Source organism: Balaenoptera ricei, chromosome 13, assembly GCF_028023285.1.
Source record: "Balaenoptera ricei isolate mBalRic1 chromosome 13, mBalRic1.hap2, whole genome shotgun sequence".
NCBI lineage: Eukaryota > Metazoa > Chordata > Mammalia > Artiodactyla > Balaenopteridae > Balaenoptera > Balaenoptera ricei.
In genome coordinates, this window is record NC_082651.1 from 61,647,069 (window position 1) to 61,719,157 (window position 72,089).

Genomic DNA, 72,089 nt, shown 5'->3' on the forward strand with positions numbered 1-72,089 from the left:
TTCCAGCTAGTGTTCGCCCATGAGAGCAAATTCTAAAATAGCATGTCACTCTTTATTCACAATGACTGCCCAGTGCCCTTCAGCCCCTGCCATAAAACTTGGCAGTTACACCCAGCATATTTCTCTCACACATTCTGCTGGGAAAGCCTTCCTCAGTTTGGCATTGCTTTCTCTCCCTTTTGCTTTGGCGGTGAATATGAAAACGCATTCATTATGCAGATTTTCAAACCGTAATCTGGCCTTGCGTTCATCATCTGAGCTGCCTCTATTTCACAGTAATGTCACATGAACCCTATTTAGCATATTTACCTGGTTTTTAAGTTTTTAAATTTTGGTGGGTTTTAGTAGCAATAGGATTGACAAAATGTGATGGTTTAGGAGTTCTCTATCCAGATGCCATTTTCTTCCGGATTTGGAATATTTTCTCGAGGAACGATAGAGAAATGTTTTAGTAAGGTTGCCTGTGAATGTCCTTGACTAGTCTCTTGCTGCCACAATCAATTTGAACTATCTTTATATATAATTCATTTGCTCTTCCATCTTGCAGTGCATTCAACACTGCTTCTATTTCCACATGTGTGAAGGTCATTTCTTTGGTCCGCAAAATATCCCTTTCTTAATAGTACTGTTTGTTGGCACATATCAATTTGCTTGAAACCGACTCATGTGTTGGGGGCTAGGCTAGATTCTTGCTTTGTTCTTGCCTGTGCATAAAAGCCCAAGCCCAGATAAGTCTTTCTGTTTTGAGGTGTGCAAAACACGGAGCACACTGAGGAAAAAATAAGGATTAACATAGGAGTACTGCACCAGGATTAGTATGTCAGGGTGCTAGTTGGAGCTTCTAACTAGTAGTATGACCTTAGTTAACCACTTCACCTCTCCTCTGAGACCAGCATTCTCCTGTATAAAATAAGGATATTGGACTATGTGATTTCAAATGCTTATTCTCATTCTAGTTTTCTAAGTTTTGTTATTGCTGGTGTGGCAAACAAACAAACAAACAAAAGTTACAAATCAAAACTACCTTTGCAGAATAGTAAAATTCTTTCATATGCTGACTTCTTTTCTATCATATAGATTACATTATCACGTGGCTCATAAGAATATACAGCAGCGCTGTCTCTAACACTCCAACAAAACCAAGCTCTAACGTATTTCAGTGTTATCTCAGCACTTTTTGCATATTTTTTCACATGAAGCTTTCCCACATTGGCTGCTTATGATCTTGTGTAGGAAAATATCACATTATCTAATTTAAGCCAAAGGGATGGGGGGGAGGAGGGAAATTCTTAATACAGTTATTCTTTCAAGCAGGTAAATTATTTCAGACATTCTAGCTTTTATAAAACTTCTACAGGTCAGAGTCCCCTTTTTTTCTTTTCAAGCAGTAATTTTATAAAGGCTTACAATATGTTGGTGGTTATTATACTAAACTCCAGAAATATAAGTTATGCTATGGAAATTTCTAGTATGTGTGGCATTATATCTGAGGACATCTTCAGACATCTCCAATTTTTCCATCAGATAGAATCAGGTATAAAATCAGTTGGGGATAATTAGAAGAGGAGGAAATCGTAAGACTGGAATAGGAAAAGAAGGGAATAAGTAGAAAGTTCCCACTCTCACACCCTCCCCACCCCTCCACTGCAAAAAAAAATCTATCTCAAGGGGTCTTGCAAATAATAAAGGAAGCTGAGAAGAATACACCAGAATCTTAGAATTTTCCTCCTGCTTCCCTAAAGAAGCTGATGATATGTCTGGAAACATGATGGGACACAGAAAGCAAAGCCATAAAAGCAAAAAATTCATTAACATCTGGATAAAGGACTAGACTTGGAAAAATGTCCCTCAATACATATGACACGTGCAATGAACCAAGACAGGTCTGTAGGTTCGCAGTTTGAACTGGAAGAGAGAGAGCACCCAAAAGGTTTCTGGTGAGCCGGGTCACTAAACGGAAAAACGTGGAGTTGCCATATCAATGGGTTAACATGTATTAAATGTCATTGAAAACCTAGTTTTCTGGATATTTAATTTCGTTTTAATAATAAAAAATTTGATAGATTCTCTTTCAACTCCAGTGGCTCTGACTGTATTTTTCCTATAAAATTTTAAATTCATGGTTGGGAATGGAAACATTTTATATGTAAAGTGACAATAATATATGTGTGTTTTTCCTGAGTTTTCTGCTTTGTTGGTTGTGGCCTTTTGGGGGAGGAAGGTGTGTCATTTGATCCACTGGAAAATCCCAGGAAATGGGATTATATTTTCCTTTTCTCAGCTGAAGAAACCTACAACCACTTAAGGTTAAGTGACTTGTCTATGACTTGTCACAAAGCCAAGAAGTGGCAGAGATGGGACCAACACCCTAGCTCCCAGCTTCTCAAACCTTCACCAGGTACCTATGTTCCTTCCATCAACATTCTAAAATTAAAAAAATAATAATTTCTCCACTTCAAATTCAGAATAATCGAAACAGCTTTGCCCCTTAATTTTTCTATGGAACTTCTTTACAATGTCTCTTAAAATCACCTGCAAGCTGTGGTATGATGAAAAGCACAATGACCTTTTATTTGAAGTACTGAATCTAAATCACAGTTACTCTACTAAGTCCTGTGAGCGCTTGGATACCTCATTTAAGATCTCTAAGTTTTAGCTGATCTGTAGAAAGACAATCAAAATATCATCCCTCTGAGATTAAGGGGGATTAAATTAAGTAATCTATTCAAAAACACTTTGTAAACTATAGATTATCACTCATAATTTACCATGTATGCTGAAGTTATTCTTTTTCAGAAAATGTCAGTGGCTTCCTGCTGCTTATAACATTCACACTCTTATGCAAGGCATTCAAAGTCCTCTTTGACATTCATTATCAATCTTTTTTTCTGCTAATAATAATAGCTAACATATATTGAGTAATTACTGTGCCAGGGATATACTGAACATTTATTTTCTCATGTAAACCTCATAGCAAGCTTGTAATAACAGCATCATTATTATCCCAATTTTGTAGCTATTTATTGGTATTCGGAAGGCTGAAGAAACTTGCCCAACATCCACACAGAGAGAAAGAAAGGGAGTCAAATCCTGGCTGATTCCAAAGTAAACTTAGCCACCATGTATTACTGCTTCTAAATACAGCATTTTTCTTGGACATCACCTGACCATAATCATGCTCAATTCTGCAACAACTACCTTACGACACTATGAAAGAGCTTGGTATAGAAACTCACATAGATGCTGGACAATTACAGATGCACATATAATCTGGGTAGACAGTGACCAAGAATGCAGTCTCTGAAATCATATGACCTCAGTTCAAACCAGATCTACCACAGATCAGTATCATGATCCTGAGAAAGTTATTCTGCCTGTTCTTTATCCTTAAAATTCGATAATAATAAAACTGACCTCAGGGTGTTGCTATGAGAAGTAAATGAGGAAATACAGATTCAGCTCTTAGCATGATGTCTGGCACATAGATAACACTATACCAGTGTTAGACGTTTTGTTATCATTATTACTCCATCCCACGTCATGTCCACCACAGTTCTGTATGCATGTACTTCACACCACAAAATCACCTGCCTTTCTGCCTCATTCACTAGTTGATTGGCCTAATTATTCAGACCTCGACCAAAACATTGCTTTGTTAATGAATCTATCTTTGATGTGCCTGCCATGTCCCCATTCTCTTGCACCCACTCAATCAAGCTCTCTTATTACACTCATAGTTCACTCTAATGTCTCCTTAAAACATTTTATCACAATTGTAGCTAAATAATGAATTGGACTATCAGTCTCAAAATTTCTGTACCTCTTACTAGAAAGTGCCCATGAGGGCAGAGGCTATTGTCCATTGTTGGATCTTACACAGTAAAGTGCTTGATAAAAACCTACTGGATGAATGACTAATGAATGAATGAATCTCATATTCCTTTATTTTATCCTTTATTTTATCCTTTATTTTATCCTTTATTTATCCTATAAATTCCTTTATTTTATCCCTTTAATTTATCCCTTTAATTTACCTCACGGTTTCAAAATCCATTTTCTTTGTCTTTTTCCCTATGAATTGTTCTATTTGTGTTGTGAATTTTCAAACTTCCTGGCCAACCCTAACTGACTAAAAATATTTATAGGAATTTCCCGTCATTAAATCTGTGCCAATGACAAGCAAATTGCCAGTTTCTTCCTCCTTAAATATTAGATTTCTGAAATACAAGTAGATTAACTCAGCTAAGAAAACAAGAAATAGAAATCTTTTCATGTTTTCCACACTGGTTTTAAACTGCATTTTGAATGTGTTTCTTGAAATTTGCATAATCATTCATGAATATCCTTTCATTTGAATACCACAGTAATGACAACTTAAGATACATTGTTTGCTGTTTATTCAAGATAGACTTCAGTTATCAAAGTAGATCTTTATGTGTGCACCCTGTTCCATATCTGCTATGGACTCAATTAGTAACATGATCATGTGTGCTGATGCTATTTTGGAATTATGACTTGAAATGTACCATGGTAACTTCTATAGTCTTAAGGAGCAGTGCTTTATTTTTTTAAATCCTGTTAAATTATATAGGAAGTCTCTTTAAAACTTGAAATCTCAAGCATATGACACAGTCGATTTATCAATGTTTATGCTATATATATCTTAATACACCAAGACTTCAAAACATTGTGGAAATAAGGTTGGCTGAGTGCCAATTCTAACCAAAGGTGAACTTTAATCCCTGGGAAAACACTCCCTCTTCCTATGAGCTGATAACATAGAGAAGCTACGTCTTAATTGTGCTCTGATATACTAAAAAAACATTTTTAAAATTTTATTTCATAGTGAATATATTTGATTCTATCCATCATTTAATTTCACCATATTAGTGATGCCACTGACAGAAGTAAACACTACCTTTAGAGCATTTTGAAGTTATAAGCTCAGAAAAAGGCAGTTCCAGCTCTACCCCTTACTAGATGGATAAAGCCAAGTGTATATATAACTTCTTGAATCCTTCTCAATCTGCAAAATGGGGATAATGGTAGTTCATGCCTTACAGAGCTTCTATGAAGATTTAATGATACAGTACCTAGAAGAGTTTATCACAGATCCTGGCATGTAGGAAACACTCAATAAATATTAATCATCATTCTTTTTACCATTATTATTATATCATTCATGAGTGGATATCTGTGTCATTCACATGGGCACTTGCCATTAATTCTCTTTACATGTATAAGTTTATTCTTCTCTAGATACCATGGACCTTTGTGTCTGGCTGGCAGCATTGTTTTTTCTACCCTTATGCCTTACACACAGTAAATGATCAGTGGATTGAAAGTCGATGTGTTGGTTTACCTCTGTCTGCATTATTCACTTGCCTTCCAGAATTGTCAATTGAGCAACTTTTTCCTTGTGACACTGTGCTGGACACTGGAGAAACAGAGGTGTCCAATGCAATTTTGTGGATGGCTTTTTAGTTCTAAATTTATCCAAAAACCTAGTATTTTTAAAGCCATGGTTAAAGCCAAACTCTAGAAAAATAGAGAGAAAAAATAGCTCTGTATAATATTATACTTAAAGCATTTATGCCAAATAAGGCATTCTCAAGTTAATTATCTAAACTAATGTAGTCACAGTTGAATAACTTTGGAAGTAATTAGGGGAACAAAGCATTGACAAGGTGTGTGTGTGTGTGCACGTGTGTTTCTTGAATAAGAGCATCTAACATAGGTTATTTTCTTTTAATTTTAAGATGGAATTAAAAAACCAAAACATATTGAGCCCAAATTTCAAGATGGAAACAATTATTTTTTTGTATACTTATGGTATCTTAAACAGTTATCTAGATGATTCTGCCACAATCAAGTTCATGGTATTGAAGATGTCCTAAAATTTGGCACACTGCTTATTTTAGTTTAATTTTTGAATGGGCATTCATGGGAGAAGGAGAAGGGCACTTTATTAATTTAAGAATCAAAATAGTGGTCTTATTGGTTTCTCTTTACCACTATAGGTTCCCAAACAGATATCCCCATAGAAAAGTACACTGCAAGAAGACGCTGCATGATGCAAACCTAGTATTACAAGTAGGAGTGACAAGGATGAGGCTGATGACGTAGGCTGTGGTCATGTATGGTAAAGGACCCGAGTACCATGCTAAGGAAACTGAAAGCAATGTGGGTCAAATCTGCATTGTGAAATCACTTCGGTGTCTAGGATAATGAATAAGAGTGGGAAGAAATCAGAGATGGGAGGAATAATTTGGAAGTCAGAACAGGAGCTGGAACAGCCAGAACTAGAGGTATAGAAGTTCTAATGGGGAAGGGATATAAGAAACTATAGGACCTATTTTTAGTTACCTTTGCAAGATGAGAAAAAGAAAGGGGTCGAATCCTTCTATGATCTTGTATATTTCTATCATACACGATGCTTACATACATTTGGCTGAGCTTTATATAATTAATAAAGTCTCAGCATAAAAAGCAAAAAAAAAAAAAAAAAAGGAGACATCAAAGAACCTCACCAAATAATAAGGGAAAAGAATTCTGGGAAATCAGCACACACTACCAGGATAAAGCCTGGGGGTCAGGGAGGGGATACACACACACACACAAACATACATATATATTTATACGTATATAATATATATATACGCCAAAAGAATATAGTACATTCAAAAGTTTTCTAGCCTAAGTGATTTTAAGGACTATGAGATAGCAATTTTAAAGGTAGCAGACTCAGATTCAGGAAAAAGTGATGAATTTCACTTGACTAATCAGTGGCGAAATGTTTTATAATTTATTATTATTATTTACAAATAGAGCTGAGAAGCATAGAAGTAGATCTTCTAAATAGTGGTTGAATGGTTATTGGAAAGGCAGGAACAGATAAAGAATAAAGCAAATATTTGGTGTCAGAAAGGCTCATCATGTTGATTTGTTTGGACATTTCTGTAATAATAGTACTACTAATAATAACATTATTATTTATAATTACTTCAAAATACCATAAATTTGAAAAGGTGTACAGTATTGATTGATCCATTGAGCTACTGGCAAACTCTTCTTTTTCTGGCTTGACTGGCACTTCTGAGACCATATATCTTTCCTCAAGCAATGATGGAAAAGAGATGGAAAATAATTGAACTGTGTTTTCTTTGAAAGTATGGAGAAAGAATAAAGAGAAGCCTATTATCAGGCTACTTTTTTAGAATGGCCAAATCCCGAAAAAGTATGATAGCAAAGAAAATGCAAGATATGTTGCTGTATGCTCAGGAAAAAGAGAATTGATGCCCTAATATTATCTCTTTAGCAAGCTGACCTACTATAAAATGAGTTTTCACTTTATTTAAATGGAAGTGAATGCCTCATTTTGATTTACTGCATTTAATTCATCACACACAAATAGCCCCTTAAATTTATTACATAACATCTACAAAGAACACATCTGTAAAGGATCCATCTAGGCTTTAAGCATTTCCTCTTTTACAGCACTTCACATTGCTCAGTAAGTTTCAGTGGTTTGAATTTACCATGTGCACGTCCTCAAAAGTGATAAGCTAGACAATGCACACATACACCTTAGGGGCAAAAAAAGTGATGCAAAAAGGTTAGACTGAGTAAAAAAGAAAAGAAAAGAAAAACACAGCCAACTAAGAAACAGGTTAAGAAAAATGTGAAAATCAGGGAGTCATGCAAAATAACTTTTCATATAAAGTATTCAAAAATTTCCGGCATATACAATGTAGTGAAAATTGAAGTAAACTGTTTTGAACAGTGGTTCAAAAATTTAGTCCAGGTTTTACTAGTGACTCAAAATATGACCTTGTATGTGCCATGTAACTCAGTTTGTTCATCTACCTAAAAAGTACAAACGTTCTTGGAAGCAGAGAATAAACCACATAAAATCATCAGGTATTAAAATGCATTTGGGAGGCCTTTGCAGGTCAAGAGTTTTGAAATTCTACATGTAATACAAAAGCCAAAAAGAAAAAAATAAGTTTTCTTCTGCTGGTCTAGTACAGTAATCTAAGTATGCATCTCCCAGCTAAGTACCCAGATGATCTTTCTATAGCTATCTAAAGTTCATTATCTGAAGACATTTTCTCATTTTTTGATAAAATTTATTTTTATCAACTACCATACAGTTTGAATTTCTGTATCCTCTGCAATCTCAACACCAAAGCAATACTATTTCCAACTAGTCATAAACTGAGGAAGGCAAAAACGATGAGTGGGAGATGAGGAAGGGGCTTTGCTGTGGAATGTATTATCTTAAATGCCAGTGGTTTAGTTCCCAGATAGCTTGACTATGATGTGATTTATCATATTGAGTACCATGAGGACTATGAAGATTTTACTAACTTCAGGGAGATAAGGTGGAAAGCAATAACTACAATAACCACTAAAACATAAACTCAAATAGTATCAGGGATCTCTGAATGCCAGGGAAAGAAATGCGGTGGACATATCAGTACTATAAGGAATAATCTTGGGGATTTTTACACTGTATCTACTGCACATCAAAAGGGAGCAGAGCTGACTTTCATCAATAGCTTCCAATGCTGCTCAAAGTTCAAATACTAGAATTCTAAATGTGTGGAAAGAAGAATAAAGAACTTTTCAACTACATACTCATTGACATCATAATTACTTCCATTGGTATTATACTAGTTACAATACAGGTTCTCTTCTTGTAATGAAGGCGAAAATAGAAGTTTGTATATCCCTCACACAGCAGTCCAAAATAAATGGTCTAGGGCTTGTATACTGGTTTTATTGTATCAAGGATCAAGGCCCTTTATTTATTGTTGCTAAATTATCCTCATTTTATACCTGCCAATCTTAGATAACTTCTCTTAAGCTCCTGCTAAGCCATTCACATTCAGTCAACCAGAGGGAAAAGGTAATGAAAAAGGGAAGGAGCAGGCATGATGCTTCTTTTAAAGGTACGACCCAGAAGTTACGAATACTTTGACTTGGAACCCACTGGCCAGGGCACAGGCACACTGGGTGCAAGAGAGGCTGGGAATTGTCTTTCCAGCTGTGCAGCCATATGCCTCACTGAAATTCTGTTCCTACAGAAGGGTAGAATGGCTATCTAAGGGGCAACTATCAGTCTTTGCCACAGTCCACTGCTTATCTCCCCCCTGAAAGTTCAAATCTCTTTTCCCACACATCAAACCACAACATAAGGAGCCACACCAAGACTTGATGGAGAGGACTGCACATCACTCGGAGACGGACTTTGAAATGGATGCAACTTTGGAATTGTCTCCCTTGTAACAATTCCTCCTGACGTGGCTCATCATGTTCACGATATTAAAATATAAAAGGAAAAGACTTTTTTCCACCCCTACATCAATATAAAATGGTGGAATAGGAATAAACAGCACAAATGCATTTAAAACTCTCTTTTGGGAAGAAGCATTGGAAATTCATACTACTCATTGAACTATAGCAACCATCAAATCCCACTGGGCAAGAGTGGTGAAAAATCTGTTTTGTCACTGAATTAAGTTCCTTGGTTAATGCATATGGTAGCTCATTATAATGACCCTGGATACTGTCACTGTAGTCCCTGGGTTTGTCCTCTGGGAGATTTTCCTTGTCCTTATCCTTCATAATCAAAACAATGGAGAGGATATTCTTTTTAGAAGCTGGATATTTTGTGCAGTCCACATTCTGATGGTACAGATTTGAGGCCAGAGTCTTGCTGTAAGGTTAGAAAAATGACAAGCTTTTGTAGGTAGCTCGTATTTCTTTGGAAATACAATTTCTTACAAAAATTTAGTGGGCTTCTAGTCAATTCTGTCTGCACATAATCATAAACAAAAATCTCATCTAAAGATTTTTTATTCTTAAATACCCTGGTCTTCAATTTACTGGTCTCTTTTACTCTACCTTTAATGGACTGAGAGCCCCACATCCTAATCTGATTTTTGCCCCTGAGCTCACTTTCACTGCCTGGCTGAAAACTCTTAATAGGAAATGCTTGGGAGAGACTTGAGGTTATAGTCTGATCTACTACGAAGGGTGCCTCTTCAGAGACACCTGTTCTAACTAGCCTACATTGCAATATCACTGATAGAACTTAAAAAAAAATCAACAAAAATAAGCTAACACTGAGTGGTACTCTAAGGCTTTCCAACCAAATCTACTATAGTTATAAGCTCTAGTTGCAGGAATGCTTTCCAAGGTATCTCAAGCAGCCCTGTAATGAAGTATGTGTCTGCATAACAAGGTGCACTCTGCAGCTTGTCTTTCCTTGCTGACTTCCAGCAATCACAAAAAAGAGAGCCACATACTTTAGACTGCTTTTTTTTTTTAAACGTTAGCATTGCTCTTCTAGGTACCATTTGTATTATACAAATTCGTAAATGTTAGTTAGCAACAAGGGGAACTAAAGAATAGAGATATTTAAATCTTTCTCAATAACTGTTCAGACATCCAAAGTGAATATAGAGAAAGCAGAAGAAAGGAAGTAAAAATAAGAAGAGGCATGTATTAGACAGAAAATAACCTAAAATAATAGAGGAGGTCAACTAAGTCAAAAGTTGTTTCTTATAAATGACTAATAATATTGACAAAACTGTGGTAAAATTAAGTAAAATAAAGAAGGGAGATGATTAAATAGCAGAATTTACTATTTAGACATAGTAGATGTTTGCACATATTAAGAGGTAATAAGAACATGTTATGAAAAATGTCATTCCGGTAAGTTTTAAACTCAAATACAATGATCATATTCTCAGAAAAATTAACATCGATATTAATTCAAGAAATAGAAAATTTCATAGACCTAAACCATTAAAGAAATTGAATTAGCCAAATATATTTGCACAAAGAAAAGTTAAGGCATAGGTAGATTCTCCAGAGAGTTCTGTCAAATATTTAAGAAAAAATCAAAATCTCTACAATCTCTTCTAGTGAATAAGTAAAGAGGGAACACTAACTACTCAAGTCATATAATGAAGCTGGCATTACCTTGGTACCAAACCTGACAAGATCATTTTGTGAATAAAAACTTTCCGATTTCACTTGTGAACATAGATGAAAATAACTCTAAAGATACTAGCAAGATATGAGAGGTATAATAATTTATGACCAAGTTGAGTTTATCCCAGGAGTGACAAACGATTTAATATTAGGAAATTAACAAATTCAGAATCTATATAAGCAAAAAATTAAAGGTCTGGTGGAAAGAGAACAGTTTTGCTTCACGATAGAGAATCATAGCCTCTCTTCCAATTCTAAGACCTGAGCCAATTCATAGACCTGGAATGTAGTGCACAAAGGAGAGGCCAGATCCTGTTGCCTTAAGTATATCCAGTATTTCTTTCTATCCTTCTACTAAGGGACCTACAATTACTTACCAAGTTGACTGTATCCAAGAAAGAGGAAAATAGACTTTTCTAGGGTGAGATGTTGATTCTGAACTGAGATAAACCTTGGAAAATGAAAACACTTCTGTGACCTACCCATCAAAGAGGACACTTATGGAAGTTGGGAGATAAGCAAAATTTTGGTCTACATTTATTACACAGTGGACCCTGTGAGCCTGCAAAAGCACTTAATAGTCATTTCCTCAATTCCTGGATGCATCCAAAACATACTCAATGAGGAGAATCCTCACATTGTCTCATTGACCCAAGGGGTAAAGGCTACTAACAAAGGACCAATAAAATACTCTGGAAGTAACCCATCTTTTTATTTTAACTGGGACCATATTGTTTTATTTCCATATTACACAAGTAATAAAAAAAAAAAAGCTTGTTTTTTTCCTTTAAAAATTGAGAAAATATCATTATATAGAGAGTAGAAAATGAAAATATCCTTTATTGCAGTCCTTGATCTCCCACTTACCTCCCCATAGCTAACCATTAATAGTATTCAGCAGAACCGGGAATCACTTTTTTTTTTTTTTTTTTTACGGGATCCACTTTTTTTTTTAATGTGGTAAAAAACACACAACATGGAATTTATTCTCAACAAATTTTTACACTCACAGTAAAGCACTAATGTTAACTATATGCAAACTGTTGTAAAGCAGCTCTCTAGAACATTTTCATTTTGCACAACTAAGATGTTCTTATACTCATTGAACAGCAACCCTTCCTCTCCCCCTCCCCTCAGCCTCTGGCAACCATTCTACTTTCTGCTCCTGTGAGTTTGATTACTTTAGATACCTAAGTGGAATCATGGATTATTTGTCCTCCTGTAACTGACTTATTTCACTCAGCATAATGTCTTCAAGATTTATTCATATTGTAGCTTATGACAGTATTTCCTTGTTTTACAAGGCTGAATAATATTCCATTATACATATATGCCATATTTTCTTCATCCATTCATTCTTTGATAGACATTTAGGTTGTTTCCACCTCTTGGCTATTGTGAATAATGCTGCAATTAACACAGGAGTACAATCAGCTCTTCGAGAGTTTGATTTCAATTCTTTTGGATAAATATCAACAAGTGGGATTACTAGATCCTATGGTAGTTCTGTTTTTAATTTTTTGAGGAACCTCTGGGCTATTTTCTGTAGTGGCTATACCATTTTACATTCCTATCAACAGTACACAAGGGTTCTGATTTCCCCTTATCCTTGTCAATATTTGTTATTTTCTGTTTTCTTGATAATGACCACTCTAACAGGTATGAGATAATACCTTGTAGTTCTGATTTCCATTTCCCTGATGATTAGTAGTATTCAGCATCTTTTTAAATACCTGTTGGCCTTTTGTTTGTTTTCTTTGGAGAAACGCCTATTCAAGTCCTTTGTCCATTTTTAAATCAAGTTATTTGTTTTTTTTACTATTGAACAACTGCTATTGTTCTAGGAGTTCCTTATTATTATATATTAATAGATTAATATATTTTAAGATATTTATAAATATGTGTGTATTTATAAATATCTTAAAATATATTAATCTATTTGGGATATTAACCTATTATGGGATATACTGGTTACAAAAATTTTCTCCCATTCCATAGGCTCCCTCTCATTCTGTTATTTCCGTTGCCACACAGAAGTTTTTTATTTTGATGTAGTCCCACTTGTCTATTTTTGCTTTTGTGGCTTGTGCTTTAGATGTCATATACAAGAAATCTTGCCAATACCAACATTAGAGAGCTTTTCTCTATGTTTTTTGTAAGAGTTTTGTAGTTTCAGGTCTTATGTTTAAGCAATCCATGTTGAGCTGATTTTTGTGATGGTGTAAGATAAGAGTCCAAGTTCATTCTTTTGCACACAGATATCGAATTTTCCCAACTCTATTTGTTGGAGACTGTCCTTTCCCTATTGTGTAGTCTTATCAAAGAGCATTTGACGGGGGTTTGTTTCTGGGTTCTCTATTATTTTCCATTGGTTTATGTGTCTATTTTATGCCAGTTCTATATGTTTTTGTTACTGATCCCCAGTGGATCTGTGACCCCTCAGTGGGTCTTTTGCTTGGAGTCGCAAATGCCAATCGAATGAAACCAGGTTCGGTATAGCAGAGCAGAAACTTTATTCATGGATCAAGGAATGGAGAAGGGAGAGCTTTGCTCTAAAAACACCTTCTCTCCAAAGGGAGGGGAGCAAGAGAATTTTGAGGGGTGGGAGGCAAACATGTCATCAGGGCTCTAGGAAAGGGGCGGAGACTTCTAGGGGCAGCTGGGGGCAGCTGGGGCATGGGCAGTCTTCGACATTTCTTTGCATAGGGCATGAATGAATTGTGCCTAGCGGATTACAAATCCCCCCACCTTGGGTGGAGACCTTAGTATGCTAATAAAGCAAAGGTAACTTTTGGACACCTCCAGGTCTCATCTGCACAGGTACATTGTCGTGGTCAAGTCAGAGCCAGTTCAGGGTGATTGACCACTACATATTTCTTAAAGCACAGCCGCAAAACATCTCTGTCAAATACTGAGTGCTTTTGAAACAAACACGAAATAAATCAAGGCAAGGATCCTTTAGCTCTCAGGTGCAGGTATGGGTGACATTTTGATTACTGTAACTTTGTAATCTGTTTTGCAGTCAAGAAGTATGAGGCCTCCAGCTTTGTTCTTCTTTTTCAAGATTATTTTGGATATTCAAGGTCCTTTATGTTTCTCTCTAAACTTCAGGATCAATTTTTCTATTTCTGCAAAAAATGCCACTGGGATTTTGACAGAGTTTGGGTTGAATCCGTAGATCAGTTTGAGTAGTATGGACATTTTTAACAGTATTAAAACCTCTCAATCCATGAACACAGGATGTATTTCCATGTGTCTATGTCTTCCTTAATTTCTTTCAGCAATGTTTTGTAGTTTTCAGTGTACAACTCTTTTGTCTCCTTCATTTATTCATTTTGATGCGATTGTAAATGGGATTGTTTTGTTAATTACCTTTTCAGATTATTCCTTGATAGTGTCTTCAAGTTTTCTGAATGAGCAAAGCTGGAATGGCACCAAACCACCCCACTCTGTTGTTCTCAGTGGCCCCCAGGCACCTCGAGTATGCAGGATCCCATTAGTGCTCTGAGAGAGGAATGACAGAAACTAGTCCCTTGGAAGCCCCCTGAAAAGATGGAATGTTGGACTTAACGTGCCAACTCTTTCCTCTCCAGGGAGAAACAAGGGTTTTCTTATTCTGTGCTGAGTAGTAGGGGGGAAAGGGGGAACTATGGCTACTGAGTGGATTCTAGTCCAAACCATCACCTTTATTCTTAGTAGCCCCCAACCTGGCACCCTTTCCTGTCAGTGCTTAGATTCAGGCAAAACAGAAGCCAATCCCTTGGGCAGCCTTTCTGCCACCCCACAGGTCAAAATGTTGGATGTTTGTTTCAGTTTTCTTTTTCTCTCCCAAGGAAGAAGCCAGGAGAGCTGGAATTTTCCTTCAGATCGCCATGCTTTGATGTGGCTGGTTTCATGCTCACCTGGGGTGGAAGAGCCTCTTGACATGTTTTCTGATTTCTCACAAGGGAATTGGTTTATGTATTGTTGAGTCAGAATTTCTGTAGGCAGCAGGAGGGTATGGGGCTTCCTATTCCACCATTTTGCTGAAGACATCCCCTGGAAGTAACCCATCACAATAATTTAACCCAAACTATTTACATCCCTGGAAATATTTTCATCAAAAACTCTGCAGATAGTGATGGTTCCTCAAACATCTTCATCAAATATGTCCATTTGTCCAGCACAGAAAACAATGGCTGGACAAAAGAATCCTTGTTACGATTCAAAAGGACATTATGCTTATCTACTACATTGGTGAAATGCTGATTGAATCTGGTGAGAAAGAGGTAACAAACACCTTAGATGCCTTTGTAAGAAGTGTATAACCGAATGACACATAAAGGCCGTAAAAACTCAGGGATCTGATGCTTTAGTAACATTTCTATGTATCCAGTGGTCTAGGGTAGAGCTCAGCAAACATATTCTATAGAGAACCAGATAGTAAATATTTTAGGCTTTCTGGTTCATACGGGCTGTGTCACAGCTACTCAACTTTGCTGCTGTAATATACAGTCAACCATAGACAATAGGTAAATAAATGAGTGAGACTGTGTTCTAATAAATCTTTATTTACAAAAACAGGTGGCAATCTGGATTGTGTCTCAGTTTGCTGACCCCTAGTCTATGGCATGTCAAGAAAACACTGCAGAGCAGAAGATCTCTCCCTATAAATTGCACCCATCCTTTTCCTTATTTATGTTTGGTATAATTGACCTCTCAAAGACTTAGAGGAGTGCTTATATTCCACAACAAATGCATTTCTAAAGTATTTTTTTTCCTATTTTTTGAAAGATTAACTGAATTTTTCTTTATTGATTTATTTTCTCTAATACAGAAATCTCCTCTTAACATAGTCAATACAAATCATTCTCCTTTTGTGCTTTTGGTTTTCCCTACCTATTTTCTTATCTATGACAACTCCATCTTAATCTAACTTTTTGTGTCTTATTTATTAGACTGATTTCATTGAGGACACACAGCATATGCAGTCTAAAATTGTCTTTTGTTTCTTGTAGTAGATCCTTTTCTCCAGCATGCTTATCCTTTACAACTGCTCTTATTTTTTTATTATAAAATCTTCCACATGCTCCATGTTGTTGCTGTTTTTCTTTTCTCTTTACTCCTTATAGAATAAAAATATCTATATGTATGCAGGTACTAGTTGAAACTTCAGGGTGAATGTATTTTCTCTGGTTCTTATAACCAGTCACCTGAGTGCATCAGTAACCACAGTTTTAGATCTTAAATTCAAGGACAAGTTGGTGTGCACAGGCTTTTGTCAAGTCGGCATTGTCCGGACAGCCTTTACCTAGTGTGGCTTTGCTGGAATGTGATAAGATGTTCACCTGTTCCCATTTCCTGTTTCTCAGAGTGTCGTGAGGGAAATTTATTCCTGGTTAGTTGGAAATAGTTTGAAATTCTTATTTTTCAAAAGTAATTCATAAACACTGTAAGTTTCACAATTCAATGCTCCATATACTTTTTGTGAATCAATCACAAAGTCGCAGCAGGCAACAGTCATATGTGACCTCTAGGAGCTGATGGCTCCAGAATGGATATAAAAAGTAGGATACTGAGAAGACAGAGGTGGGGTCTGGTAGGTGAGCTCTGGCTGTCTCAAAAGGCAGCTTCTGTAAAGTACTGGATTATTGCTAGAGTTTCTTCTCATCTGCAAAGGACCCAAGGCTCTGCTGTAGTAATTAACCATGTTTATATGAGGAAACCATCTAATACATTCCTTCAGTCTGAGAGTACTTCTATTTCGTAAGCAGGAGTCTCCTGGGAAGCCTTTCTCAATTTGGTTTGTCTGCAATGTAACTAGGGAGCTGTTTCTATATGAACAATGAACAATGTAGCATTGCTCTAAATGAACTAAACTCAAGAAATGTTAACTGCTTGCTATTGGTATATCATTTATATATGATACCCTTTGTTGTCAACACTATTTGGATTTCCCAATTATTTTCTGTGTGTTTTTGATCTTTTCATGGGAACATCCCCCAACTGTGATAAGGGATTCTCAAACTTAAACATTTGGAGCAGATTAATTTGTTTCCTGATCTCTGCCTTGGGAATACCTTGGGATTTAGTAAACATAAGATGGAACCTAGAAACCAGTATTTTTAGCAAGTCCCCAAAATGTTTGAGATAGGAGGGCAGAGGTCTACACTTGGAAAAACTATATTAATTTGATGGTATTTTGACGCTTCTGGGTGTTTCCTATCACATAAAGAAACATCTGCTTTATTGAATATATTTTCCAGGTTGCTTCAAGATCTTGGGTTGTCAGGTAGCACAACTTGAGTATAGACAGGTATGAGAACCTCCTACCTTGCAGCCAGAAAGTGAGTTATGCCAGGCATTTTAGCTGTAGGCAGGACTGTCAAAAGATTAGAAGTGGTAATTATTATATCCTCGGTCTGAAATAGTCTTTATCTGCTACTGAGTAGCTTTTAGGAAGTGGTAGAATTGTCACCATTTTTTGAAAATAACAAAAAGAAAATGTTCCCTGTTTGATTTTTAGTGCTGAACTTTTCATGGATCCTTAGAACCAAAGGGCAAGTGTATTTGTGCTGGGTGGTACTTTCCTTCACAAAGTGTGGTTTGAGAAACAGAAAAATGGGAGATAATGATAAGCAGTGATCCCTGAATGAAATCTCATTCTACTGCCATATGCCTGTAAAGTATGCTGCTCTAGAAAATTAAGTCCCTTTTTGTATTTATCAATATTTTCAATTCGTACCCAGAGTACCAAGTTTCACATATTTGTTACTTCCTATGTTAGATGATATTTTCTTTAATATTTTGCCTTAAACTACTTATATATGAAACAAGTTTCAGAGCTAATATTCAAGAAGTTAGTATAATTTCTGGCTTAAGTAACATTCAATAAATTTTGTTTAGATTCCACCAGAGCATCTGTTCACGATTTTCTGGAATTCTAGAGCATCAAGACTACTCTCCGGGGATTCTACTCAATTAAAATGGGCCTTTTAAGATAAACTCATCTCTAAAGGATAAGTCTCATATATTTGGTCTGCATTTCACCACAGAATCTTGTGCACTGCTTTGGAAAAGTTTGCTCAACTATAATGGTTACCTAAGTCCTAATTACACTACTTTAAATAATCACTGTAACTTGACTACACTTTATTCATTTAGAAAAATGTTATAGCTTTTATCACATAGATCCCATTCTATCTTTTACCATAGTTATTTATGTCTCCAGGTTTTTCTTCCCTACTAAATACTGAGGTCATGTATTCTCTCAATATTCTTATATTTTTCCTGCACTTACACAGTCTTTTGCATATGGTAGATGCTCAAGATATATTAAATGATTTGACTTTATTTCTGTATTGACCTTATTTTTATAATGATGATTCACATTTTAAAGATTTTTATAAAAACTCCATTATCATCATTATAAATTTTCTCTTAAAGGAAGATTAATGGTATTTTGATTAACCAGAATTCCTCTTATAAGTGGGAGCTAAGCCTACCATAGCTAGCTACAAATATTTAAAGAACTAGATAATACTTGTAGCTAGATTTCCAATTAAAACCAAAGTATACCTGAGATACATGAGAATATTTATGAGAGGAAATGAGGTCAGATTATTTTAGTTTATTGGTATATTAAATTCTAATTGATGAAAGGATCAAGAATTAGAAGTGAGTAATACCTTTTTTAAAAAATCCGTTTTACAGTTTACATCTTACATGGCATATCTAGTCAGTATCTATTGTTTATCTGAAAATAACACTTTAAGTTTACTATCCAGTTATATGATGGGTTATAAAACAGATCAATATGTCTTCCAAAAACACTTATTAACAGCTTGATACTGGCACAGTGATGTACAATACTATATACAAAAACGTGTCCATGCACCAGCTAAGGTCCCATAGATTTGACCAGGAGATGAATGATCTCAAAATACCACGTGCCTGCTAAGTCTGTCTTTGCTTAGGGTGGCAGATCTCATTTTGAGATTTGCACTTTTCTATGGTGCCTTTCAGACCTTCCCTAGGTAAGCCAGCTTGCTACCATTGCTCTCTGTATGCAGTGTGGCTCTGCCCTGTTTGTAACTGTGCTGTGGCAGGCGCTTAATAAAGCATCCCTCCTGCTGCCTTTGAGCCTATCAGCCAGCAGTTGTTTGGGTATTCTGCTATCATCCATCTCCCCATATATCCCACCCAGAAGAGTTATGCTTCAATATGCTTTGCTTCAAAGTGGATAGACTGGCTTCTCTCCAGGATCTCACTCAGTGATCCCGCCTCACCATTTAATTAAATAGAACTTCCCAAAAGAGCTTCTCTGGAAACCATTTATAGAGTCCCAAGCCACATGAGCTCTTGCCACTCTGTACACAGCTGCAGATCCATAGACTTTCAGTTTCATTCAGAGTTTTGGGCAGTGAGCTAGACATCTCTCTCCCTGCTGATAAGAAGACACCATGATAAACCTGACTCCTTTGCCTGAACAATTCCTATATGTTTACTGAACATCAGTTTGTGTCAGACATGTGCTACGTTTGCAGTACTCACACAAACATAATTAAAGTCTGTGCCTCAAGGACCACATCTTTTTATAATTAGGGTAAAATATAATAAATGCTATAATAAATATTTGTAAAATACATTTTGAAAGTACAGAGGACGGATCTCTGCCTAACAGATAGAATAGGAAGAAAAGTAAAGCAAAGATGAAACAGGCATTTAGGAGGTAGACAGTGTAAAAAGTATTGACAAAATGACCCATTCCCGCCAAGACTGCGAAGTAAACGCTAAGAAAGGATATGTGTCCCTGGTAAACATTCAGTAGAGATGATCAATAAAGAAGCATGGTTTAGATCTTCCAGACCATGATTTATCTCAATTTATCTGTAGCAGAAGAGCCTAATCCTGTATATTTACCCATTAATGTAAATGTCCAAAGAGAGTAACTGATTTCCCTAGTGTATACAACTAGTTAGTAACATCTTTAGGTCTAGAACACAGATTTCCTGACTGAAATGGGGTTACAGAAAAGAAGGGGGCACATCCTAGTGTTACAGTGTTTTGAAATGTATATGTTCCCCTCTCAGCCTCTGTGGAGATCTTTTTAATACATAACACGTAAAAGTCAGGATTTAGAATTACGTGATTTCTCACATACCAACACTGGGAATACCAAGCATTTGTGATGACTAAGTCTTCCAATTATAGTGAGTTGAGAAAAGTAATAACATTAATTCCTTCTGTAGTCATAAAGACCATTACACATACCAAATTAAAGTCCATCTCAAAATTCGAATAATATCTATTAAGTTTTTTATATAAACTAAGCAAATAGTTTAAAATATCATATCAGTGGGGGATAGTTTTAACCTTAACTTATTTTAACTTCTCTGTGGTCTCTGACACTGTTCATTACATATGTCTTCCATTTTCAAAATTGTTATTTATGTTGATATTTTAGATTCCATTCTACTACTCTCTCCTGGTTTTTTCTTACCTTCTCTTTGTGCCTTCTCACTAATCATTTAGGGTTCTCTTTTCTCTTTTCTTTCCTTAAATCTTGGTGTTCATCTGGTCTCCATCCTTAGCTTCCCCCCATTTTGTTTTTTTTATTTTGGAGGGATTTTACCTAAATGAATAGCTTCTCCAAGAGTTATTTTTCACTGGACCACTTTGCCAATGCTAGAAAGTATCCAACTGCCATTTCTACTTGAATGCCCAGAGCGGCCTTAAATCAAAGATGCTTAAAACCCAACATTATTTTCTTCCTCAAACCTGCTCCTTCTCCTGTATCCCCTGTCTTTTGAAATAGCATCACCACTGGCCCCACTGTCCAAGTCAGAAACCTGGGAGTCATCCTAGACACCTCCCATCTACTGACCCCCTAGTCACCAAGTGCTCTAAATTCTACCTTTTCCTTACTTTCTACACCTACTGCCACTTTTTTTTTTACTTATGCCCTAATCTCTTCTCGTCTGGATAACTGTTGCTGCCACGTAACTTGTCTTTCTTCTCTCTGCCTTATTCCTCTCCACTCCATACCCCTCTAAGCATCTGCAGAAATCTTTCTAACACATGAATGTGATTAAAATTCTTCAATAACCCAGGGATACTGTCAATCTAAAATTCAAATACGTAAACTTAGTTGCATGCGCCTTCAACGTTTATCTCTGACCTACTCTCCTTGCACAACGTCATGTGCATCCCTTATCCCATACACATCGCCTGCTTTAAGATCTCTAAACATATCAAGCTACTTCCTGCCACCACCACTTTGCATTTGCTGTCCCTTCTCAGATGTTTCTCTCTCCACCTGTGATGCCCTTCACTTCCTTCCTCAGTCACGTAACTTCCACTGATCCTTCAAATCCTGGCTCAAGTGTCATCTTCTCTGGGAAACATTCCACGATTTTGGAGCTCTGCTCCTGCTCCCCAGCGGCACCTGGTGCTTATATCCACCACAGCATGTATGGTTTCTTCCCTATTGTCCGTTAGCAGACTATAAACTCCCTGAGGTCAGGAATTGGTCTTACTTAGTTGTGTATGCTCAGCTCATAGTACAGAGCCTAGAATATAGACAACTGAAGATATCTAAGCAAGCATGACAGAAGAAGCCGAAAAAGAATTCTAAAAATGGATTTATTTTAGATCCCTCTCGGACGTTCAAGCAGAAATAAAATGTGAGATTGACACTAAAGTGGAAAAAGTTGGCAAGTGATAGATTTGAACCACTGTTGATTGCGGAGACAATGTGTACGAAAAGGGCAAATGCTTATACCTAGCCCTGCAGATACATTGTGACTCTAGATAATTAGAGAATCCTTTGAGGAATAAAATATTTATTTTAATTTAAATGCCAGAAATTTCTGTTTCGAGCAGCTCAGTAAGATGTTTAGTCTCTCCTGTATATCAGACCCTGTGCTCTTCCCTGGAGATACAAAGATGAATAAGGTGCTTACTGTCTAAGGAGATCAAGATGGTGGAGTAGAAGGACATGGAGTTCACCTCCTCCAACAAATACATCAAAAATACATGTACACCTGGAACAGTTCTCAGAGAACACCAACTGAAAGCGGGCAGAAAAATCTCATACAACTAAAACTCCAAGGAAGAGTCCCACGTAACTGGGTAGGACTAAAAAAAGAAGAAAAAAAAAGGAAATCGGGACATGACCTGTTCCCCTAGGAGGGAAAAGTGAAAGAGGAAAGGTTCCCTCACCTTGGAACCTCCTTCACTGGCTGGGAGGTCTGCCGGGACAGAAAGGGAGGTGCAGGGCCCTGGAATCTGCTGGCGAGGAATTTGCACAGGCTGGCTTGCTGCAAAGCAGGACAGAGAGGGACCGGTGCTGAGGGGTTCTTGTCATCACCTTCCCAGCCCTAGATGGGCACTTGCTGGTGTGCACAGGGGTTGGGTGCTGAAACTTGGGCTTGAGCAGATAGACACAATGAGAGGACTTGATTTGGCTGCTCAGAGACAGCCTGAAGGGCCTGGTGTATAGTCCAGGCCGCAACTGGGGTATGCATGGGACAGAGCTCCGTGGATCCACCACCGGAGCACTATTATCAAAGTCAAGGGTGGAGTGTGGGTGGGTCCTCCACAGAAGCCTCATTGTCAGTGTGCTCACAGCATGGCGCAGCTTCTGTGGGCTTTGGGGGCTCATGTTTTGTGAGCGTACACACATCAAAGATAGGTGGGCTGACACATGATCTGATTATCAGCACTCTTGCAGCAGAGATGAATCTGATCTTGTGGGTGTGCACACTGGGTGGCAGGCGGCATCACAGAGCTGCACTTCCTGGTGGAGAGCTCCTGGGGAGGAACACGCAGCAACTCCTTTCCCAGAGGGAGCACTTCAGTCCTGAGCGCCCCACATTACAGCTTAGAACCAGATCTGGGGGCTTCTACTCCAGTGAGTGGGGAGAAGACACTGCCCCCAACAGGGCTATGACAGCCACAGAGCAAAGAGAAAGCCCTGCCCAACATCGAGTGCAGGCTCTGGTCACCACACTACCAAACACACCTCCTATCAAGGGGACATTGGCCAGCACGCTCTGAGGAAAAACGTGGCAGGTGTCCACACCAAATACAGCCCTTTGCACCAAAAATATTGGACTCAGTCTACACAGGGATGCTCCCACATAAAAACAGCCTTTCAAGACCATGGTAGATAACTGTTTCTCCTAAATTCATAGTCAGAGAAATATAAGTAAAATTAAAAAGCAGAGGAACTACTCCCAATTAAAAGAACAAGAGATATCCCATGAGAGAACAAGCAATGAAACAGACCTTGCCAGTCTACCAGACCCTGAGTTCAAAAAGGTGGTAATAAAAATGATGAAGGAATTAACAGAGACTATTGATAGAAAAGGCAGCAAGAGAAAAACAAAGAGTCAGTTACAAGGGAACCCCATAAGGCTATCAACTGATTCCTCTACAGAAACATTGTAGGCCAGAATGGAGTGGCAAAATATATTCAAAGTCCTGAAAGGGAAAAACCTCAATCGAGGATATTCTACCTGGCAAGATTATCATTTAGAATAGAAGGAGAGACAAAGAATTTCTCAGAACAGCAAAAACTAAAAGAATACAGCAGTACTAAACCTATCCCAAAAGAAATATTGAAATGTCTTCTCTAAATAGAAAAGAAGCAAGAATATATAGGTAAAGGAATATAACAATAGGAAAGGCAAATATATATAAGGATTGAATATCACTGGAATAAGCCAGTATATAGATTAAAATACAATCAAAAAATTTTGTGAAAGTGATTATAACTACAATGAACAGCAAAAGGATAGAAATAAAGATGTAAAATAGGACATCAAAATCACAAATGTGGGGGAGGGGAGTAGAAAATGTAGATCTTTTAGAATATGTTTGAGCTTACATGACTATCAGTCTAAAACAAGAAGATGTAGTTACGGGTTAATATACTTGAAAACAAGGATAACCACAAATTAAAAACATACAACAGACTCACAAAAAAACCAATAAGAAAAGAACTCAAGCATAATACAAAAGTAAACCATCAAACCATAAAAGGAAAAACAAAAAGAAGAAAGGAACAAAGAAGAAATACAAAATCAACTGAAATACAAGGTTTAAAATGGCAGTAAACACATACTTATCAATAACTACCTTAAATGTCAATGGACTAAATGCTCCAATCGAAAGACACAGAGTGACAGACTAGAAAATAAAACAAGAACCTACAATATGCTGCCTACAAGAGACGAACTTTAGGGTGAAAGACACGCATAGATTGAAAGTGAGAGGATGGAAGAAGATATTTCATGCAAAAGGAAATGACAAGAGAGCAGGGGTAGAAATACTTGTATCAGACAAAATGGACTTTAAAACAAAGGCCATAAAGAAAGACAAAGAAGGACACTATATCATGATAAAAGGATCAATACAAGAAGAGGATATTACACTTGTCAACATATGTACACCCAGTATAGAAGGAACTAAATACATAAAACAAATACTAATAGACATAAAGGGAGAAATTGACAGGAAGACAATAATAGTAGGAGAATTTAACACCCCACTGATATCAATAGATCTTTCAGACCAAAAATCAATAAGGCAACAGAGACTCTAAATGACACAATAGAACCGTTAGACTTAATTGATATCTACAGGACACTACATCCAAAAAACCAGAATACACATTATTTTCAAGCTTGTGTGGAACATTCTCTAGGCTAGACAACATACTAGGGTACAAAATAAGCCTCAAAAATTATAATAATTTTAATTATAATCATTAAAAATTATTTCAAGCATCTTCTTTGACCACAACAGCATGAAACTAGAAATTAGCCACAGGAAAAAAAATGAGAAAAAAATGATTACATGGAGACTAAACAACATGCTACTAAAAACAAACAAAAAACACCAAAAACAAAACAAAACAAAAAACAATGGGTCAATGATGAAATCTATGAGGAAATTTTAAAATACCTCAAGATAAATGACAACGAAAACACAACCATACAAAATCTATGGGATGAAGCAAAAGCAGTCCTAAGAGGGAAGTTCACAGCTATACAGGTCTTCCTCAAAAAACAAGAAAAATTTCAAATAAACAACCTAACCTACCACCTAAAAATTAGAAAGAGAAGAAACAACAAAACTTAAAGGCAGTAGAAGGAAGGAAATAATGAAGATCAGAGAGGAAATAAATAAAATAGACATTAAAAAATAGAAAAAAATCAATAAAACCAAGAGCTGGTTTTTTGAAAGGACAAACAAAATTGATAAACCTCTAGCCAGCCTCATCAAGAAGAAAAGGGAGAGGACCCAAGTAACAAAATAATAAATGAAAGAGGAGAAATAACAACCGATACTGCAGAAATTTTTTAAAAATCATAAGAAATTAATATGAATGGTTAGACGCTGACAAAATAGACAACCTAGAAGAAATGGACAAGTTTCTATAAACGTAAGGCCCACCAAAACTGAATCAAGAAGAAACAGATAGGCCCGACGAGTGAGACGCCGGCGCGGCCGTCTTGCACGGCGGACTCCGGTCTGAAGGGTCGGCTGCGAGGCCTGTTCATGGGGCGCCCTGGGAGCAAGTGAAACTCGACTAAGCACAAAGGGAGAGAAAAAAGCTGTGTGGATGAAAGGCTCTTGGTGCTCCAGCCAGGCATCAGGGCTGTGCCTCTGAGGTGGGAGAGCCAACTTCAGGACACTGGTCCACAAGAGACCTACCAGCTCCACATAATACCAAACAGCAAAAATCTCTCAGAGATCTCCATCTCAACATCAAGACCCAGCTTCACTCAACGACCAGCAAGCTACAGTGCTGGACACCCTATGCCAAACAACTAGCAAGACAGGAACACAGCCCCATCCATTAGCAGGGAGGCTGCCTAAAATCATAAGGACACAGACACCCCAAAACACACCACCAGACGTGGACGTGCCCACCAGAAAGACAAGATTCAACCTCATCCACCAGAACACAGGCAATAGTCCCCTCCACCAGGAAGCCTACACAACCCACTGAACCAACCTTACCCACTGGGGACAGATACCAAAAACAACGGGAACTACGAACCTGCAGCCTGTGAAAAGGAGACCCCAAACACAGTAAGATAAGCAAAATGAGACGACAGAAAAACACACAGCAGATGAAGGAGCAGGGTCAAAACACACCAGACCTAACAAATGAAGAGGAAATAGGTAGTCTACCTGAAAAAGAATTCAGAATAATGATAGTAAGGATGATCCAAAATCTTGGAAATAGAATAGACAAAATGCAAGAAACATTTAACAAGGACGTAGAAGAACTAAAGAGGAACCAAGCAACGATGAAAAACACAATAAATGAAATTAAAAATACTCTAGATGGGATCAATAGCAGAATAACTGAGGCAGAAGAAAGGATAAGTGACCTGGAAGATAAAATGGTGGAAATAACTACTGCAGAGCAGGATAAAGAAAAAGAATGAAAAGAACTGAGGACAGTCTCAGAGACCTCTGGGACAACATTAAACGCACCAACATTCGAATTATAGGGGTCCCAGAAGAAGAAGAGAAAAAGAAAGGGACTGAGAAAATATTTGAAGAGATTATAGTTGAAAACTTCCCTAATATGGGAAAGGAAATAGTTAATCAAGTCCAGGAAGCAGAGAGAGTCCCATACAGGATAAACCCAAGGAGAAACACGCCAAGACACATATTAATCAAACTGTCAAAAATTAAATATAAAGAAAACATATTAAAAGCAGCAAGGGAAAAACAACAAATAACACACAAGGGAATCCCCATAAGGTTAACATCTGATCTTTCAGCAGAAACTCTGCAAGCCAGAAGGGAGTGGCAGGATATATACTTAAAGTGATGAAGGAGAAAAACCTACAACCAAGATTACTCTACCCAGCAAGGATCTCATTCAGATGTGATGGAGAAATGAAAACCTTTACAGACAAGCAAAAGCTGAGAGAGTTCAGCACCACCAAACCAGCTTTACAACAAATGCTAAAGGAACTTCTCTAGGCAAGAAACACAAGAGAAGGAAAACACCTACAATAACAAACCCAAAACATTTAAGAAAATGGGAATAGGAACATACATATCGATAATTACCTTGAACGTAAATGGATTAAATGCTCCCACCAAAAGACACAGACTGGCTGAATGGATACAAAAACAAGACCCATATATATGCTGTCTACAAGAGACCCACTTCAGACCTAGAGACACATACAGACTGAAAGTGAGGGGATGGAAAAAGATATTCCATGCAAATGGAAATCAAAAGAAAGCTGGAGTAGCAATTCTCATATCAGACAAAATAGACTTTAAAATAAAGAATATTATAAGAGACAAAGAAGGACACTATATAATGATCAAGGGATCGATCCAAGAGGAAGGTATAACAATTGTAAATATTTATGCACCCAACATAGGAGCACCTCAATACATAAGGCAAATACTAACAGCCATAAAAGAGGAAATCGACAGCAACACAATCATAGTAAGGGACTTTAACACCCCACTTTCACCAATGGACAGATCATCCAAAATGAAAATAAATAAGGAAACACAAGCTTTAAATGATACATTAAACAAGATGGACTTAATTGATATTTATAGGACATTCCACCCAAAAACAACAGAATACACATTTTTCTCAAGTGTGCATGGAACAGTCTCCAGGATAGATCATATCTTGGGTCACAAATCAAGCCTTGGTAAATTTAAGAAAATTGAAATCGTATCAAGTATCTTTTCCGACCACAACGCTATGAGACTAGATATCAATTACAGGAAAAGATCTGTAAAAAATACAAACACATGGAGGCTACACAATACACTACTTAATAACGAAGTGATCACTGAAGAAATCAAAGGGGAAATCAAAAAATACCTAGAAACAAATGACAATGGAGATACGACGACCCAAAACCTATGGGACGCAGCAAAAGCAGTGCTAAGAGGGAAGTTTATAGCAATACAAGCCTACCTCAAGAAACAGGAAACATCTCGAATAAACAACCTAACCTTGCACCTAAAGCAATTAGAGAAAGAAGAACAAAAAAACCCCAAAGCTAGCAGAAGGAAAGAAATCATGAAGATCAGGTCAGAAATAAATGAAAAAGAAATGAAGGAAACAATAGCAAAAATCAATAAAACTAAAAGCTGGTTCTTTGAGAAGATAAACAAAATTGATAAACCATTAGCCAGACTCATCAAGAGGAAAAGGGAGAAGACTCAAATCAATAGAATTAGAAATGAAAAAGGAGAAGTAACCACTGACACTGCAGAAATACAAACGATCATGAGAGATTACTACAAGCAACTCTACGCCAATAAAATGGACAACGTGGAAGAAATGGACAGATTCTTAGAAATGCACAAACTGCCGAGACTGAACCAGGAAGAAATAGAAAATATGAACAGACCAATCACAAGCACTGAAATTGAAACTGTGATTAAAAACCTTCCAACAAACAAAAGCCCAGGACCAGATGGCTTCACAGGTGAATTCTATCAAACATTTAGAGAAGAGCTAACACCTATCCTTCTCAAACTCTTCCAAGATATTGCAGAGGGAGGAACACTCCCAAACTCATTCTACGAGGCCACCATCACCCTGATACCAAAACCAGACAAAGATGTCACAAAGAAAGAAAATTACAGGCCAATATCACTGATGAACATAGATGCAAAAATCCTCAACAAAATACTCGCAAACAGAATCCAAAAGCACATTAAAAGGATCATACACCATGATCAAATGGGGTTTATCCCAGGAATGCAAGGATTCTTCAATATACGCAAATCAATCAACGTGATACACCATATTAACAAATTGAAGGAGAAAAACCATATGATCATCTCAATAGATGCAGAGAAAGCTTTCGACAAAATTCAACACCCATTTATGATAAAAGCCCTGCAGAAAGCAGGCATAGAGGGAACTTTCCTCAACATAATAAAGGCCATATATGACAAACCCACAGCCAACATTGTCCTCAATGGTGAAAAACTGAAATCATTTCCACTAAGATCAGGAACAAGACAAGGTTGCCCACTCTCACCACTATTATTCAACATAGTTTTGGAAGTGTTAGCCACAGCAATCAGAGTAGACAAAGAAATAAAAGGAATCCAAATCGGAAAAGAAGAAGTAAAGCTGTCACTGTTTGCAGATGACATGATACTATATATAGAGAATCCTAAAGATGCTACCAGAAAACTCCTAGAGCTAATCAATGAATTTGGTAAAGTAGCAGGATACAAAATTAATGCACAGAAATCTCTTGCATTTCTATACACTAATGACGAAAAATCTGAAAGTGAAATTAAGAAAACACTCCCGTTTACCATTGCAACAAAAAGAATAAAATATCTAGGAATAAACCTACCTAAGGAGACAAAAGACCTGTATGCAGAAAATTATAAGACACTGATGAAAGAAATTAAAGATGATACAAATAGATGGAAAGATATACCATGTTCCTGGATTGGAAGAATCAACATTGTGAAAATGACTCTACTACCCAAAGCAATCTACAGATTCAATGCAATCCCTATCAAACTACCACTGGCATTTTTCACAGAACTAGAACAAAAAATTTCACAATTTGTATGGAAACACAAAAGACCCCGAATAGCCAAAGCAATCTTGAGAACGAAAAATGGAGCTGGGGGAATCAGGCTCCCTGACTTCAGACTATATTACAAAGCTACAGTAATCAAGACAGTTTGGTACTGGCACAAAAACAGAAATATACATCAATGGAACAGGATAGAAAGCCCAGAGATAAACCCACGCACATATGGTCACCTTATCTTTGATAAAGGAGGCAAGCATATACAGTGGAGAAAAGACAGCCTCTTCAATAAGTGGTGCTGGGAAAATTGGACAGATACATGTAAAAGTATGAAATTAGAACACTCCCTGACACCATGCACAAAAATAAACTCAAAATGGATTAAAGACCTAAGTGTAAGACCAGACACTATCAAACTCTTAGAGGAAAACATAGGCAGAACACTCTATGACATACATCACAGCAAGATTCTTTTTGACCCAGCTCCCAGAGAAATGGAAATAAGAACACAAATAAACAAATGGGACCTAATGAAACTTAAAAGCTTTTGCACAGCAAAGGAAACCATAAACAAGACCAAAAGACAACCGTCAGAATGGGAGAAAATATTTGCAAATGAAGCAACTGACAAAGGATTAATCTCCAAGATTTACAAGCAGCTCATGCAGCTCAATAACAAAAAAACGAACAACCCAATCCAAAAATGGGCAGAAGACCTAAACAGACATTTCTCCAAAGAAGATATACAGATGGCCTACAGACACATGAAAGAATGCTCAACATCATTAATCATTAGAGAAATGCAAATCAAAACTACAATGAGATATCATCTCACAGCGGTCAGAATGGCCATCATCAAAAAATCTAGAAACAATAAATGCTGGAGAGGGTGTGGAGGAAAGGGAACTCTCTTGCACTGTTGGTGGGAATGTAAATTGATACAGCCACTATGGAGAACAGTATGGAGGTTCCTTAAAAAACTACAAATAGAACTACCATACGATCCAGCAATCCCACTACTGGGCATATACCCTGAGAAAACCATAGGTCAAAAAGAGTCATGTACCAAAATGTTCATTGCAGCTCTATTTACAATAGCCAGGACATGGAAGCAACCTAAATGTCCATCGACAGATGAATGGATAAAGAAGATGTGGCACATATATACAATGGAATATTACTCAGCCATAAAAAGAAATGAAATGGAGGTATTTGTAATGAGGTGGATGGAGTTAGAGTCTGTCATACAGAGTGAAGTAAGTCAGAAAGAGAAAAACAAATACAGTATGCTAACACATATATACGGAATCTAAGGAAAAAAAAAAAAAAGGCCATGAAGAACCTAGTGGCAAGACGGGAATAAAGACACAGACCTACTAGAGAATGGACTTGAGGATATGGGGAGGGGGTGGGGTGAGATGTGACAGGGTGAGAGAGTGTCATGGACATATATACACTACCAAATGTAAAACAGATAGCTAGTGGGAAGCAGCCGCATAGCACAGGGAGATCAGCTCGGTGCTTTGTGACCACCTAGAGGGGTGGGATGGGGAGGGTGGGAGGGAGGGAGATGCAAGAGGGAAGAGATATGGGAACATATTGTATATGTATAACTGATTAACTTTGTTATAAAGCAGAAGCTAACACACCATTGTAAGGCAATTATACTTCAATAAAGATGTTTAAAAAAAAAAAAGAAGAAACAGATAATTTGAACAGACCAACCACTAGAAGTGAAACAGAATTTGAAATTAAAAAAAAAAAAAAAAAACCTCCCTGCAAACAAAAGCCCAGGACCAGATGACTTCGCTGGGGAATTCTTTCAAACATATAAAGAAAAACTCATACCTATCCTTCTCAGATTCTTCCAAAAGATTGAAGAGGAGTCCTAAAGTCATTCTATGAAGCCACCATCACTCTGATACCAAAACCAGACAAACACACAACCAAAAAAAAAATTACAGGCTGATATCTTTGATGAATATAAATGTAAAAATACTTAATAAAATATTATCAAACAGAATCCAACAACACATAAAAACAATCATACACCGTGATTAAGTTGGATTCTTCCTAGGGTCTCAAGGCTGGTTCAACGTACCCAAATTAATCAATGTGATAACACATCAACAACAACAAAAAGACAAAACCACATGATCATCCCAATGGATGCAGAAAAAGCATTTGATAAAATTCAACATCCATTCATGATAGAAAAAGAAAAAAAAACCTCTCACCAAAATGGGTATAAAGGGAGTATATCTCAGCATAATAAAAGCTATTTATGGCAAAGCTGCAGCCAACATATTATTAATCGGTGAAAAGCTGAAAGCCTTCCTGCTAAATTCTCAAACAAGACAAGGATGCCCACTCTCGCTACTTCTATTCAAAATAGTACAGGAAGTCCTAGTCATAGCAGTCAGACAAGGGGAAAAAAAAAAAGGTACCCAAATCAGAAGGGAAGAGGTAAAACTGTCATTGTATGCAGACATGATACTCTATACAGAAAACCCTAAAGGCTCCACACAAAAACTATCATAACTAAAAAGTGAATTCACCAAGGTAGCAGGATACAAGACTAACATACAGAAATTGGTTGCACATCTTTATACCAACAATGAAATGTCAGAAAGAGAAAGTAAAACAAAACAAAAAAAATTTAATTGCGTCAAAAAAAAAAATTACCTAGGAATGTACCTGACCAAGAACGTGAAAGACTTATACACTGAGAAATATAAAACACTGATAAAGAAAATTGAAGATGATACAAAGAAATGGAAAAATACCCCACACTCATGTATTAGAAGAATTAATATAGTTAAAATGGCCATACTACCAAAAGCAATCTACAGATTTAATGAGATCTCTATTGAACTACTCATGACATTTTTCACAAAACTAGAACCAATAACCATAAAATTTATATAGAACCATGAAAGACTCAGGCTTGCCAAAGCAATTCTGAAGAAAAGGAACAAAGCAGGAGGAATAACCTTCCCAGACTTCAGACAATACCACAAGGCCACAGTAATCAAAATAGCATAGTATTGGCACAAAAACAGACCAATAGATCAATATGGAACAGAATAGAGAACCCAGAAATAAACCCATACACACATCTATGGACAATTAATCTTCGACAAATGGGGCAAGAATATACAATGGAGAAAAGAAAATCTCCTCAGCAAGTGGTGTTGGAAAAGCTGGGCAGCCTCATGTAAATCAATAAATTTAGAACACTCCCTCACACCATACACAAAAATAAACTCAAAATGGCTTGAAGACTTAAATATAAGGCAGGACACCATAAAACTCCTAGAAGAGAACATAGGCAAAACATTCTTGGACATAAACCATAGTAATATCTTCTTAGATCAGTCTCCCAAGGCAAAAGAAATAAAAACAAAAATAAACAAATGGGTCCCAATCAAACTTATAAGCTTTTGCATAGCAAAGGAAACCATAATCAAGATGAAAAGACAACCTATTGACTGGGAGAAAATATTTGCAAGTGATGAGACTGAAAAGGGCTTAATTTCCAAAATATACAAACAGCTTATACAACTCAATATCAAAAAAACAAACAATCCAATCAAAAAATGGGCAGAACGTTTAAAAAGTCATTTCTGCAAAAAAGACATACAGATGGCCAAGAGGCACATGAAAAGATGCTCAACATCGTTAATTATTAGAGAAATGCAAATCAAAACTACAATGAGGTATCAACTCACACTGGTTGGAATGACCATCATCAAAAGTCTACAAATAATTAATGCTAGAGAGGGTGTGAAGAAAAGGGAAGTCTCCTACACTGTCGGTGGGAATGTAAATTGGTGCAGCCACTGTGAAAAACAGTCTAGAGGTTCCTTAAAAAACTAAAAAGAGAATTACCATATGATCCAGCCGTCCCATTCCTGGGCATATATTCAGAAAAGATGAAATCTCTAATTTGAAAAGATACACGCACCCCAATGTTCATAGCAGCATTATTTACAACAGCCAAGACATGGAAACAACCTAAATGTCCGTCGACAGATGAATGGATAAAGAAGATGTGGTATATATACACAATGGAATACTACTCAGCCATTAAAAAGAATGAAATATTGCCACTTGCAGCAACATAGATCGACCTACTAAGTGAAGTAAATCAGGCAGAGAAAGACAAATATTACATGATATCACTTACATGTGGAATCTTAAAAAAAAAGATACAAATGAACTTATTTACAAAACAGACTCACAGACATAGAAAACAAATGTATTGTTACCAAAGGGGAAAGGGGAGAGGGAGGGATAAATTAGAAATATGGGTTTAACAGATATACATCACTGTATATAAAATAAGGAAGTATTTACTGTATGGCACATGGCACTATATTCAATATCTTGTAATAACCTATAATGGGACAGAATCTGAAGCTGTACACCTGAAGCTAACACAATACTGTAAATCAAGTATAATTAGTTTTTTTAAAAAAGATGCTTACTGTCTAGTGGAAAGAAAGACACTTGTACACTGCACAGGAAAAGGTGGTATGACGGGTACCAGCAGAATGGTATATCCAAGCATGACATAGAGAAGAAAAGTAAGGCAATGTTTGTTTAGAGGGGAAAGAGAATAGTTGGAAAAGTATTGCTAAGAAAACCTCCTAGAAGGGAGGACACCTCCAATGACTATTGAAATATAATTAGGGATTTACCAGTTAAGGAAGGGAAAAAGCAAAAGGAACAGCAAGAGGAAAGACACTAAAGCACATAGCTATACGATGTATATAGGAAATAAATTCTTTAGTAAAATTAGAGTATAACTTATTATGATGGCTATGGCTGCTGTTTCCTTTTCAGAGTCTCTAGAGGCTTAGGAGGGGTTATACCACGGAAAATTGGTGTGCCATGCTGACAAATTTGAACTTAACATATAATTATCAGGTGGCTTTGAGAGAACTGTACCAGGGGAAATGGCAAAGTCGTATATGCAACTCAGAATGAACCACTCTGGGTAGAATGAGATGGATGTGCTAAAACTAGGAGGAAGAAGCAGAACAAAACAGGGGAAGAGAGACCTCCTAAAAGGCTTGAGGCTGGATACAAATAAAAAGAGTGGAAAGGCTGCTTTCCAAAAATATTTAGGAAGTAAACCAGCAAAAAATCAGCCACTAGAATTTCTCATTTGAACTTATTTCAACATCACATCTTTAGCTAAGAGATTTCTGTTGTGTTTGGAGAAATTTTAACTTAGTAAAATAAAATAAAAGGATACTAAACCTTCATTAGTAAGCATGGGGATCATTCTGCTCTGGGATAGGACTTAGGCCTCAAGAAAAATGCACCATGTAAATCAATCATCATGCAGTGTTCACAGCACATTGCAGCCATATGGTGAGTTCACGCAGAATTGACACTCCTCTGGGCCCTTAATTAGATGCACCTGACAGGGCTTTTATTTTTTTAAATGAGGAAAGGTGCCTCCCACAAAGTGGCTCCCAGGACGTAGTACAGGAAGGCACTCTGGTGCCACATCAAGTACAATGTCCACTCTGCTAATTCAGTCTGGCAATTTACGTCCACACTGATTTAATGAGAAGTGCAAATTATTTTTAAAAGTTGAATATATAATACATTAAATATGAATATATTAATATATGCTTGTTGAATATATATTTAATTATTGACCAAGCTAACAGGGAAATAGTAGCAAAGTTTTTATGTCTCATGACATTTCAAGTACCTTTAATAACAAAATTAGAAATTTTTATAAATATATTTTCTTTCCATACCTACATTTGATTTTTGTGTATAATTTTTAATAAACGTTTTAGAATTTTTAAGATTTACATAAAGATACATATATACATAGTACAGAGAGTTCCCATGTATCCATAATCCAATTTCCCTGATGTTAATATCTTATACTACCCGTGACATATTTGTGAAAATTAAGAAATTAACATTGGTGTATTACTCCTAACTAAACTACAGATTTATTCAGATTTCACCAGTTTCTCCACAAATGTCCTTTTTCTGTTCCTGGATACAATTCAAGATACCACACTGGATTTAATCATTACGCCTCCATTACTCTATGGCAGTTTCTCAGTCTTTCCTATTTTTCATGACCTTGACTGTTTTGAGAGTACTCTCTGTTTCTCTCAGGATCAGACTGGGGTTGTGGGTGTGGGAAGGAAGAGTGTAGGGATGAAGTGCCCTTCTCTGTCATCCTCTCAGGGGATATGTGACAACCACATGACTCATCACTGAGAATGTTAACCACGATGGCTTAAGTTGGAGTCTGCCATGATTCTCCATTGTCAAGTAACTATTTTTCCTTCCTATACCCTGTTCTTTGGAAGAGTCACCAAGTGCAGCCCATAACCAAGATATGGGAAGTTATGCTTCACGTCCTGGAGGAGGAAACAGCTACATAAATTATTTGGAATTCTTCTTAAAGGGAGGGGTGTCCCTTCTCCCCCACTTATTTATTTATTTAGACATTTATATCAGTGTGCACTCATGGATATTTATTTCATACGTTACGTTATAAACTATGTTATTTTTTTGCTCAAATTGTTTCACCTTTGTCCACTGGGGACTCTTTCAGACTGTCCCCTGTTCCCTTTGGCATGCCCACATCATTTTGCTTTTTGAACACTTCATCACTTTCTGGCCCTACAAGATGCTCCAAGCTCATCTTGTATGGTATCTTCCCCTGCCTTAGAATTAGCCGTTTCTCCAAGGAGTCCTGGGTCCTTGTGTTAGAGAATGATATTAAGCAATCAAGATCTGAACTACAATGCTTTTTGAGAACACTTTGTCTTTCCATTGCTTATCTTGTATTCTAAGAGCAAACCACAAAGGTCATTCTGTCCTGTCATTCTTGTCCAAAGAGCAGTTGTGACTTGGAGAGTTTTTTAAAAATACAAACTCCTGGTCTCAAAGTTGGGAACTGTGACTCAGTAAGCCTGTGGTGTGGGTACTGGCCTGGTTGTGCTGGTGTTGCTGTGTATTCATGTATTGATAATTTTGTTATGAAAAATAGTTTAGGGACTACTGTATATGTAATGAACTCCCTTCATTTTATAGTGGAACCAAATGAGGCCTAGAGAATGAAGTACATGCCCAAAGAAGCACAGCAAAGGAAGTTATGTCTTCACCCCAGTACATCAGATCCTTTCCATGCTTACATCCTCAGTGTGTCTTTACTCATACCTTTTAAATCAGTGAGTCTCAACCCTGGTTTTTGCTGAGGGGGCTTTAAAAATCCCTATGCCCAGAACTCGGTCTTAGAAATTCTGATTTAAATGGTCCCGAGTGATACTTAGCAACTAGGTTTTTCTTAAAGTCTTACAGATGATATGATGACCAGCCAGTGTTGAGAATTACTACTTTAAATGAAAAAACTCAATTCTCTTAGGGCCCAGGTACTACAGATTATGTTTTTCTTTATTGTGACATTTCTGAGTAATATTTTATTTGTACTGAATAACATCCCAGGTTCATCAATTTGACAAACATGTCTAGCATTTATTTTGTGTTTGGCGCAGTGATAGACTCTCCATGGAGGGAGCGATTAAGAACATGAATCAATTATAGTCTCTTGCCTCCAAGAGCTTAAACTATGATGGTGGGGGTGGGGCATTAGTATGGATACAAATAAGCAGAATAACAAGTAGGTGAGTTCCAAGAGGAGCACAAAGTGCCAGGAAGGAAAATGGGGGTTCAAAGGAATAAGGACATGGTGCCTTCCTTCTGAGACTTTATTATCCTCCATGGATGGCCCTTGCCAAAGCTACAGCTTTTCAAGGAAGCCAGAAGTCATTATTTTGTGTGGAAAATCCATTAGTATCATGCTTTTGCTAAGATGGTTATCGCCGAGGTCTTGATTAAGCTCCCTCAAGCAGGATGCTAAGCCAACCATGTTAACAATGAATCCAGCTGTAAGAAAACTTATGTTATTTTTAGGCATCTAGACTGAAAATTGCTTTGTACCATCACTGGGCAATGCTTTTATTACTGTTTTTACTGCTGGTAAATTAGATTGCGGGTTGTAGGAATTATGCATAACTACACTCTTTTTAATATTTGCTACTGTAATCATTTTTGTAATTATGATACAGAACCTACTGCTGCAAGCTATTCCTGTGGATGGCTATTTCACTGAGTCCCAAAGATGGTATCTGCTGAAAATTCTATATGCAAAGGCCCTGCTGGCAAGTGCCTCCCTGGTGATATGAGGCAGATAAGCTTTATCAGATGCTGTTAATGAGCTTGATTTATGATGTTGGTGGTTCAGTATGACAAGTTATTTTGGGTTTTAGACATTCACATTCCAGCCTTTGGTATGTCCTCCCTCATCCCTTGGGAAAAGAAAGAAACCTGCTAGAATTTGAAAGCAACAGGCATTGTAAAGTCATACTGTGCATAGACCACATTTTCTTACGAAAACCACCTCCTGGGTGCAATGTCAAGTCGTGTAATCCCTATCAAGAACAAGGTTCATGAAGCTGTTAACTGAATAATAACGACTAATTATTAATCAAGAAATGCCTTCCATGTTAGCTCTGGGAGTTGCCTAAAACTCCACAATTAATGGATCTATTACCTGTTTTCACAAAGTGAGGTGATGCCCCAACATCTGATGCTTACTTGGTCTAGCTCGTGGCTCATCATCAGTTCCTATTCTTCCTGATCCATACTGTTGCCAGAAAATGCATATGTACACAGCGTGTAAGCACATCACAAGGAAAAAAAAAAACCCAATCTAGCTTTACATATAAATAAAGAAAGCAGTGGTCCACGGTAGTGTGATCTGTGGGGTCTCCAGGAAAGTTTCCTCGTCCCCCAGCCTGTCCTCCAAACATCAGCCCAAGTACCATGGTGTCTCCAAGTCTGCCCTGTGAGCTTTGGAAATAATTCTGCTCTCTCCATGCACTTGTTGGAAAGTTCAAATATTATGGGAGATTAATACGTTAAGTTGTCACCGGTTTATGTAATTCTTTGGCCCTGAAGGAATTATGTCAACTTGGCCAAAGTGAAATGGGCTGCCTCCAAGCTGTGGCGAGCTCTTCTACAGTGAAGTGTCAGAGCGAGAGGCTAGAGGGTGTTAGCAGGCATGCGTTCAGGACTTGGATTGGTATTAGACCACTAAATGTGTACATTTTTCTTCCAGCTCTGAGTTTTCATTGTTGCACAAGGCAGGGAATCTCTCTGGACCTTCTGCCTTCCCTACAAAATAGACTACCAGGATTTCTTCCTTCTCTTCAAGCTTCATAATTCAACCCTTATTGTGTAAGAGGATACAGTAGGCTAATATGTGGGACAGGACACCAGGAGAGGAGAAAAGAGAAAGAGATCTCTGAAGAAATGCCTCATCACTGTCATAAAGGAAATGCTCGCATGATTTTTATTTGCTGAGTATTAATTCACCTGGGGTCATTAGAACATGGTTGGCTGTAGAATCCTCTGAGTTCAAAAGACATTTTCCCTGTCACTTGTATGATAAGTCTGGGGGGTGGTGTGCCAATTGTCTCTGCCAACATCTAAAAGTTCTTTAGATGAGACAGAAACAGCATAGGCACAAGGCAGTCACCTCCTGACAAGTCCTACTGAAGTCTGATAAACTTTTGAAACTCTTATCCACGTGTCTTGCTACCTCTTTTTTTCCTCTCTAATCCCTCTTTCATCATAATTTGAATAGTGAACTACAACCAAGCTTCTGATCTTTTCCGCTGTTTTCTTCACCTTATTTCTGTTTTTCTTTCCTCTACGTTCTTTTCCATATCTCTTTGTATACAGCTCTCTGGTTAAGAAGTAGAATATGGTACCAAAGTGAAAGGGCACAGCATTTTTTTTCTTGGTAACTATTAAGCATAAAGTTCAACTGAAAAGATAATTAGGGAAAATTATTTTTTAAATGGGACGCCGTTTCCACCATTCTCTCACTAGAACACCTTGCTTTCTTTTTATGTTTCTACACACATACAGCTTCTTCATTCAGCTTTGTAAAATACTGATGAGAGTATTGACCCAACTAAAAGCAGAGATAATTGGAGGAATTCATTTGAACGTTCACCTTCTAATGTTCATTTGTGGGCGCCCTATTTATTAAGAAGAGCAGCATTCTTCTAGCCCTCTTGATTTTGTAACACCAGTAAGTTTTTCTCTCTGTCTAACCATACTAAAATTAAAAATGTTTCATGAGTTAGATCACTTTAACAATGACATCATTCGAACACTGTCACCTAGGTAATGGAATAATTACCATAGCAACAGAGCCTTTATCTTTCAGTAGCTATAAAATTTTGACAGATGGGAGAGACTGATTGAAGATTTAAAGCAGGACATAAATGTAACACATCTTAGTGGCCAAAGTCATAGTGATATCTTACAAATTGATATCTTTTTATAAAGATTAAATTGAATGTGAAGTATATATATTGCTATTTATTTCCAAAGTTAATTTCACTCTTGACCGAAATGATATTCTACTCTTTGAAAAACTGAGATCAGATTATTAAATGCAGGGACATTAATAGTAGAATGTTAAAAAAAAATTATAAAATTTTAAGAGTAGTAAAAGGAAGACTGCTATAGAATAACTGTTCTTATAAAACTGACCAATTAAACATCTGTAGTTCTTGTAGCTATAACCTGTCTTCGATGGGAAATTCTGTTAAAATTTATTCTCCTTCATTTCTGACTTTACAATTAGAAGTTCTGACTTAAGTGTTGAGCATGTTTGTGTCTGTGAATTTGTGTGTTTATGTGTGTGGGTGTCTATATGTTTGCCTTTCCTTCATAGTTAAACAAGGTGAACTCACTGTGCATTTTTTAGATGACACACTGTTATCATGTAGATGGTTTGAATCTGTCACCTAATTAAAGCGGAGCAGAGCAAAAAGCCATTTAGGTATTTCTTCTTCCTCCACCAAAAAAATAAAACAAAATGTGGATAATAAACTTAGTTTCTCATTCTTGATTTACTCATCTCTGCAGAATTATTATTTAGTAGGAGAAGTGGGCCTAGAAAATTGTCTTTTATTGGACCCTGTCCAGGCTTCAAAAATACCAGTTTTGATGGCCAAAGAAATACAGGGCATTAAGGCAGAGATCTGAACAAAAAGAGAATGCTTATTTAATAATAATGTGTTCCTTGGCATTTCCAGGGACTGATGAGTAAGTTTAATAATAAAAGCATTTAGACTATTAAAATAATCATTTATTAATAAATAATATGTATATATACATTTTCATGTGTTCATCTACCAAAGAACTGATTTTCACAATATCCAATCAAGGTCTTGAAAAAAATCAGCTTTAGTATGTAATAATAATTTGATAATATTTATAAACAGCACTCACTCCTTTTAAAATTTTTTTTGTCACCTCCAGCTTACTGAAATTTATGTAACAACATGAAGGTTGGTTACTTTATCAAGATTTGTCATGATTTAAACCCAAGCAGAGAGACAAGACTAAATTACACACTTATTCTTAAACAGAAAATAATGACACAAGATCTATTCCACCAGTCACTGCCAAAATCTACCATGTACCTTTATTTTTGGCCCTTACAACTGAGAGCAGACCCCATTCAAATCCATTATAATGGAATTGTTTTGTGGAATAATGTGATATTGTGTGTGTGTGTGTGTGTGTGTGTGTGTGTGTATGTCAGATTTTTCTTTAGTTCTCCGGCAATCTTTACAAATTTTATTATAACTTCTTTATCTGTTCAGGCAAAGAAATTAAGGTTCATCTTATTCATAGAGGACAGAGCTCTCCCAAAAGAAGTCATGAGCGGATTGTAAAAATTAGTCAGACCTCAAGAGGTTACCAGTGAAATTAAAGAGTGTTTCACTCCATGTTGACCTTGATGCAGGGCTATCAAGAGGACAAAGCATGAGCTTTAAAGTAAGAGAAACATATTTTAATATTTGAACCACAACTTACTAGCTATAAGACCCTGCTCTTTCAGCCTACAGTTTCTCATTATAAAAACTAGAAGAATAATACCTACTTCTTAGGATTGTTTGAAAATTACTTCATTTACAATGGATATAAGTACCTAGGAGAGTGCCTAGCACAATATTCAGTAAATATTGACTTCCTTCACTTTTATCTTTCTAATTTTACAATCCCTTGGTTCTAGCTATAATTAGTGTTAGAACTGAGGTGACTTATAGGAGGAAATGATCAATTTAAACCCAGTCTGGAATACACATCTCCAGGGAAGAGGGACACAATGGAAGGCCAATGAGCTAATACAGGATGGCAGCCCCTGAGATGTGCAAATGAAATTCCCCCTAAGCTTATTTCGTAGGTCAGTAGTGAATATAAAAATTAGTTTCTTCTTGGTTTCAGGAAACCTTTCCTAAAGAAATTATGGAAGATTTTTAAAAAGTTTCCTAGTTGAAGTTGCTGTGGATAAAGCTTTGGCAGAGCCATCGCAAGTCCTGCTATTTGGTTCACGAAAAACTCTTGTGCCTGTAGATACTTAAAACACATTAGGTTCAAAATGCAGTCAAACAATTCTAGACAACCGAGAATATGTCAGTAGCATGACCTGTGCATGAAGGCCTGACTGATCAGTCCCTTGAGGAAATGACATCATGATCAGAAGGAATACATTTTTCTCAAAACTAGGAAAGCTAGTGTATATTAATTTTATTTGGAAAGTGTGGATGGCTACTCAACTCCACCTTGGACGACATTATTTTGAGGAATTTTAAAAAGGAATAAAAATCTCTAACATGATATTACATAACCAGTTTGCTTGTAAATGAGTTAACTTAGCGTCTAGGATGGTTAGTTTAGGGCAGAGACTGTAAGGTGGTAGCTCGTTGGCCATGTCTTGTGTGGAGACACCGGTTTGATAGCACCAGATGCATCTGAAGGAAGAGTGAGGGGTAAAAAATTGGTTAAGGGTCAGTTTAAGGAGAAATCAATGTTCTGCACTTCTTCCCTAACCATCACAGCAAGATGGAAATCCTTCTAGTGTATCAGAAAAAGTGTTTGCTCTCTGCAGACCCTAATTTGGAGAGGTTCAGATCATGGAGTGTCAGAGAAAAATGAGCCAAACAAAGCTGTCATGTTGAATTCATGGGGATGATGTGAAAGTCTCCATATGACACAATATTAAAGTGGGATTCTTTCTACCCTAAACTTGACAGAAGAGAAGCAACATGGGTGAGATCCACAAGTACCAAGAGTCAAATCAAGTTAAAACACAACAAAAACAGAAACAAAATAATAAACCTCTGGATGATGTGAAAACACACAGGACTCTGGCCAGAATCTAAGCTACAGGCAATGTTTTCTTCCTTCATTCCTTTATTTCCTTTATGAATAATTTACTTAAGAGGTAAAGGAGAAGGTAATGTGATCCTAAAGTAAGATCCTAGGCTCAGTTTTGTCTGAGACTTTGGATGCTTAGAGCAAGTCCTATATCTAACAGCCAGGTGCTGGATCATCTAAGCAAGACTTGGAAAGGAAGTGGATAGAAAACTAGTTTGTCCTCCTTAGCTCAACTCTCACCCTGAGGATATGTAAGAGATATGAAATGCCAAGAAGGAGTTGTATTTTCAGAGAAAATTTCTTCATAGTATTTCTCTTGTGGGAAAAGGAAGGGGCCTGCTTAATAATCACCTTAAGATTAGTGAAAGGAGCTCCAGGAAAACTCCCTAGAGAATCTAGACTATCTTTGCTGTAGACACCGGTGCCAGAACCATGTATGTTTCTGAATAGCAAAATAGAGAACTGCATTGGAAAGTAAATAGATGCATGTTCTTAGATGATGAGTCCAAGGGGCATGCTATCAGGACCAGATGAGGACCCCACAGTGGGAACAGGCCTGGGGTCCTTTTAAAATCCTACTCCAGACCTGCTTGATGATGAGACCCACAAGGAGGTTTTGGATTGCCAGAAATGCAGGGTTTGTTAGAGGAAGTAAAAGTAACTGCTAGAAGAAGATCCACTGCAGCATTACAGTATATGTAAGGGCGGGTTACACGTGAGGGGACTAACTGAGAAACCCAAAACGTGCCCCATGTAATTGCTTTATGACTATACACTATTGATGTCTGCTCTTTCAAAATAATTGTACCGTTTATAACGAGTGGTGAGATAACCCCCAGCTCTCTTTCATCTACAAGTAGGCCTATAATCAGTCCCCTAACCAGGCAAAAGACTGGAGGATTATTATCCTAAAAAATATAATTACTTCAGGGATATTGCTTATAGATTCAGACATTTTTGGTCCCTCAATGAAATCCCAGAATCCCTGTAGGATCACTCTCCACTAAATTTCTCTGGTCAAAATCCTCGTTATGCCCCCAGTTTCCAATCAAAGTTTCAGTGCTTTGGTTTCATTCTTAGATACGAAGGACAGGCGGGAATCATAGGACATATAAGGGGATCATTAGCAAAGTAAAAGACAGACGAAAAACAAGCAAAGTGAAAAAAATGCAAGCAATGGTATAGAAAAAATTTTTAAAGAAGTACAATTTATATCACCAGAGATAAAAGAAGATATTTTATACGTGAAACAAAAGCAGAACGATGGACAATTAGAGAAAAAGAAATAGCTTGTGGGAATTAAAATACGTGATGGAAACAATTTAATAGATTGCTTAAATGATAAGGTTGAGCACATTTTCAAGAAATTAGAACAAATATACAAAGAGATGAACAATAGCAAAAAAAGAGAGAGAGAGGGAGAGAAGTATCAAAATTAGAGGATTATTCCTGGAGATTCAATATCCAACTGAAAAATAATATTTTCTGAAAGAGAAGAAGTGGAGAAAATTATAAAATTAATAAATCAAAATATTTCTTAGAATTGAGGAGTTTGAGTTTCTAGATTGAAAGGGTTCTCCAAGGGTCTAGCATCACTGTAACCACAGAACCGGCTCGAAACTGGCCTTATCCTCTTTCTAACACGATATTGAGTTGTCTTTCAGACACAACAGAAAACCACAAGTCATGCAGCCAAAGCAAGTGCAGAGGAGAAAATTCTGACCTAAAACAACACCTAAAACCAAAGTTTCTCTCCCCAACAGAACCAAAGGACCTGAACCTGAATGCCAGAACCCTTTCAGAAGTGAAGAGTTCATTGCCCAGGAAGATCTGTTGCTGAAGCCCTCTTTACCATACCTTACCATAAATGGCCAAGGTCCAACTGAAACCTGTCCACCAGTGCTTCCAACACCAACCCTCCTCCCCTAACTCATAAAAGTTTGATCCAACCCCTGATCAGGGAGACAGATTTGAGCCATTTCATTTCCCCTGTCTCCCTGCTGGTCAACCTTGCAATAAAGCCTTTTCTTTTCTCAAAAGCCATGGTATTGGTTTCTACGCGCTTCCAGCAGCAAGCCCTTTGCTGGGTAATGTCATGAACATAAATAAGTAAGTAACACAAATATAATCCCCACTGAGAAACATCTTGCTATTTCAGAATTCTAATAAAGAAAAGACTCTAAAATATTCTAGGGGGTGGGGAACACGTTATATAGGAAAAGAATTAAGATTTACTGTGGCTTCAGAATTCTCAGTGGTCACATGTGAAACCAGAAGTAATAAAGCCTTCAAGAATTTGACTGAAAGTTATCTCCAACTCAGAATTCTATGCTTACTTAATCTATCAACCAAGTATAAGATACAATAAAGATATTTTCTCACTTGTGAGGTATTAATATTTTATCTCCCTCGCATCCTAGAAGTGATGTTCAAGAAATTAAAGTGAAAAAATAAAAAGAATAAAACAAGAAGAGAAAAATACAGGACCCAGGAACCAGGATCCCTATTGCAGAACAATGGGGAAAGGAAGAAGACCCAGGTTGCCAGTTGTACACTTGACCAAGAAAGCAATCAAACAAGAGAGGAACAGGAGGATGGAAGGCTCTAGAAGACATGATCCAAAAGAAAAAAAATTAATTAAATAAATTTTAAATAAATAAATAACATTTAAATAAATTTTACCTCCCCGAAATTGACATAACTTTTTTGAGAGGATGGGAGAGGTGATATGAGTAAATGGCACTGGGAAGTTTGTATAGATTAACTATAAAAGTTAAAAATTGATAACTGAAGAAGTATCAATGTAAGCTTATTATTTATTTCAGAGATGGTTCTCAGGTTCTTAAAAAAGACATCCCTAGGTTGTAGAGGATCTCAAAGGGGCAAAGAATTTATAGTTGCAACTTTCTGAATAACTGCTCTAAGAAAAGGGAGGTCAGGGGCCAATAATCAATAATAAATCTTTCTAAACTATAGTCAAACTAAGGCTGCCTTGGTCGCTGCAAATAGAAAGAGGGAGACTTCCTTAATTACTTCTGAGGCCAACATGACTTTGAAACTAAAACAGAGAAGAGCAGTACTAACTAAAAAGGAAAATTACAGGCCAATATCACTCATGAATATTGATGCAAAACTCCTAAACAAAATAGTAGCTACTGTATCTAGGAATACATTTTAAACTATGTTGGTTTTATCCTGGGAATGAAGAGTTGAATTTAGATTTAAATATCTATTAATGTAATTTGCTATATAAACAGATTAAAGGAGAATATACACATGATTATCTTAACAGTTGCCAACAAAGGCATTTAGTGGAATTCAACACCAATTCACAAACAAAAAGAAAAACTGAAGTTAGAAAACTACTGAGAAAACTTTTCTTTTCATAATAAAGGGTATTTACAAATCCTATAGCAAAATCCAAATAATAATCTAAACATTGGAAGCATCAGCATTCCTCTTATTAGCAAGCATAAGACAAAGACACTTGCAGTTACTACTTCTATTTAATGTACTAGGTGTTCTTACTATCACAGTAAAAAAAAAAAAAAAAAAAAAAAGACCAGAACAGAATGATACAATTAAGAGTTATGTGGTCTAAAAAAAGTAGAAACAAAGATTCCATTATTTGCAGATGATGTTATGATTGTCTACGTAGATAATCCCAAGAGAATCTACAGGCAAATGATTAGACTTAATGAGAAGTCAACCAGGTATATAAGGTCTATATAAAAAAATAAACTGCATTTCTATATACCAGCAACAACAGTAAGTGTAATTTAAAAAATATATATATATCTATCATTGGTAGCTGATATCAAATATAAAAAAATTATAAGAGTAAGTATAAATAAAGATGCTCATGATTTTTATGGAGAAAATTGTAAGGCTTTATTGAAACACATTAAAAATGACCTACATACATCAGGTTCATTAATAGCTTCAATATCACAGACATAGCAATTCTCATTAAAATAATCTATATGTTCAATAAAATCCCAAAGAAATCCTGACAGGGATTTTAATGAAATTGGACAAGCTGATTATAAAATTAATATGGAAAAACAAAAAGTCAAGGATAATAAGATATTCCTGAAGAACAGAATAAGAGGATTCATTTTATAATAAACCTTATTTTAAACCTATTTTAATGAAGATTGGGAATACTGGTATAAAAGTAGATTAATAGACAAGTAGAAAGCCCAAAACCATACTCACACATATGTGGAAACTGGATATATGAAATAAGTGGTATTACACGGCAATGGGGAAAGGATTCTGGAAATTGTTCTAGAACAATATATAGATAACAATATATATATAAAATAAAATATGATCCTTATTTCACATAATACCCAGAATCAGTTTAAAGTGATTGCATAACTTAAATGTGAATCTTAGAATACAATGTAAGGGAATATCTTTGTGATTTGAGGATTGGGAAGAATTTCTTAACCAAGACACATAAAACACAAAACATAAATAAAAGTGGTAAGTATGATTATGTTCATTATTCTGTCCACCAAAACAAACCATTTAGCGACTGAAAAAAAGATCAGCAATTAGAGGGAGATATTTGCAAAACTTAATTATCAAATGACTAGAATTCAGAATACATAAAGTGCTCCCCCAAATCAATGAGAAAAAGATTAAAAAAACAATTTAAAGATAGGAAAAAAAAGATAAGTACTAGCAACTGACAGAGGAGGAAACACTTGTGGTCAGTAATTATACAAAAAGATGACAATTTAACTCATATTCATGGAAATTAAAACCAAAATGAGATATTATTTTACAAATTTCGGTGGAAAAAGTTTTAATGTCTCACAATAGCAATTATCAGTGACAATGTGGAGCCACAGGAACTCTCACACAGTTCTGATAAGAGTGTAAACTGGTAGACCCATTTTGAAAAGGTCCACAAATCTGCATGAAGTTAAAGATGTATGTACTTTACAACCCAGCACATCTTCCCTGAAGACCCTAGGAATCTGTTGCACATGAGCACAAGGAGAAAGCACAAGAATTTTTATCGCAGCACTGTTTGTAACTGCAAAAAAATTTGAAACAACCTAAATAAATATCCACTAGCAGAAGCTGTGGATAAATTTTGTATGTTTGGGGCTTCCCTCGTGGCGCAGGGTTAAGAATCCGCCTGCCAATGCAGGGGACACAGGTTCGAGCCCTGGTCCAGGAAGATCCCACATGCCGCGGTGCAACTAAGCCCGTGTGCCACAACTACTGAGCCTGCGCTCTACAACCCGCGAGCCACAACTACTGAAGCCCTTGCGCCTTGAGCCCGTGCTCCGCCAACAAGAGAAGCCACTGCAATGAGAAGCCCACGCACCACAACGAAGAGCAGCCCCCACTCACCGCAACTAGAGAAAGCCCACACACAGCAACGAAGACCCAACTCAGCCAAAAATACATAAATAAATAGATAGATAAATAAAAAGCCAACGTGGGGAGGTGGAGGGGGTCCAGGAATAAATTAAAAAAAAAAATTTTGTATGTTTGGAATACTATACAATAGTAAAAATAATTAATCATATCTCACAAACATTTCTTCATGAAAAGAAGAAAATTAAATACCACATGGTGCTTTTGGAGGAAGAAAAGCTCAAAGCATATAAAATATATTTAGGGACTACATAGTTATATCCAAAAATATATAAACAAAAGCACGTGAAAGACAATCAAGGACAGTTATTACTCATAGGAATGAGGCACGGTATGCAAAATGGAAAAATGTCCACACCGTGCAGCTCTGAGGAAGTCTTGTCCAGGCTGATGAGAGCCCTAGAAAGGACTGCCTATTTACAGGAATCCAGTATTGGGCATAAATGGCCCAACTATAGTACCTGTGCCATACTCAGACAGTCATCAGAAGGAGCCCTGGGAGAGCAATGACTACAAAAGCCATTCTGGGAAGAAGTGGTGACATTTAAGGCTTGCAAATTAGAGAACAGTACTGTATTCATGTTCATTCCCTGATTTTGATTTTTCTGTAGTTATACCAGAACCTGTCCTTGTTCTTAACAATCACACACTGGAGTGTTTAGGAGCTGCACCATAATCTCAAATAATTCAGACAAAAAGTAATACATATATTATGTAAGTTCAATATAGGTTACTTCTTAATAGTGTTGTTGTTGCTGTTTACCGGTCATAATCAGATGAAACAATTTAGTCCCAAAGGACAATTAATGATAAGAAATAACGACATACAATAAAGAGGGAAAAGATAAAGTAGTAGCTTCAAAAAAAAACTCAGAGTGAATTTTCACTAAGGACTACTCTGGGTACACTGTCTAAACTAAAAGTTTAGAAATGATTTGCTAGACATCCTGGGCAGGACTGAGCTTCCTTGCCACACGCAAAAGAAAACAGAAATTCACGTGGGGCTGAGTCCCGGGTCAGAACCCCAGCACAGAAAGTTTAGGCTTAAAGAAACACTTTGTTGGCCTGTATCCCTGACAGAAGAGAAGCACTTCAAAGGTAAGTTGAGGCCAGAACAGCTGATTGCAGCTGCTTTGTTCAGCTACACGTAAGTACAAGCCAAAGTAAGAATAATCCTTGTGTCCTGGGCTAATTTTATACAGCATGGTTACCCCTATAAGGTGCTCCTGGTAATAAACCAGCCAAGAACACTCAAGCATATGGTGAGGTTGGGGGAGCATGACCTTTACCAAACACCATTTGTAAATCAATGTGAAGAGTAATGTTAACCCTCCAGAATCTGGTGGTTTCTAGTATTTGGCTAACTGACTACCTAAATCCTCCACATCTGTGGGATATTTCAGCTATACGTAGACACAGCCTCTGAAGTGCACTACACTTTTATCTGCTCTCAATGCATATTAAAGCACAACAGGCAGTGGGTATATTCTCACCTACAACCACAGTAGCTTTAGGTCTCGAGAGCTACCTTGCAATGATTTGAGAAACCATAGCTCAGCAGCTGACAAATTCAACAAAATCTAAGTGGCTTATATAAAAACGTACAGATGCTTTCTTAGTGATGCAGTTTATAAAATGTGCCTAGCTGTTGTTTAAAATATACATTTAAGAAACAAAACCTCAGGATTGAAAGCTACCGTAATGTTGAAGCCCATGTAGTAGTTCTTAATCAAACAGCACACATAGCTTAAGATCTTTGTTACGTCTCAATTTTATTCAAAGTATCAGAAACGTTTTTTCTCCTTGTAATCATAGAGATTTTTTTTTATATGTGAGAGTATTTTATGTTAGCACTTGAAAAATTAACTTTCAATATACCTTTCAGCTCCCTGTGGGCCATTTTTTCATAGGAAACAGGTTTTTTATGCAATGAATACCAAGAAATAGATTAATTTGTCCCTGTTGAAATAAATTGATTTCCATGTTTCTATCTCACTAGTATAGTCATTTCATGTGAATAAAAAAAAATCCCAAATGTTACTCCCACCTTCACAGCAAATGCTGAATGAATTACAGGCACTGATGTATGAACAAAACTCTTTGGTACAGCACATTGTATTCAGATAATAATCAATCAAAGTTAAATTTAGAACCCAGAAATAAACTCACACATATATGGTCAATTAATTTATGACAAAGGAGCCAAGAATATAAAATGGGGAAAGAATAATCTCTTCAATAAGTGGTGTTGTGAAGACTAGATAGCCATAAGCAAAAGAATGGAACTGGATTCCTATCCTACGACATACACAAAAACCGGCTAAAAATGAATTCAAGACTTGAATGTACACCCTGAAAATATAAAACTTCTAGAAGAAAACACGGAGGGTAATAAGCTCCTCAACCTCAGTCTTGGCAATAATTTTTTTGACTTGACACCAAAAGGAAAGGTAATAAAAGCAAAAATAAACAAGTTGAACTACATCAAACTACAAAGCTTCTGCACAGCAAATAAAACCATCGACAAAATGAAAATGCAACCTATGGACTGGGAGAAAATATTTCCCATTACGTATCTGATAAGGGGTTAACATCCAAAATATAGAGAGAACTCACACAACTCAATAACAACAATAAAACCAAACAATCTAATTAAAAAATGGGTAGAGGATCTGGACAGGCATTTTTCCAAAGACATACAAATGTCCAACAGGTACATGAAAAGGTGCTCAACATTACTAATCATCAGGAAATGCAAATCAAAACTACAATGAAATATCATCTCACACTTTATAGAATGCCTATAACAAAGGGATAAGGGATAACAAGTGTTGGTGAGGATGAAAAGGAAAGGGAACTATTGTGTGCTGTTGGTAAGAAGGTACGTTGGTATAGCCATTACGGAAAACAGTATGGAGTTTCCTCAAAAATGAAAAAAAAAGAACTACCATATGATTCAGCAATCCCACTTTTAGGTACATATCCAAAGAAAATACAAACAAGATCCCAAAGAGATATCTGCGCTCCCATGTTTATTGCAGCATTTTTCATAATAGTCAAGATACGGAAACAGCCTAGGTGTCTATCAATGCAAGAATGGATAAAGAATATGTTTTATATATATATGTGTGTGTGTGTGTGTGTGTATATATATATATATATATATATATATATATATATATAAAATGGAATAGCCATAAGAAAAAATTTCTTCCTGCTGTTTGTGACAACATGAATGGACCTTAAGGGCATTATGCTAAGTGAAATAAGTCAGATAGAGAAAGACAAATACTGCGTGATATCACTTATATGTAGAATCCTAAAAGGCCCAACTGAGAGGAACAGGGATTAGAATGGTAGTTACAAGGGGCTGGGGACTAGGGGAAAAGGGGAGATATTAGCTAAAGAGTTCAAACTTCCAGCTATAGGATGAGTAAGTTCTGGGGATCTAATATTCAGCATGGTGACTAGTTATCAATACGGTATTATATACTTGAAAGCTGCTAAAAGCGTAGGTCTTAAATGTTCTCATCACAAAAAAGAAATGGTAATTATGCAAAGTGACACAGGTGATAGTTAATGCTATGGCGGTAATCATTTTATAATATGTAAGTGTGTTGTAAACCTTAAACTTACACAATATTACATACATGTCAATTATATCTCAATAAAGCTGGAAAAAAGAAAAAATAAATTTTGTGCATTGGGTGATATTTTTATAATGTAGAGAATAATGATAGTAACTTTTCAAAATTTTTTAACAGAAAAATTTTAAAAAGCAGTAACTTTTTATTTAAAATGATCATGGATGGGTGAACCACAGTAATATATCACTCAGCAATACACATACATTAAAAAATTACAGTATTTTATTACAGATTGAGACAGTTCTCTCTTCCAAACAGATTATAGTCTATTAAAATTAAAATCTGGGGCTTCCCTGGTGGCGCAGTGGTTGAGAATCTGCCTGCTAATGCAGGGGACACGGGTTCGAGCCCTGGTCTGGGAGGATCCCACATGCCGCGGAGCAACTAGGTCCGTGAGCCACAATTACTGAGCCTGCGCGTCTGGAGCCTGTGCTCCGCAACAAGAGAGGCCGCGATAGTGAAGAGGCCCGCGTACCGCGATGAAGAGTGGCCCCCGCTTGCCACAACTGGAGAAGGCCCTTGCACAGAAACGAAGACCCAACACAGCCAAGAATAAAAATTAAAAAAAAAAAAAAAAAAAATTAAAATCTGGACTGCTTATTGTCAGGATCGCAATACATGTTAGACAAATTAAAATAACTAATAATAAGAAAAAGGACCATTTGGGCATCTAGAATTGGGTCTATTATAAAGTTAATTACTTCTCATGTATTAGAAAATTTGAATTGGAAAAACGCAGGCTACTTCATAATATAGACCTATAACATAATGCAAAAGAGAAGTAACAAAAGAAGAAAGAAGAGTCAGCAGCTCGATGATGAATTTTACATCCTCAAAGAATCTTTGCATTTCCAAGTGAGAGATTTCCCCATCCCTAAGTATTTATATTTTAGAATAACATACCTAGTAAGCTAATGTTTTCTTTTTCAGTTACTTTCATAATTATAATCACATTTCATGTTCACTAAAGTGCGGTTAGAGTCTTAAGGCAAATTTAAGATCTATGATGAAATGAGAAGACTACAATGCCATGATGGAAAGGAACCTTTGGCACCATTACTTAATTATTTTTTAGGTTATTTTTCTACCATTATCCAAATGAATGGAACAGTTACAGGCAATGAGAGCAAAAGTAAAACCTTGAGATTAACTTAATCAAGCAGGCCATTTTATACTGTTGATGTGTATTTGCTTGAGCTCCTTGGGATCAGGCACAAAAGACTTAAATAGAACCATTTCTAGGAAGGAGAAAAGAGGGTTTGATTGTGACAGATACTGACCAATTCTCTATAGCTCAAAGTGCATAGCTCTATAGTTTTATCGTAATGTGCTTTCTGCCTTACCATTAGGACAAAGGTAAAATACTGCATCTTTTTTTTCCAGGAAGCATGACTGGCCCTTGGCCAGTAAGAAAGGATCTTCCTCTTCTTTCAACTCTTTATCTCTTTCTTTTCTTACAATGCCCTTTATCTCTCACTTTTCTTACAATGCCCATTACTCTCCGATATAACTGGGATCTGATCTTATATGTTAGACTAGAAGTTTTTGATGGCAAGAACAGAATCTTTGCCATCCTGGTACCCTCACAGTACCTAGAACAGGGCCTTGTGAAAAAAGGCAGTTAGTAACAACTGTCGAGTGAAACTCTTTATAGAACGTGATAAACTGACCCCAAATTCTCTCTCAGACTCCATTCTGCCACACAGGCTGTATGAATGGAGGAGACCACATCAAGCTTTAGTCCTCCAGGGTCTGTACTGTGTCCGTTCCCTGAGAGAAGCCCTCTCACAGTCAACTGCCAGGTCTGTGGAAATATCTCAAAGATTTTCACATATCTGAGATGCACAAGTGCCACGGACTGAAAATAAATCCAGGTAACAAAATTGGAGATAATGATAGGGAGATGCTTGATGTGAGAAATGTCATAGCTCAAGTAGGAAAAAAAAGACTAATAAAGGGATAAGCTCAGTGTGTTAGTAATGGCAGAGAGGTGAAAAAATCCTCCCAGTGTTATGATAATAAGGGCTGTAAGCTTACCCTTGAATCTTCAGAAAAGAGGACTGGAGTTCAATGGTTTACAAGATATTTTTGGGGAAAAGAAAAAAAGCTGTCAGTAAAATTCCTTGGAATAGAACATAACTTATTAAGAGGTAAAGCAGTGAGATATCAAGAAAGAAATGGGGTGGACAGCAGGCGTATTTCCTTTGACACAGTGAAGGATGGTACAAAGTGTTATTTATAAAATGTTGTGTTCTCACACGAACACGCATCACCACATATGAAGAAAAACTGCATTTAGTCATGAGAACTCATTCCCTAAAAATGTAAATTGTAGAACTGCCATTTGCAAGTTCTGGTTCCAAAATATGCACTTGTGTTACTTCCCATTACACTTTGATCTTCTACTAAAGGTCAGACATTCTTCATGTACATTGAAGGCATAATAGAAAAGAGGGACACTATTTCCTTGCATAAACCTGCTTTTTCCCACTGGACTGACAGTAGATCGTGTACCTCTACACCTCTTTTTCCTACTGCTGTGCCTTTGACCATAGTATTCCCCACAACTGGAATGTTCCCTTCTCTCTTGCCTTTAATTTTTCATAATTGCAAATCATACCTTCTCCTTGCAATCTTTTTATCTTTAAATAAATTTTGCTTGAATTCATTCCTCATGTCACTGCTGTTCATCAGTGAAGTTTAAGTTATCATTTCATTGTCTCCTTACAATGGATCTCAAGCTCTTTAAGGTAAATGGGCTGTGCCTTCTAACTCATGTGCACATGGGGATTACAATTTCCTTAACTGTCCTGCTTAAGAACTGAAAAACAGGTTATTTCTAACACTTCACTGCTATGAGTATACTTATGAGACTTGATTTTCAGGAAGTCACCTCCTAGCCGTAACTTTTTGCATACATAGTAGTCGGCCAAGATTGATGGTTGCTTAATAGAGAGATTGTGGACCTTCGGATTTGGTGAAGTGAGAGGTCAGAGCCATTGCTACCAACAGTCTCTGGTAGATTCACCAGGCACAGAGGCAAGTGGGTAGCACAGAATCCTGGGTCTGCTTCTCCCCAGCATTGACTGTTTACATCATGCACACAGGTAAATTAAACCCTTGAGGAAAAAGCAAAAATGAATATATGCTCTTAAGATGTTTTTATCTAAATAGAAAATCCAGTGTGTGTGGATATATATACACACACACACATATACACACATCCAAACCATGTATCAGCAAGTTGCTTACTTTCTATAAGCCAATCTATAAAATGGAGCGATCCCAGTAATCAGCTCATGTGGTTAATTTTAGTATGCAACAAACAAATCTAAAGTAATGTTTTTAGTAATGTGTGTGGTGGTTATAAGTACTTAATAAGACAGCTGTTGTTTTTATTATTATTATTGGTATTGTTCTTATCATTGACTTGTACTGTCTGTTATCACTATTATTGCAAGTATCAGTAACTTGGACTTTCTGTAGATATATCTATAAACTTCTCTAAATACCAAGTATTGGTGGGGCCATAGTATCAAAATTAAGTACTGAAAAGAGCTGATTATTGGCCTTTAAGCAGTTTCAACTACAGTCTTAGTTATTTATGTCAGATATGAACAAATTCAATTGCACTAGTTATGATGGATATTGTTCTGGTTATGTGGAGATAAATGAAGATTAACCAAATGAGAAAAGCAAAAGCTATTTATTCAGAGTTTGCTATAGCAAAGAAGTCAGCCACCATCACTTGTGTTTTGGCAGAGACTCAAAGGCAGGCAGAGGAATGGGAAAGCTTTATAATGATAAAATGGGAAGGCTTCAGGTGTGCCCTGATTGGAGGTTGCTGGCATGGGGAAGCTGTAGGTGCACTAACGTGAAGTAGGGCATCCCACATGATTGGTTAGGGTGCATCATCTGGCTTTCTCTGGTTGGTCCTAAGTCTAAAGTGGGGACAAATGTTTGGGAAGTTGTCAAGTCATAGCCACTTGGGGCTGATTGTTACAGGGGCTATAGTTCGGCTTCCTGGATTGCTGCTAGAGATAGTAATCTGACTTCCTACCAATGTGATTTATAGCAAGCCGTCTTCCTAGACTGGTTATTGTAGATAATAGGTTGGTTTACCGTACAGGTTGCTGCAAGTTGTGGGTCAGAGTTCTGCTTTTACATACAGTCTGGTCTTTGTCCATTCGCATATTCAGTCTTTCAGTTAGAAGCACAGGGACTGGAGCTGGAGTACACACCTTACTAAATGTGTGGCCTTGGGCAAGTTGGTAAATCTCTGTATGCCTCAGTCTCCCAACTTATCAGATGGAAGTAGAACAGTCATTAATTTATAGGATGATTGTGATAATTAAATGAGTTAACATAGGTAAAGCACTTAAAACAGTGCCCAGCATGTAATAAGTATTAGAATTTTTCCTTATTATATGTTCAATAGAAGAATACCTATTGGATGTGATTCATAGGATATTATATTCCTTCAACTGCCTTTTAAATTACAGTAATTCCAACATTTTGTACCAATACAAATTCTACTTTTACCTAAGCTACTGGAAATTCCCACTAAAGAGCAAATATATTTCCTTGGAAGCTACGCTGATTCTCAATTCTTCACTATTTTTTTGCCATGTGATTTTGCAGTGCCCTTCAGTGGGGGGAGTATATTTCACTACCTCATCCATAGTAAACTTGGTCATGCAACTTGCTTTTACTAAAGAAATACTTGTGGACACTATGTGAGCAGAAGCCTTAAATGTATTTGCACAATTTGGCTTTATCTCATGTGTTCCTCTGACTGTCATGAGAAATGCATGTTCCATAAAACCACTGTCCCTTTAGCCTGAGCCCCAGAAAGAGTTCAATGAAGCAGATCTAAACCCGATCAGAGCCTAGAGCCAAGCCCAGCCTACCCTGAAGCAGAGCACCTTAGCTGTTCATCAAATCTGTTAGACAGAAAAATAAATGCTTATTGTTATAGGACAATGGGTTTCAGAGAGTAGTTTGTTACACAGCATTATCACAACAGTAACAGGCTAGTGGAGAAGAATAATAGGTTAAATCTTTCACTCACAATTTTGTCATTACTGGGTAAAATGAGCTGTTCATCTCTTTAATGAGGGGAATCTGGAGAAGCTGAGAGAGAGAATAATAATGTTTTGATAAGGCAGAAGTGATTTGGAAAGTTAGGGGAGCATTGCCAGAGTGAAATTTTGCTAACTGGGGATGGTAGAGGATTGAGACATTTGAAGATACTAGATTCTTAGAGGGAGGACTTATATTGAGAGCGAGATTGAGTGGAAGCAGACAAGGGGATGGAGTGAATGATTTTACTTTATTGTTTTGAATAGGATAAATGAAAGAGTTAATTTGCCTCCCCAAGGTGAATACTTCCTAATGGCAGGGAGAAACCTATACTTAGAAATAAAATTTATGACTAATAATAATCAGTCAGAAAAAATACACTTTTGAAAACAATCTCAAATAATTTCATGGAAGAAACTCAACCAATTGAATCATGCTGGCTGTGAGCATTTCATATTTATGAGTGCACAAAAGCATGGTCTTTAGAAATACTGTATGTACAATATCTGAACTGCTTTTGCAGTTCCAGCATCAGGTTAAAATTTAATTCTATGCAACTCTTGATGATTTTGTTTAGAGTATCAGCCTTTGCAGTGAATTCAGTCAGCATGATGCAGCAAAGCTCTTATGTTTTTGTGAGTTGCATGCAGGTAGAGCTTCTGAGTGAAACATTGCAGACAGAAACATTATTTTCCTGGCAATGCAGAACCACTGCCATATGCTCCAAACCAGGCAAGGTGTGCAATATTATTCATAATTATCTTTATTCATCAGAAATCTCTGGATTTCAGGTGGTGGTCACATTTACCCAGGGGGTGGGCTTGGCTATACTCCCACCAATCGTAATGCAGTATGTTTCTTTTAACCACTGTTTTTATTTGGCAAAGCAATAAGCTCTGTGTATTCACTGTCAGCATATTGTAGGGCTTAAAATAAAATCTGCATTGTTCTAAATAATTACTCTTTGACTTACTTCAGGAACAAAGGGACATTAATGAAACTGAGAAAATAATAAAAGAAAATGGAATAAGGATTAGTCACATTTACCAATATTCTGCCTAACACCAACACTGGGTTTATAAAATTTTTTAATTTTTGATGATTTTAAAGGTAGAAAACTATCCCAACTTGTTGTGAATGTGTCTAATAACAATCACAGTTGAGCATATTTTTATAAGTTTACTGGCCGTTTAAAATTTATTTTAAGTGAACTCATTGGTCATATTTGTTTTCATTTATAAAGTGTATCTTTTTCTTATTGATTTCTAGAAGTTATTTTTCTTTGGGAGAAAATTATAAGGAAGGAAAAGAGAAAGGAAAAAAAATACCAAGAACGCACTTTTCAAACACAGTATCTTACCATGAGCTGGTATGTAAAATCATTCCAGTTTGGAAATGTGTTTGGATTATGTGTTATGTGGAAACACGGTGCTAGGTGCTACAGGGCAGGGGTAGGAAGAAAAGTCAGAGAACTAAGGAACTCAGCAAGAAAGGTGAGAATTTGTTCCTTGCCTTAAAAATGGCTGGACCTCAGCAACAAGACGCCTGAGAATTTGTTATTTTCTTGAGTAACTGTTTTAGTAATTTGATATATTCCTTTAAAAAAGAATGATTTTTTCTTGTGCTAGACTGTATTACTGTTCAAATTCCCTGCCTCTCTCTGGGGTGGTGGATCCTTCCCATTGATGGCAGGCTTGACCCCGTGACCTGCACATTCCCACTCTGAAATGTTTAAGACAGTTCTAGAAGCCTGGGTTCCACGGTGACAGTATGGCAGAGTACAGTCATGCTGACCCATGATGGACATATGACCTGAATGAAAAATAAACCTTTTTGGGATTTGCAGGGGTGCGGGGATTTGTTACAACAACATACTTTGATCTAAGCTAAGGGTTTATTTCCCATTCAGATTATATGGAGCAATGAATATAGTTGCTTCTTTTATGGAGGGAATTCTGAAAGATAACATTCAATAGTATGTTATTACTAGATTATTGAGAGCCCTTAAAGCTAGTTTAAATAATTTTGAATTTATCTTGTAAGCAATGGAGAGCCTGAGGTTTTATAAACAAAGACAGTGTATCTTCCATTTGGAGCCAGAGTTGATTAGGAGTGATAGTGTAAGCAGCTGTGAGAGAACACTTATTACAATCTTACCAATGAAACTTGAGAAAGCTGATTTAGGATGGTGGCAACAGAAAGAAGAAAAACAGCAAGAGCAGGTAGAAAAACAAAAACAGAGTATTAATCATTCTCATTTGGCTTTATGCATTGGATAGAAGTTTAAGCTTAATAAAAATTCTGAAAATTTCCCAAACTGGATATTTCAGACACAATGTCTACCATCTGGGGTGTTTCTTTGAAAACATCTGGATAGTGATTAAATATCATGGCTTCCAAGTAAATGTCTAGCATAGTATATACACAACCTTGGAGTAGAATTTCAATCAAAATAGAATAAAATGAACAATTCCCAGGAATGCTTAGGGTTATGAAATTAAATAACTATAAATCTCACATTTTTCACCTTAACCCAGATGTGGTATTATATATGTATCCATAATGATATCTAATCATCATGTGCTTTGAGAAATGTTTTTCCCTGAATAATTTTTTTTTTCCCTTAACTTAAACAAGTCATGCTTTTTTGTTTTTTGTGATGTGTGTGTGTCTGTGTTTTCTTTTGTTAGAAATTTGATTCAATGCTTTGAGTTGGGAACAGAGGGTCAGGCTTTAGAACTTGTATCCTGCTTGTGATTTCTAATTTCTTTCCTTCCCTCCCTCCCTCCTCCTCTTCCTCCCTCCCTTCCTCTTTTTTCTTCCTTCCTTCCACAACTGTTAGTTGACAACCCACCATGTGCCATACACAACACAGGCATTAGGGATACAGCAGTGAACAGAACAGAACACAGTATCTGCCCTCTTGCAGCTTCCACTATTGTGAGGAAGAAAAAAATACACACACAAATATGTAACATAATGGCAGATAGTTAGTCCAAAAAAGAAAAATGAAGCTAAAAAGTAGGCGTGAAGTACCATTTTAGAGGGGATATTGAGGGAATTTCTCTTTGTATGTCATTTGAGCAGAGACTTAAATGAGGTAAGGAAATAAGTCAAGCAAATACATGAGGGCAAATTGGCTCAAGCAGAAGTAACAGCAGTGCAAAGGCCCTGAGGTCAGAGTGTGTTTCACATAGTGAAGGAATCAAGGAAGCCATTGTAGCTGAAGAAGAGTAAATGAGTGTGCGATTGGAGGAGGTGCAAACAGAGAGAAACAGTGGCTGAGATCATGAAACAACTTGTAAGATGTGGCAAGGGCCTGGATTTTCTTCTAAGTGTGATGGGAAACTGATAAATGGTTCTGAGCAGGGGAATAACACCTGACTTATGTTTTAAAATGCTAGATGTGTGGTACTGGAACCAGGTGCCTATGTATGAATTCCTAGCCCTAGGACATTGGTCAAGTTACTTAATTGCTCTGGGTCTGTTTCTCCATGTGCAGAAAGGGGTTAATTATCATAATTATATAGGAGTGTTGTGAAGATTTTACAAAAGGTGATTCAGGTAAAGCTATTAGCATGATACCTCATACATACTAAATGCTCAATAAATAGTCTTTAAAGTTGCATAATCATCACTACTATTAGGTAAGCCTACTAAAAGCCTCATGAGGGAAGAAGACAACTGTGTCTGAGTATGCAGTGATAGAAAGTATGGAGAAGACTAAGAAACTGATGGATTATATGATAGAAAATAATTTAATTGTTGAAATAATAATTTCAAAAATGGGTGAGAGCAATGGCCAAATTAAAAGATTGTTTCTTTTTTGTATCTGATTTTACATGTATTACTTTTGCTTATCTTTTTTCTATAAGCTATAATAGTGCAAAAACCAAGTGGAGTAATATGTGATCTTTGACACAAGTTACATAACACATTTAGTAGTCTTGTCTAATTTACTGCATTAGTGTTAAGAACAGGAATATGTGCGAAGCAATTAACCAAAAATATGTGATTACTTGCCCTCACATGGTCCTGAAGTTAGAGTACTGAATGCTATTTTAGTTAGATCTGTTTCTCGTACTTTATTTGTTAAACTTTTTATCAAAATAAATTTGATGATATATAGTCACTGTCAGTGAATTATGAAAATGGAATTTTCTTTATAGCCACAGTTGATAAAGACAGTTCTATTAATTGCATTTTTAGTTCAGATTCTAACATTTATTTTATGTTTAAAACTATAGATCAGCCAAGAGTAATAAATTTAGAGAATGCATACTACCACTGAATAATTTAGTAGGCTGAAAGCCTTACTTCATTTTCCTATGAAGGTCAGTTAGAAAAAAATGGAATTCCTTTTTAGCTATGTTGTGCATTATTACGATACTGTCTGGAGCCAAGTTGGGTGGTTAGGTTGTCCAGAGGAGTTTTATACAAAATTAAAATGCAGGTAGTTTCAAGTCAGCTCATATGCTTTTAAATATTTGTGTTTGGTGACTTGGATTTGGGGCTGGAGGTGGGTGGGGAGGTGGGGGGAGGGTGTAGCTCAGCGGAGCAGAGTGACATGAAAGCCCATTAGCTAAGATTAGCTTGTAACAGGCTGAAAGAGGTTTTCATACCTCAAGCCATCGGGCCATCCCATCACGTAGCCATTTTAGATGACCATTTGAAATGTCAGAGGAGCGTGATCTCAGCCAGAGAACACTGTTAATGACTTATAGAGGCACCAGCTCCAAATGGAAACCACATGAATGGTGCCTAATATTTAGCCAGAGTATGTCAGCATGTTGATCAATGAAGGTGTCTTTCATTACAGTATTATTATAATTATTTTTCAGCATTTATATTATTAAGCATATCAAGGGAGGGTCATACTTACTATTTCCTTTATGAGATTTACACATTAGGAAAATAGAAATTTCAAGTCTAACAATATATGTACATATCTAGACTCACTCTATCTGTGAATGTACGTTCTTTTACCAGGTTTTCTCTTTCAAGCCAAAAGTAAGTGAAACACCTCCCAGTAGTAGTAGTAGTAGGATTCAAATCTTACTCATTCCAATAGCTGAAAGATATCTTCTGTTGAAATCAGCCCAATTTTGTTTAATTAAAAGTACTAAAGATGAGGAATTGAAAGCCAACATTTGCTAGACTAATAGGATCACTATCTATCTATCAAGAGAAGTATGTATATTTGATATGTATTTATCTATATATAGGAAGAAGATGGAAAACTTTATTTTTATGTATTTTTGAAAATCAAGTGTCATTTTTCCTTCAGCTTTATTGAGGTATAATTTATGAATAAAATTGTAAGATATTTAAAGTGTACATTGTGATGATTTGATATATGTATAAATTGTGAAAGGATTCCTCTCATCTTGTTAGTTGGAAAACTTTAGAAATTTCTATTTATGTAACAAGATTATGTACAATAGAAATGACTTATTTTAGGAATCTTGTTGCAAAATAACAATGACGCCATTGAGACGCTTCAGAATTTAGCAAAAAGAATCCTGGAGTGGAGAGACAGAAAGGGGATCTTTCCATTTTCAGAAGAAGCTGCTTTCCTCCTTTTGAGTAAGCTTATAGGTTGAATTCTCGAGAAATCAAAGAGCTGTACATATATCATTTCAGGGTACCATGGATATCCTTGAACTCTTTATCCACCATTAAAATATTCCTTACTGGAAAAATGTAAGACACTGATCAAAGAAATTGAAGACAACACAAACAGATGGAAAGATATACCATGTACTTGGATTGGAAGAATCAATATTGTTAAAATGACCATACTATCCAAGGCAATTTAAAGATTCAATGAAATCCCTATCAAAAGACCAATGGCATTTTTCACAGAACTAGAACAAATAATTTTATAATTTGTATGAAAACACAAAAGACCCCAAATAGCCAAAAAAGAAAACCTTGAGAAAGAATAACAGAGCTGAAGGAATCACGCTTCCTGACTTGAGACTATTCTACAAAGCTACAGTCACCAAAACAGTATGGTACTGGCACAAAAACAGACACATAAATCAATAGAACAGTCTAGAAATGCCAGAAATAAGCCCATGCACTTATACTCAATTAATCTATGATAAAGGAGGCAAGGATATACAACGGAGAAAAGACAGTCTATTCAGTAAGTGGTGCTGGAAAAACTGGACAGCTACATGTAAAAGAATGAAATTAGAACATTCTCTAATACCATATACATAAATATACTCAAAATGGATTAAAGACCTAAATGTATGACTGGATACTATAAAACTCCTAAAGGAAAACACAGGCAGAACACTCTTTGACATAAATCAAAGGAATATTTTTTTGGATCTATCTCCTGAAGAAAATAAAAGCAAAAGTAAACAAATGGAACCTAATCAAACATAAAAGCTTTTGCACAGCAAAGGAAACTACTGACTAAACAAAAAGACAACCTACTGAATGGAAGAAAATATTTGCAAATGATATGACTGATAAAGGATTAATATCCAACATATATAAACAGCTCATACAACTCAACATCAAAAAAAAACAAACAACCCAATTAAAAAGGGGCAAAGGACCTGAACAGACATTTTTCCAAGGAGGAAATGCAGATGGCCAACAGGCACATGAAAAGATGCTCAACATCGCTAATTAGCAGGGAAATTCAAATCAAAACCACAATGAGATATCACCTCACACCAGTCAGAATGGCTATCATCAAAAAGTCTACAAGTAACAAATGTTAGCAACAATGGAGAGAAAAGTGAACCCTGTACACTGTGGGTGAGAATGTAAGTTGGTGCAGCCACTGTGGAAAACAGTATGGAGGTTCCTCAAAAAACTAAAAATAGAACTACCATATGACCCAGCACTTCACTCCTGGGTATATATCCAAAAAAACAAAAACACTAATTTGAAAAGATACATGCACCCCAATGTTCACTGCAGCATTGTTTACAATTGCCAAGACATGGAAACAACCTAAGTGTCCATCAACACGTGAATGGATGAAGAAGCTGTGGTATATATATACAATGGAATACTACTCAGCCACAAAAAAGAATGACTTTTTGCCATTTGCAGCAATATGGATGGACTTGGCATTATGCTAAGTGAAATAAGTCAGAAAAAGATAAGTCCTGTATGATAGCACTTATACGCAGAATCTAAAAAATTCAACAAACTAGTGAATATAACATAGAAGAATCAGACTCACAGATATAGAGAACAAACTAGTGGTTACCAGTTGTGAGGGTGCGGAGGGGCAACAGAGGCTTGGGGGAGGGGGAGGTACAAAATATTGGGTGTAAGATAGGCTCAAGGATGTATTGTACAACAAGGAGAATAGAGTCAATATTTTGTAATAACTGTAAATGGAAAGTAACTTTTAAAAGCTGTATAAAAATAAAAAATTTAAAAGATAAAAGATCCATTAGAATGGAAATCTAACAGAAATATAACACACTTTGTCATTTTCATATGGGTATAAAAATTACTCTGCCTATGAGGATGCAATATTGCAAAAACTTAAATTGAAGAGAACTATGAATGTTAAAATGAAGACACCATTATACAATAAGTGGGACCAAGACCAACAGGTTTTTAAAAAAACTGTACACTAGCAAGTCTTTATTGATTCCATTATGTGCTATGTGAGGTGCAGGAGGCTTAGCGTAATGAGTATTGATCATCATATCTGAACTTTGAATATTCTTTGAGAATCCTTCGTGGGCAACAATAAATCTGTGTGTCACTTTTGTTGGATGAACTTTGCTAGTTTTTCACTTGAGGCTGTGCCCTTGAATTGCAGGTATGTTTGTGAGATAATTTACAATGATTGATTTAGCAAGACTGATGTCCAACACCAAATCTATTAAAACTGTGATTGCCTCTGCATGCAGCAAAACATATTATCTCACACTCAAGATAAGGTTCATTTGAAATTAACCCACTATTTTATCATTAATATACGTCTCATCTTAGACCACAGGCTTTCCATATTAAAGCACTAAAACCATTCCTGAAAACACTGTATAAAACTTTAGGGCTTCCCTGGTGGCGCAGTGGTTGAGAGTCTGCCTGCCAATGCAGGGCACAAGGGTTCGAGCCCTGGTCTGGGAAGATCCCACATGCCACGGAGCAGCTAGGCCCGTGAGCCACAATTACTGAGCCTGCGCGTCTGGAGCCTGTGCTCCGCAACAAGAGAGGCCGCGATAGTGAGAGGCCCGCGCACCGCGATGAAGAGTGACCCCCGCTTGCCACAACTAGAGAAAGCCCTCGCACAGAGACGAAGACCCAGCACAGCCAAAAATAAATAAATAAATAAACAAAGTAAACAATGCGTTTAAAAAAATACATTAAAAAAAAAGACTAAAGTTTAAAAAAAAAAAAAAACTTTAAAAGCACACCTATACACCAAACCAAAGATAAAATAAAAAAACCTCAAAAGTTATTTGATCCTCAATGTCTTAACTTTATTATGTTTGCTTCTCCACCCTCTTCCCCGACTGAATTCCTGTAAGCCATCAACTTTAGCTTTTACTTTTTGTTGATGTTTTCAGTAGTTGATGCCAACCCAATAAGTTTTTTACCATTTATAGTTATGCTTTTCTCTATAGCAATGCTGCTAAATGGACCTGCTAAATTCTTTAATTCAAAGGAATGCATATTCATGTACTATACTCCCTTCATGGACTGAATGCTGAGAATATCTGGCTTAAGTAGAAAACATCAGTCATCACTCTGATTTTACAGTTAGTTTGAGACATAGGCCAGGAAATCCATTGCTTGAATGCCTTCTTTGAACTGGCCTAGAATTTAAGAAATACATGCTCAGTGTTTCAAATGTTACAATCAACAATAAGAAATGGACACAGAATTAGAAATGAAATGAAAAAAATAATAAACATCTTATGAGATCCTTGCTTAAAAATGTTTCTCCATAATGTAAAGAACACTTAATCTCTTGCTTCATGACTTTCTACCTCTTTACTAAATGTTTCCTTGTTAAAATCTCACACTGATATCTTAAAGAAATTGATAGTGTTAACCACATCAATTAGTATTTTTGGATATCGGTTTTAATTGGTTAGAAAACTAACTTCTGGAACATAGCCTTCTGATATTTAACAATTATTTTCAGTGCTATTACAACTCTTCTTTTATGTCCTAAACTTTTTATGTGAGTATAAAAATGTACAGTTCTTGTCTCGAGTTGCTCACAGTTACAAAATTGAGCAAATATCCTATTAATTATTAGTGGAGGTGGAACAAACTTAAGAAAACCTATTTTAAGCAAAGATGAATTTATGTAAAATGTGTGGAAAAGGTTAGGTATTTATAGTGTGATGGATTTTCATTAAAATATGATGGTTTCTTACATGTGCGTAAAGGATGACTCAACATGCAAAAATTTCAAAACTAATGACAAAAAATGAAGTATAATATCTACCCATTCACTTATAAACATATCTATAAACACATGCTTGCTTTTCAAGTAAGGGAGCTTAATTACTAATTATATGGGTGGTCTGGAAGTACTAAATTTATGCAACTTAAAAAAATTACTATGAAAGTTTTTAAACATACACAATAATAGAATAGCACAACTAACCCCTATATACACTGTAACTCAGATTCAACAGTTATCAAGATTTTTCCACACGTGCTTTGTCTTTTTCTTTTGTTCTTTGCTAAATTATTTTAAAGTACATTTCAGACTTCATACATTTTACCCATACGTTCTTCAATAGGCATCTATGAGGCTATTTTCTTACATAACCACAATGCTGTTGTCAAACATAAAAAGAAGTAATTTCATGATATCAATATGCAATTCATGCCCATACTTCTACAATATTTTTTTTTTAAAAAGCAGTATCTTTTATAATGGGTTTGTTCCAATTGGGATGAAAACAATGTTCACAATTTACTTTTGAGTGTCATGTATCTCAAGACTTTTTACTCAAAAGTTGATGCCTGGGCTTCCCTGGTGGCGCAGTGGTTAAGAATCCGCCTGCCAATGCAGGGGACACGGGTTCGAGCCCTGGTCCCGGAAGATCCCACATGCCGCGGAGCAGCTGGGCCCGTGAGCCACAATTACTGAGCCTGTGTGTCTGGAGCCTGTGCTCCGCAACAAGAGAGGCCACGATAGTGAGAGGCCTGCACACTGCGATGAAGAGTGGCCCCCACTTGCCACAACTGGAGAAAGCCCTCACACAGAAACGAAGACCCAACACAGCCATAAATAAATAAATAAATAAATAAATAAATAAAAATAAATTAAAAAAAAAAAAAGTTGATGCCTCCCTCCTTTTTTTCCCCTTCATGTTATTAATTTTTCACAGAAGTGGAATCAGTTCTCCTACTGAGTGTCTGTGATTTAGATTTGTCCATTAACTTCCTTTTGGTGTGGTTTGTTTCCCTATTCTTTATATTTCCTACAAATAGAAATAAATGATAGAGTCTTGATTAGTTTCAAGTTTACTTTTTGGGGGGGGGGGATCCAAGAAATCTTCAAAAATGGTGCTATGTACTTCACATTGTCTCATATAAAGAGAAAAGCAGTCTCTGTTTGTCCCACTTTCAGTAATGTTAAGATTGATTAGAAGATTTAGATGGTGCTAGACTGAGCCCACAATTATGAAGTTCACTATCAAGTTCTCATTATATCTTTTTATCCACTGATAATGACTGCCTGAATCTAATTATTTCATGAGAGGTTGAAGAATGGTATCTTCTAGTTCTATTATTCTTTCCACACAAAGCCTTATTATTCTTTGTATATGCATATATATGAAGTCCCTCTATAGCAAAGGCTATTTGGTTACTGAGAAATGTAATTTATAAAGGAAAGACAGCATAAATGAGTATTTAAAATATTTAAACCTTTCCTTGTCAATTTTCTGATTAAGGGGTTGATCTTCTAGTTGCTTCCAGTTGTATCCTTGGTCGTTGTGTTTTCTATTTTGTCTTCTCCATCCCCTTTTGTAACATTTTGAATGCATGGATTTTTATATACTCAATCTTTTACAATCAATTGCATTCATTATTCTTTTTCATGTGCAAATTGTCTCAAATTTGGCCAAGAGATTTCCTCTAGGTTCATTCCTGTATCCCTTTGACATAATCCACTTATCTTTGATAGTTTTCTTGCTTTCTGTTACAACTAGATATTCCAAGGTCATCTTGTAAATTTTTCACCCCAGATATGGAATCATTCATTACCCCAAAGAGCTCTGATTTCTTATGGTCTTTAAAGACCACAATCTGGGCAATAGATGTGCTCACTGCTGTTGAGCAGTCATTACTTTTTTGATGAGAAAAAATCGCAAGAGTTCATACTTACATTTCCAATTCAAATTTAATATTGTAGTACTTTCATTCAACATTTTGATTTTACAACTGTGTCTTTTTTTTCAAGCTGAATTTGTTACTTAACAGCAAAATTACTTATTTTCATTAATCTATAACATAAAGTAGTTTCAAAATAATAATATTAATGTGATCACTCTCAATTAGACTACTGTTAAAATCCAAGATTTCTTTGTATTTCTATTTGTCCTTACAGTATTTTCCACCAACTCCATATAGAGAAAATAATGTATTCTATAATTTGCTTTTAAAAAGTCGTATCTCTGTGTGCTTTACTACAATTAAGTTCTTTTTTCTTTTGGTTTGTTTTTAATTTTTAGATATTGTTTCCTGTTTTTTATTTTAGGTGTTTAAAACACTTAGGAATGCAAAACCATATAACAAGTTTTTTTTAAAAAAACCTTGCTTCTTTATATGTCCCTCTGCCCTATTTCTTCCTACTCTCTGTAAGTAACCATTTTTATTAATTTTTGGTTTATGCTTTTAGTGTTCCTTTTTATAAAACTATGCTTATATATATATCTGTATGTAACTTCCTTCTTTTACCAAAGGGAGTATATTTCATATACTATTCTATGCCTTGCTTTTCTTAATTAACAATATTTAATGGAGACCACTCTATATTTATACATAGAAATCTTCATTCTTATATGATGTTGCATAGTATTTCAATGTGCTGAGGTGCAATAATTTGTTCAATCATTGTCTATTTCTTGCACATTTGAGTCATTTCCAATCTTCCACTATTATGTATAGTGCCAGAATAAAACACTTGAACACAAGTCTTTTCATACGTTTCCCATTGTAAACTGGTATAGATACATAGACATGGGATTGCTATGTCAAAAAGTAAAGGCGTAAATTATAAATATTGCCAAAGTCCCCTCAACAGAAGATGAGGTTTTATATTCAAAGAACAATGTTTTGACAGTGTAATGCACACTGCATGATAAGCAGTGAACTGAATGACACGTAGGGACTTAATCAAGCTTCCTTTTGTGGAACTTTTTGTTACTTTTGTTGTAGTAGTATTAAAATTGTGCCATTTTCATATGGTCTGGGGTTTCTGCTAACTGGTTTCCTGTTTGGTCCAATATGCAGATTTTAATTCTGAAGTAATTTTCCAGAGACTTGGTTTGAACGGCATTTGGTTGTTTAAAAAGTCGATGTCCAACAATTAGTCTTATTTATTTAGTGGTCAATTCAAGTCTCTATTTTCCAGCTTCCATTCAGATGACTGGCAAGCAAAAGCTCTTCCTATTACTTCCAAAGGTTTTATTGTGGATTGTATGTGATGGATCGTTTTGCCCTCTCTATTGTTTCTAAGGCATTAAACAAAGGTTGATACTGAATTCCTATTCCCTGAAATAAAACTGTTTAGTTTTTCATCATTCTGCCAAGAAGCAGAGATTTTATGAATGACTCTAAGCAAAAATATTAATTTCCCTCCTAGCTTCCTTTTAATTCTAACTTTCAATTTCCCCAGTATGTCTCACTGCAAAATAACATATTCTGAGTCTGACATATTAGAAGCAGAGATAGATCATTTTGGGGATGCATTTCTTGAGAAGCTTTGGAAAGGAAAATACTTTTACAGAAACCAAGAGGAAGACACCCTAGTCAATTAAACCTGATCTCATTCTGCATCAGAGGGCTTTATTTTTACTTTGTTTTCTAATATCTCTTTCTGTTGTACCCGTTACAAAGAAGGAGAAATGGGAAGCAATTAACGATTGTCCTTCTCTCTCTATAAAACCCTTATCTTGTGGCAAGCATGTTTCTTGAGGAGAAATACGAAAATCACTGTTTATTTTCAGATAATAAGACAAAAGCCTTAAGTCCTTTTTATGCTCACAACTTCATTAGTGACAGGCAGTAAACCTGAACAGAGAGGAATACACAGGAAGATGGTGATAAGCAAAACTGCCAGGAACACAGGATGAGTTTTGACTCCATCTCTATTCAAAGACAAAAATCAATAAGTTTACCATGTCTTTCAAAATTATCTTTGTCATAAGTTTGATATTAAGGATTAGTCCTAGAAAGAAGAAACTGATAATTAAGGCATGAAGAATAATAATGTATATCTTTCTTCACTAATTAAATAAACATGGTATTCAAGAAGACTAGAGCACATTTATTTCTTATCCACTTGTAGTTGTGTTTTATATAATATTTCTTTCTAAAAAATTGATCATGTGCCCTTTTGAAGAGTGGCTGAAAGACTCACTGATGTAAGCCTCTGTTAAGCAACAGGGCAGTGTTTATGTTTCATTAAATGAAGTAATAATATTGACTATCTATCAAGGAAAAAAACTAACCGCCAATGATTAATATCAAACAGAACCTTTAACAACACACAATATTATGTATGAAAAGGCAATCTGATAACATGAAAACTACTTACATACTAGGAAGAAGTTAACTTTTGAAAAGATTCATTAGTAATTTATAGGAGTGTGCCCTTTTTTATTCCAGCTTGGCTATTTTACACCTTGCATGTAGAATCTGTTTAGGTGTTCCTTGCACACATTAATGCTTTTGCAAATTTTTTATTAATAACGAATGTATTTTATTTCACTGTTTAAATTGATGAGACCATTAAATGTGCCTTAAATAAACACTAAAAGCCTTAAGCAGTTATGCAACATCTGCCATTTTTCTTTCTGATCAGTGAACAATTGCACACATATCAAATCTATCTTCCCCAAAAGCAACTTCCTAAGGTTTTGGATGTTCCCCTCTTCCCCCACTTCCAACTATATTAGTCAGTTGACCTTGGCACTAGCACAGTTGGCAAATAAGAAAACAATCAGCTGTTAGTGTGTTAGTTTAAAGCATCTTGCAACACAAAGAGACCTGTCACCAAATTAAACTACCTAACAGTTTTCACTACTTCCTTGAATAATTAGTACTCTGACTGAAGAAAACTTGATCTTTGGGATGAGATTTGACATAAGTCTAAGTCATAAATGCATCCTGCGCTTTATTCAGTCACAAAGGAAGTCCTTTTGCAACACAGTTTCTGTAAATATTTGTCAGTCCACCTCCAAGAAAGCCATCTCTAAACTGAGTTTTACAAACAAAAGTACCAAGATATGTCTCATATGTGTGAGGACTGTCAAATGTTTAGATCACCTTGATCCTATTTCACTCATATATTTGCATTTGTAATACAAGGAACCCACGTCTAAGGTGAGAGAATGTTTATGAGAATCATTTCATGAACTGGAAAGCAGTATATAAAAGTTAGTTAATATGCAACGAAGTATTTTTTATTATTTAACTTAAAAAAAAAACCTTCTAAATATTGAGCTTTATTCTGGTACACAGTGAAGTTACTTGGAAAAGTTTAACCCTTTTTAGGTTTGCTTCTAACCACTGATCAGCAGAACAGAGGAGCCTTGAGTCTAGAGCTAATTTGTCCGCACTGCCGAGGACTCAACCTGATACCCTGAATATTAGCAGGTTTCTCCACTGTGGTTGTGAAGATGAACTATTCCCAGCCCTGTGAAAACTAGGAATTGTTTCATCACTCCTCTACAGGAGTTCTTTCCCCAGCTTTGGGTAATTCCTCACAGACGTGTTCTGTCAGGACACCGGGGCACACACAAGGGGATCTCTGCCTACCTCCAGAGCCCTTCCCTGTGCTGCTTTCTCTTCTCCAGTCCTCCGCCCTGTGAATTCTAGCTCTTTGTCCTCCCTGAATACTCAACCATTTTCTTAACCCAGG